This window comes from Dipodomys spectabilis, unplaced genomic scaffold (genome assembly GCF_019054845.1).
Source record: "Dipodomys spectabilis isolate Male_0828 unplaced genomic scaffold, ASM1905484v1 ptg000002l, whole genome shotgun sequence".
NCBI lineage: Eukaryota > Metazoa > Chordata > Mammalia > Rodentia > Heteromyidae > Dipodomys > Dipodomys spectabilis.
Genome location: NW_024870679.1, coordinates 41,202,071 through 41,260,304, shown reverse-complemented (window position 1 = coordinate 41,260,304; position 58,234 = coordinate 41,202,071). Strand labels below are relative to the sequence as shown.

Here is a 58,234-nt window from a genome sequence, read left to right as displayed (position 1 = left end):
AATAACAGGAGGGAATTTAAGAAGTCATTTGACTTTATAGTTTTCAGTGCTGTCCTTCTAACTTACACAGAGAGACCTGGAGAAAAGGATATGGGAGTGGGGTAAGAGTTGTACTTTAACCAGGAGAATCTTGACTTTAGAGCTTGTTCTTCAAATATTGAGCTTCTCGAAACAATTCATTAAAAAGTTTCTTGTATAGCCGGGCGCTGGTGGCTCACGCCTGTAATCCTAGCTACTCAGGAGGCTGAGATCTGAGGATCGCGGTTCAAAGCCAGCCCGGGCAGGAGAGACTGTGAGACTCCTATCTCCAATAAACCACCAGAAAACCGGAAGTGGCGCTGTAGCTCAAGTGGTAGAGCGCTCGCCTTGAGCTGAAGAGCTGAGGGACAGCGCCCAGGCCCAGAGTTCAAGCCCCACGACCAACCAAAAAAAAAAAAAAAAAGTTTCTTGTATAAAATCATAATCGTCTTTTAAAGTGCCAATCTGTTGTCATTATTATCATAATCTTTTAAAGTGCTGATATATTCCATGATGCTTCCTGCAGATGCGAGGCAAACTGCAGTGATACTATATTATTACGAACTATCCTGCCTAGTAGACATCCTTCAGAAAAGTAGAGTTACAAAGGACATTCAGAAGCTGATAACCAGCATTTCTGTAAAAACAAACTTTGGTCTAACCAACATCTATTACTTTTCCAATGAAAAAAAAATCATTGACATAAATAAAGCTTACTTAAACAGATTATACCCCAATGTAACATTCACATGTAAAAGCCAAATAATCATTTCTTAGAAATTATCAATAATTTTACTCTAGAACACAACTGGTCCCTAAAATCTTAGATACATGCTACGATAAATGGAGTCATTACTTAAATTAGTACAAACTTTTTTTATGTTAAGATGATGGCTGCTCAGTTTGTGGTGAAGGTGAGTGCTGGTTTATGGAAACCGTTTACTGCTCGTTAGAAGCAATTATTAGAAAGCCTTGTCTGTGAGAAGGCCAGTAGAAGCAACGGTGATTCTGTGTTAGGTGGACTTTCCTAATATTCATGCTGATGCAAGGACTGTGCAGGCAGAAGTCAGAAGTTAGTAGCATAAAAACAGAGTATAGACTAAAGTACACTAAGATACATACATGAAAGCACTATGTAAGTAAAGCTCAAATTGGCCATCTTATTTCTAATGACTAAAAATCAGTTTATAATTCTGCCAAATGCTATCCTCGCTCTGATAAGACATTGCAAGTGGTACCTGCCCTCTAGGATACAACTAGTTAATAACAATAAAGAAAGGTCATGTTGAGAACAATGAGTTAAATGTACCAAGCCATTTTTTTTTTTTTTTTGCGCCAGTTCTGGAGCTTAAACTCAGGGCCTGGGCACTTTCTCTAAGCTTCTTTTGCTCAAGGCTAGCACTCTATCACTTGAACCACAGAGCCACTTCTGGCCTTTTCTGTTTATGTGGTACTGAGGAACTGAACCCAGGACTTCATGCAAGCACTCTATCACTAAGCCACATTCCTAGCCCCAGCCAGTCTTAAAACAACTGAAAATTGGCCATCAAGTATATCTTGGAAAAATCTCAAAATTAAGTATTCTAAAACAAAGTAGTTATTCATCTATTTATGAAAAAATTTTAAAGAAAGTAATCATTGTAGCCCACAAACTGAAAATCATTTCTAAGAAAAAATAATGTAGTAGGGCGCTGGTGGCTCACACCTGTAATCCTTGCTACTCAGGAAGCTGAGATCTGAGGATTGAGGTTCAAAGCCCGTGCAGGAAAATCCATGGGACTCTTATCTCCAATAAACCACTAGAAAACTGGAAGTGGCGCTGTGGCTCAAGCAGTAGAGTGCTCTCCTTGAACTGAAGAGCGCAGGGACAGCACGCAAGCCCAGAGTTCAAGTTCCATGACCAACCAAAAAATAAAAAAATAATGGCTGGGCAGTGGTGGCTCATGCTTGTAATCCTAGCTACTCAAGAGGCTGAGATCTGAGGATCAAAGTTCAAAGCCAGCCCAGGCAAGAAGTTCATGAGACACTGATCTCCAATTAACCACCAGAAAACTGGAAGTGGTGCTGTGGCTCAAGTGGTAGAATGCTTACCTTGAGCTGAAGAGCTGAGGGACAGCACCCAGACCAAGTTCAAGCCTCATGACTAACAAAAACAAAAGAACAAACAAAAAGGTATTATTTTCACCACCCTGTCAGGTATGGTGGTGCACACCTGTAATACCAACTCTTAGGAAGCTGAAGCATGAGGATCATGAGTTTGAGGTCAGCCTGGACTACATTGTAAGACATGTCAACAGTAGAAGAGACATCTGTGGTATGTCATGGCATTAAAAGATGATAGTGTAATATCTGGAGCCTTTACATCTCTAATTAATTACATTAAGCTTCACTGTGGTAATTTGCAGAGATTTTTATGAGTGACATTTGTTTCTTCGGATATTACATTTTTTTTTCTAGATTTTTTTTTTTTTGGTCGGTTGTGGGGGCTGAACTCTGGGCCTGGGCACTGTCCCTCAGCCCGTCAGCTCAAGGTTAGTGCCCTACCACTTGAGCTTTTTCTGCATATGCGGTGCTGAGGAATGGAACCCAGGGCTTCATGCATGCGATGCAAGCACTCTACCACTGAGCCAATTTCCCAGAGCTTTTTTCTAATTCTTAGGATTGAACCAAGGGCCTTACATGCTAGGGAAGTGTTTTACCACTGAGCTACATCTCCAGACTTGATATTTTAAGTTTTATCTTTAGAACTAAAAATAATACTTCTTTAATTTAGCTATACTTTGGGAATTTTTTAAGTTCACACAGGGGAGGAGTTTAATTTTGTATCCAAAAGGAAAAGTTTATTTTGAAAAAATATAAACAAGATAATGCCCAAAGCATTTAAAGAGAGAATAATTCTTCAAATGGTTTTATATTTTAAATTTACATATAAATAGTTTTAACATATAAGTTTATCAACAGCATTACTAGTACTATGTGACTAACTCTAAGATACATTTTTGTGGGAGATGGTCCTGGAGCTTGAACTCTGGGTCTGGGCACTGTCCCTGAGGTCCTTTTGCTCAAGGATAGCACTCTACCAATTGAACCACAGCACTATGCCTGGCATTTTCTGTGATTGGAGATGAGAGTCTCAGACTTTCCTGCCTGGGCTGGCTTCGAAATGCAATCCTCAAATCTCAGCCTCCTGAATAGCTAGGCTTATAGGCAGTTAAGATACATTTTTTTTTTGGTTGGTCTGGGACTTGAACTCTGGGCCTGGGTGCTGTCCCTCAGCTCTTCAGCTCAAGGCTAGTGTGCTACCATGTGAGCCACAGTGCCACTTCCAGCTTTTTCTGCTTATGCAGTCCTAAGGAATTGAACCCAGGGCCTCATGCATGCAAGACAAGCACTCTACCACTGAGCTACCTTCCCAGCCCTGCAAAGATTATTAAGAACTGGTAAGAACATCCTAGTTGGATTTATTTTTTTTTTCTTTAAAGAGTAAGAGAACTATATTGATATATCTTCTGCACAAACCATTTTAAAAAATGATATTTGGTAGTTGGGTGCTAGTGGCTCACACCTGTAATCCTAGCTACTCAGGATGCTAAGATCAGAGGATTGTGGTTCAAAGCCAGCTTGGGGCGGAAAGTCCATGAGACTCTTATCTCCAATTAACTACCAGAAAACCAGAAGTGGCACTGTGGCTCAAAGTGGTAAAGCACTAGACTTGAGTAGAGGAGCTCAGGGACAGCACCTAAGCCCTGAGATCAAGCCCTAGGAGCAGTGTATGCACACACACACTCATACACACACACCACACACAGAGATATTTTGTAGTCAGGCAGGTGGCAATATCTGTAATCTTAGCACTTGGAAGGCTGAAGCAGGTGAGTTCAAGGCCATCCTGGACTATACTATGAGTTCTAGACCTTCCTAAAATACATACTATGACCATGTCTCAAAAACAAAACAAGGACTAGACATGGCAGTTTACATCTATAATCCCAGCTACTCAGTCTTCATTAGCCTGATGGGGCTGGGAATATGGTTTAGTGGTAGAGTGCTTTCCTAGCATGCATGAAGCCCTGGGTTCAATTTCTTAGTACCACATACACAGAAAAAGCCAGAAGTGGTGCTGTGGCTCAAGTGGTAGAGTACTAACCTTGAGCAAAAGAAGCTCAGCGACAGCCTAGGACCTGAGTTCAAGACCCAGGACTGGCAAAAAAAAAAAAAAAAAAGAAGGAAGGAAGGAAGGAAGGAGAGCTGGGAATGTGGTTTAGTGGTAGAGTGCTTACCTAGCAAGCAAGAAGCCCTGGGTTTGATTCTTCAGTATCACATAAACAGAAAAATCTAGAAGTGGCGCTGTGGCTCAAGTGGTAGAGTGCTAGCCTTGAGCACAGAAAGGCTCAGGGGCAGTGCTAGGGCTCTGAGTTCAAGCCCCAGGACTGGCAAAAAAAATAAGACTAGCCAGGGCAAAAGTTATTAGCAAGACTCTTGTCTCAAAAACAAGATGGATGCTGGATGCTGGTGGCTGATGTCTGTAATCCTAGCTACTTGGAAGGCTGAGATCTAAGGTTCAAAGCCAGCCGAGGCAGAAAAGTTCATAAAACTCTAACTACCAAAAAAGCCACTGTGGAGCTGTGGCTCAGATGGTAGAGCACCATTTGTGACAAAACTGAGTAAGCATATGAGGCTCTGTGTTCAAGCCCTGTTACCACCACTACCTAACAAGAACAATAAAAACAAGCTGGGTACGGTGGTAAATGGCTGTGGTCCCAGTTATGTGGGAGAGCTATAATAGGAGGATGGCAGTTTGAGGCCTATACCAGATAAAAAGCTTAGGTCCTATCTGAAAAAATAGAACTGGGGGAATTGCCCAAGTGGAAGAGTGCCTACCTCGTCAATCTAAGATCTTTGGCAAACTCTACTACAAAAATGAAACAAAGAAAAAAAAAAACTCAAAGCAAGCTAAAAAGTAATGTCAGCATATACTCTTTGGTCAGTATCTAGGATTTTTGTTTATATTTAAAAGAATGACTTTTAGGGGCTAAGAATGTGGCTCAAGTGGCGGAGTGCTTGCCTAGCATGCATGAAGCCCTGGGTTTGATTCCTCAGTACCAATAAACCAAAAAAGCCAGAAGTGGCACTGTAGCTCACGGACTGGCCCAAAAAACTCCAGGACTGGCCCAAAAAACAAAAACAGGAATGCCTTTTAAAGACAAAAATTTCAATATGAAGCATATTAGTCTTCTGCTACAATCCTAAACCACTCAGGAGACAGGAATAATGATAGGTCGTTTCAGATCTAAAATTAGTAGAAAGACTTATTCGGTCAGGCAGGTGATTATGAGACCCTTAACTATATTTCTACTTGGTTCCTTGTGAAATTTAATATTGTCAAAATGAGAGAGAGAGAGAGAGAGAGAGGCGGAGAGAGAGAGAGAGAAAGAGAGAGTGTGTTTGTGTGTGTGTGTGTGTGTATGTGTGTTTGAAACATCTTAAAACTGTCTTACATAAAGTTTGGTTGTGATAAATTTATTTAAAATATTTTTTTGAAAAAAGTTTGCTAAATAGATTTTCCAACATTAAAAGAGAAAAGGTATCAATAATAACATAAAAGGACAGTTTTTCATCCATCATGCCAGCTCAAGCCAGATCTTTCTTTCCGGTGCAGCAACATGTTTTAAGGAACAAAGTTCAGAATGAATACAATGGCCTGTTCAGAAAGCATGCAAGTTATATCAGTGTTTCTTTTAAGTCAGTAGGATAAATATGTGAACTAGACTCCAGCCATGGAAAGAGAGAATTATAGGAAGTCAATGCAGATTGCAGACATGCCAGCTCTAGTAGTTTATAATATAGCTACCTAATATTGGGTTTAATTTCCTTTTCTTCTTCCTCTTCACTATCATCAACCTGTTGTATGACCAGATCAGCAGACCCATCCTCTACAATTTCCACATAGGATCTATTCTCCTCTTCATTCAAGTGCCATCGGGAATCCTTATCTCCATCTGATGGGGACATAAGATGTTGCTCAGCTTCCAAGTCAATGGGGAGGCTGTCTATGCCAACTTCAGCAAGACACTCATTACACAGTCTGTAGCGCCTGGTTCCTTCCTGTACCACTTGCCCTGTTAGGTCAGTCACATGGCGTTTGCATTTTCTGCAGATTAGTTTGCATGCCTGGTGAATCTGTGTAGAGATTTAAATAGTGATAATAAATGATTTTTAAAAGCAAGTCAGTTTGATACTTTAGGTTATCAATTCATAAATTAAGATGTCCAAAGCCATGCATTCAACTCAAAAATGAATAATGATTAGAAGCAATAACAAGGTTTGGTGGCAAATTGATGTCACAGAAATACTAGATATCAGCTTTCTCAGAATAATAGCTAGAATGCTTTTTTTTTTTTTTTTTTTGGGTGGATCAAGGGGCTTGAACTCTGGGGCCTGGGTGCTGTCCCTCAGCTCTTCAGCTCAAGGCGAGCACTCTACCACTTCAGGCACAGCACCACTTCTGGTTTTCTGAGTGGTTTATTGGAGATAAGAGTCTCACGGACTTTCCTGTCCAGGCTGGCTTTGAACCGAGATCCTCAGATCTCAGCTTCCTGAGTAGCTAGGATCAGGCATGAGCCACTAGCGCCTGGCTTTAGAATGCTTTTATTATTAATATTGAATAATTTTGCTAGTACTGGAGCTTGAACTCAGGGCCTAAGCCTTAGTTCTTGCTTGTTTTTTTTGCCCAAGGTTAGTGCTCTACCACTTGAGCCACACTTCTACTTCTGGCTTTTTTGCTAGTAAATTGGAGATAAGAGTCTCATGGATCTTTCTGCCTGAGCTGGATTTGAACCTCAGTTCTTGGGATCTTAGCCTCCTGAGTACTCAGAATTATAGGCATAAGCCACTACTGTCCGGCCAAAGTTAAAATCATTTTATCCACTCAGTAGTATTTTGCTACCAAAGGAACAAAGGGATACCTTCTAAGGATAATTATTGCAAACATTTACTAAATACTATCCAAGGAGTATATATTTTTTAATTTGGGGAGAACAGGAAACAGCCTTGTTTCATGCATTTTTTTGTTATTTAGCTAAAGAAAATATTGTCTTAAATATGAATTTATCACTATTTTGAGTGAAAAGATTACTAAGTCCTTAAAAGGAGAACCACACTAGGAACTGTTGAGTCTGTTAGGGTATTGTCATTATTTTTGTCATTTATTAACCATGCAACTTAGAGCAAGTATTATTAAATATAACGCTGCTTTCAAAGTGAAAGTCGAAACATGTAACTAGGGCTGTGAATGTGGCTCAGTGGTAGAGTGCTTCCCTTGCACACATGAAGCCCTGCATTCAATTCCTCAGTACCACATACATTGAAAAAGCTGGAAGTGGCTCTATGGCTCAAGTGATAGAGTGTTAGTCTTGAGCAAAAAGCAACTCAGGGACAGTGCCAAGGCCCTGAGTTCAAGCACCAGGACTGGCAAAAAAAAAAAAAAAAAATATATATATATATATATATAAAACTAGTATGACACAGGCCTCACACAAATAGGAAAACTGTCCGAAAGGACACTGCTTATAAATAATCAAGTGGTTCTTTTACATTCTTGCCTCTTCCTTATTACTAATACGGACACTGTTCACAGGGTTGAAGTGAGGACCAAATAAATTAATGTTTTGGTTAAAAAAAGTTGTAGGGGGGCTGGAAAGGTGGTTCAGTGGTAGAATGCTTGCCTTGCATGCATGAGGCCCTGGGTTCGATTCCTCAGCATCACATAAGCAGAAAAAGCCAGAAGTGGTGCTGTGGCTCAAACAAACAAAAAGTTGTAGCCTGCCGGTGCCAGTGGCTCACGCCTGTAATCCTAGTTTCTCAGAAGGCTAAGATCTGAGGATCATGGTTCAAAGCCAGCCTGGGCAAAGCCAGCCTGGGCAGTAAAGACCGTGAGACTCTTATCTCCAATTAACCACCAGAAAACAGGAAGTGGTACTATGGCTCAAGTGGAAAACCATTCACCTTGAGCTGAAGAGCTCAGGGACAGTGCCTAGGCCCAGAGTTCAAGCCCCACAACCAACAACAAAAAAATGTTGTAACCAGTGAATGATTATCTATCATCATTATCATTAGTGATCAGCAGTTCTAATGGTAGCTATTAGAGTAGTAAATTATGAACTCTATTCTAAATTATGAGTTAATTGCATAATGTTAGAACAATGTTTGTGGAATATGCATTTAGATAAAGTTAGAGTAGCATAGAAATAAGTCACCAAATATCGTTAAAAAAAAAAAAAATCCCAGTGCCAGTGGCTCACGCCTGTAATCCTAGCTACTCAGGAGACTGAATCTGAAGATCACTGTGAGAAGCCAGCTTGAGCAGAAAAGCCGGCATGAGACTCTTATATCCTAGCTACTCAGGAGGCTGACATTTGAGGATTGTAGTTCAAAGCCAGCCCTGGCAGAAAAGTCCTGGTGAGACTCTTCATCTCCAATTAACCATTCAAAAACCAAAATGGTGCTGTGGCTCAACTGGTACAGCTCTATTCTTGAGCACAAAGAGGCTCCAGGAGAGCACCCAGGCCTTCAGTTCAAGCATGACAACTGCCAAAAAAAAAACGGGGGTGGGGGGGGGTGGGGGGTATGCTTGGAAATGTGACTTAGTGGTAGAATGTTTAGCATGCATGAAGCCCTGGGTTCAATTCCTCAGTACCACTTAAACAGAAATAACAAGATGTGGTGCTGTGGCTCAAGTGGTAGAGTGCTAGCCCTTGAATGAAAAAAGAAGCTCAGGGATAGCGCCCAGGTCCTAGTTCAAGCCCCAAGACTGGCAAAAAAAAAAAACAAAAGAGATGGATGTAGTGGTAGGCACCTTTAGTCCTACCCACTGGGGAGGCTAAGGCAGGAGGATTACTTAAACCTTCAAACATAAAATATTGTTGGGCTGGGAATGTGGCTTAGTGATAGACTGCTTGCCCAGCATGTATGAAGTCCTGGGTTCAATTCCCCAGTATCACATAAATAAAGCCAGAAGTGGCACTATGGCTCAAGTGGTAGAGTGATAGCCTTGAGCAAAAGAAGCTCAGGGATAGTGTCTAGGCCCTAAATTCAAGTCCCAGGACTGCAAAAGAAAAAAAAAAAAAAAAACAACAACACTGTTGTGAATCAAAAAATAAAATAAAAAGTGATAATTATAAATAAATGTAGGGGCTGGGAAGGTGGCCCTCCTCAGCACCACATAAGCAGAAAATGCTGGAAGTGGCAATGTGGTTCAAGTGGTAGAGTGCTAGCCTTGAGCTGAAGAGCTGAGGGACAGTGCCCAGGCCCAGAGTTCAGGCCCCACAACCAACAAAAATAAATAAATAAGCAAATAAATAAATAAAAATAAATGTAACTGGGAGCGAAGCACCAGTGGTTCACGCCTATAATCCTAGCTACTCAGGAGGCTGAGATCTGAGGATCACGGTTCAAAGCCAGCCCAGGCAGGAAAGTCTGTGAAATTCTTATCTCCAATAAACCACCAAAAAACTGGAGGTGGTGCTGTGGCTCAAGTGGTAGAGCATTTGCCTTGAGCTGAAGAGCTGAGGGACAGCACCCAGGCCCAGAGTTCAAGCCCCACAACGGACAAAAAAAAAAAGTAATTGGACACTGGTGGCTCATGCCTCTGATCCTCGCAACTCAAGAGGCTGGGACCTGAGGATTGCTGTTCAGGCAGGAAAGTCCATGAGAATCTTATCTCCAATTAACCACCAGGAAACCAGAAGTGGTGCTGTGGCTCAAGTAGTAGAGTGCTAGCCTTGAACTGAAGAGCTCAGGGATAGCCCCCAGGCCCAGAGTTCAAGCCCCATGACCTATAAAACAATAAATAGAATTTTTTAAAAAAGTATTTCAAAGTAACGAAATAGCCACAAGTAATGAAAGAAGGATTTACTCTGTTGGTTTCAAGCTAATAGTATAGGAGGAATGAGAAACAATCAGGAAATCATTTCACAACCCCAGGTAAAAGTATTAATTTGGATAAAGATTAGCAACTGGTTCATTTGGGTAGCTGATGGAAAATCACAGTACCATCACCTCAAGACAGAAATCAACCTTTTTTGGCGGGGGGGGGGGAGGGACAGTAGTGGACACTGAAGCCAGGGCTGCCTTTTTCACGTGTGAGACAGGCACTCTACCACCTCAGCTATGCCTCCAGCTCTTCTTTTCTTTTTAATTTTTTTTTAAATTTTTATCCCTACCTCTGCTAGGATAACAGGAATGTATCACTACACAGAGCTGACTGATTTTAAATCATCAATGACCAATCCAACCCACACCGCATTATGTCTCTACTAATGTGACATAATATGAAATATACAACTTCTATTTTGATGTGTTCTAGCCAAAAGTGCTTAACTTGAATCCATTAGGGCTTACATAAAACTGGTTTATAGAAAATGCAGAGGGAGCTGGGTGCCAGTGCCTCACGTCTATATCTCAGGAGGCTGAGATCTGAGGATCGCAGTTCAAAGCCAGCCTGGGCAGGAAAGACATGAGACGCCTATCTCCAATAAACCACCAGAAAACCGGAAGTGACGCTGTAGCTCTGGTGGTATAGTGCTCACCTTGAGCTGAAGAGCTGAGGGACAGCACCCAGGCCCAGAGTGAAAGAAAGAAAGAAAGAAAGAAAGAAAGAAAGAAAGAAAGAAAGAAAGAAAGAAAGAAAGAAAGAAAGAAAGAAAGAAAGAAAGAAAGAAAGAAAGAAAGAAAGAAAGAAAGAAGGAAAGAAAGAAGGGAGGGAGGGAGGGAGGGAGGGAGGGAGGGAGGGAGGGAGGGAGGGAGGGAGGGAGGGAGGGAGGGAGGGAGGGAAGGAAGGAAGGAAGGAAGGAAGGAAGGAAGGAAGGAAGGAAGGAAGGAAGGAAGGAAGGAAGGAAGGAAGGAAATGAAGAGGGAATAAGCAAGAGTTAATGATACCATGTGGAAGCAAACAAATTCAGATGCAAATTTTTTTAAATAATTGATTCAGTATCTTCAATAATCCAGTTTCATGGTAAGAAGAACATACATACATGGGAGAAGTTATGTTTCATTGAAAGCATAGTTTAAGAGGGTTTAGAGGTATGGCTGAAAAGGTAGAGAGATTTCCTAGCAAGTGCAAAGCTCTGAGTTCAAACCCCAGTACTGCTAAAAAGCCTCCTCAAACCAAAACTGTAGATAAAGGATTAGCAGTGATGTGAAATATATGATCCTGGACCAGACTCTGCCTTGGACAGACCAGCTATGAAACGTATTTAGTGGGGACTATGATGAAATTTGAAATTCAACTTGGTAGTAATTTTTTTATTTTATTTATTTTTATTTTTTTGGTTGTGGGGCTTGAACTCTGGACCTGGGTGTTTTCCCTGCCCTCTTCAGCTCAAGGCAAGTGCTCTACCACTTGAGCCACAGCACCACTTCCTGTTCTCTGAGTGGTTTATTGGAGATAAGAGTCTCATGGACTTTCCTGCCTGGGCTGGCTTTGAACTGTGATCCTCAGATCTCAGCCTCCTGAGTAGCTAGGATTATAGGCGTGGGCACCTGCACCCAGCAGATAAAATTTTATTGAGATATGAAAGCACAGATTGTTCCCCTAAGGTAGCAGGTTATAAAACAACATGTATAATATAATATCATTTTGGTTAAAAAGCACATATATATGCAAAGAAGAAATTTTGCAAGAAAATACATAATAGGATTGTTAATAATAGTGACATCTGAATCTTAGGAATATAGTATTTGTATTTCATATTTACTGCTTTTTTTTTTTTTTAAGATCAAGGGTTTGGACTCAGGCCCTTGTACATGCTAGGCTGGTACGCTACTGCTGAAAAATGCCTTCACTTCCATTTTCTTATTTTCTATAATATATATTTATTACTTTTGTTCTATTAACATTTTGTAAAAAAATGTTTGCAGTCCTAGAGATGAACCTAGTGCCTTGCACATGCCAGGCAGGAGCTCTGTCACTGAGTTCCATCGCTAGCCCTTGTTTTTTTTTTTGTTGTTGTTGTTGTCTGTCATGGAGCTTGAACTTTGGGCCTTGGCACTGTCCCTCAGCTCTTCAACTCAAAGCTAGCACTCCACCACTTGAGCCACAGCACCACTTCCAGCTTTTTCTGTTTATGTGGTGCTAAGAAATTGAACCCAGGGCCTCATGCATGCAAGGCACCTTCCCAGCCCCAAATTATTATTATTATTATTATTTTGGCCCTTGTTTTTTTTTTGTGTGTAGGTTTTTTTGTTGTTGTTTTTTGTCAGTCCTGAGGCTTGAACTCAGGGCCTGACCACTGTCCCTGAGCTTCTTTTGCTTAAGGCAAGCACTCTACCACTTAAGTCACAGTGCCACTTCTGGCTTTTTCTGTTTATGTGGTACTGAGGAATGAAACCCAGAGCTTCATGCATGCTAAGCAAGTATTCTACCACTGAGCCACCTTCTCAGCACAGCTGGTGGATTTTTTGTTGGTTTATTGATTGTGGAGCTTGAAATCTGAGCTTGGGGGCTGTCCCTGAGCTCTTCAGCTCAAGGCTAGCTCTCTACCACTTGAGCCACAGCACCACTTCCTGTTTTCGGAGTGGTTTATTGGAAATAAGATTCTCACAGACTTTCCTGCCTGGGCTGGCTTTGAACTGCAATCCTTAGATCTCAGCCTCCTGAGTAGCTAGGATTATAGGTGTGAGCCACTGGTGCTGGGCCGTTGGGTTTTTTGAGACAGGGTCTTGCTACAAAGCTCAGACTGTCCTTGAACTGACTGTGTAGCCCAGGCTAGGCTGGAATATGAAAATCTTTTTTTTTTTTTTTTTTTTTTTGGGTCTGGTCGTGGGGCCTGAACTCTGGGCCTGGGCGCTGTCCCTCAGCTCTTCAGCTCAAGGCTAGTGCTCTACCACTTGAGCCACAGCACCACTTTCGGCTTTTTTCTTTTTGCTTATGTGGTGCTGAGGAATGAAACCCAGGGCTTCAGGCATGCAAGGCAAGCACTCTACCACTGAGCCACCTTCCCAGCCCTGGAAAATGAAAATCTTCTGCTTTTATCTCCCAAGTGCTAGGATTGCAGGTATGCACTCCTGAAGTTAATAAAAGCAAAGATTCTGCCTTTTTTCTTTTTTCACTTGATCTGGCACATAGTAGTAGATGCTCTCTATATATATTTAAGAACTGAGGAGCATGGTTCAGATCTAGCCTACGCATGAAAGTCTGTGAAACTCTTATCTACTCTAATTAAGTACCAAAAAAGCCAGAAGTAGAATTGTGACTCCAGTGGTAGAGCACTAACCTTCAGCAAAAAAGCTCTACAATACCCTATGCCTAGCACCAAAAAAAGAAAGAAATTTCCCTCTATAAACTTGATTATCCTAAAGCAGATAATTGCACATATTTCTCAAGAAGTAAAATGATGGAAAATCATATACATACTGTTCGGAAATGGCTACTTAGATGGTCTAGTCTGCTAAACCTTTTTCCGCAAGCTTGGCATGGGTAGGGCCTCTCTCCTGTATGACAGCGCAGGTGGCGCTTGAGGTCCGCTTTCCGTTTCACCACGTGTGTACAATATGGACACTTGAATCGCATCCTGGGCAGATCATCTGTCATGACAGTGTGAATAAGTCACTGGAGACATTATAATAACAAGTGTATTAACATGAGAAATACAAAAAAATGAAAAGATTAAAAAAGAAAGTATTAAGACTAGATTGTCAACATAATCTTGTGTATATAACTCTTAACTGCAGTATCTATATATTTAAAGAGCCCAGATAAATTTAGACTGACATCTTTATCTTTTATTTAACAATGTAGATTTCAAATGCTATTAAGATTTTTTTTTTTTGGCCATGGGGTTTGAACTCTTGGGCCTGAGCACTGACTGTCGCTCAGCTCAAGCCTTCCACTCTACAACTTGAGCCACAGTGCTACTTCCAGTTTTCTGAGTGATTTATTGGAGATAAGAATCTCATGAATTTCACAATAAAAATTTTAAAAAAGAGAAAAAGAATCTCACGTACTTTCCTGCCTGGGCTGGCTTTGAACCTGATCCTCAGATCTCAGCCTCCTGAGTAGCTAGGATTACAGGTATGAGCCACTGCCAGGCGCTCAACTTTATTTTTTGTCAGTCATGGGGCTTCAACTCTGGGCTTTGGTACTGTCCCTGAGCTCTTCAGCTCAAGGCAAGTGCTCTACCACTTGAGCCACAACGCCACTTGCAGTTTTCTGGTCATTAATTGGAGATATGAGTATCATGAACTTTCTTCCCCACACTGGCTTGGAATTGCTGGCTTAGAATTTCGATCCTCAGATCTCAGCTTCCTGAGTAGCTAGGATTACAGGTGTGAGCCACTGCTGCCCAACAAGATTTTTTTTTCTTTTTTTGCCACTCCTGGAGCTTGAACTCAGGGCCTGGGTAATGTCCCTGAGCTTCTTTTGCTCAAGGCCAGTGTTCTACCACTTGATCCACATTGCCAATACCAGCTTTTTCTGTGTATGTGGTACTGAGGAATCTAACCCAGGACTTCATGCATGCTAGGTAAGCACTCTACCACTAAGCCACATTCTCAGTCCACTATTCAGATTTTAAATGTCAAAAGGTAATACTGGATTTTAAAAATATAGATACAGCCAGATGCTGGTGGCTCATGCCTATAGAATCCTAGTTACTCAGGAGGCTGAGATATGAGGATTATGGTTCTAAGCCAGCTGGGCAAGAAAGTCTGTGAGACTTTGTGGTTGGTTTTGGGGTTTGAATTCAGGGCCTATACGCTGTCTCTGAGCTTTCTCTCAAGGCTAGTGCTCTACCACTTTGAGCCACTGTGCTACTTCCAATTTTCTGGTAGCGAAGAGTCTCTCTGGTAGCTAAGAGCCACTGTGCTACTTCCAATTTTCTGGTAGCTAAGAGTCTCTCAGCCTTTCCTGCTTGGGCTAGCTTCCAACCAGGATCCTTAGCTCTCAGCCTCTTGAGTAACTAGGATTATAGGCATGAGCCACCCATATTGGGCTTATGGAAGACTCTTATCTCCAATAAACTACTCAGAAAAACTTGGAAGTGGTGCTATGGCTTAATTAGTAGAGGTAAAAGGACTTAATATTCAAGCAGCTTATTGTCACATTTTATCCTCTTGCCTTTACTTTTCATATGCTGGTGAAACTCTCTTGTGGTAATAGTGTGTCTGTGTGTTTGTTTTTTTTTTTTGTTTTTTTTTGTCCGTCGTGGGGCTTGAACTCTGGGCCTGGGCGCTGTCCCTCAGCTCTTCAGCTCAAGGCGAGCGCTCTACCACTTGAGCTACAGCGCCACTTCCGGTTTTCTGGTGGTTTATTGGAGATAGGAGTCTCTCGGTCTCTCCTGCCCTGGCTGGCTTTGAACCGCGATCCTCAGATCTCAGCCTCCTGAGTAGCTAGGATTACAGGCGTGAGCCACCAGCGCCCGGCTTGTTTTTGTTTTTTTAGACAAGGTCTCCCAAGAAAGCTCAGGTTGGCCTTCAACTCTCAATCCTCCTACCTCTGTTCCCCCAGTAGGGGGATTACAGGTATGTTATACCAAGCCTGGATTTATTACTATTACTATTTTTTTCCAGTCATGGGGCTTGAACTCTGGGCCTAAGTGCTGTCTCTCAGCTCTTCAGCTCAAGGCAAGCACTCTACCACTTGAGCCACAGTGCCACTTCCGGTTTTTGAGAGGTTAATTGGAGATAAGAATCTCACAGGGATTTTTCTGCCTAGGTCAACCTCAAAAGAACTGTGATTCTCAGATCTCAGTCTCTTGAGTAGCTAGGATTATGTGTTTGAGCCACCAGTGCCTGGCTAAGAAGTGTACTCTTTACCTGACTTATCTAATTGTAACCTCTCTATACATCACCTTTATAATAACAATAGAAAAAATTTAGAAAAAAGAAAGGGCACAATCATCCAAATCCATATACACTTCTAAAGGAAAATCACAGTGTCATGTATGATTCATCTTGCAAGAAGTCATTTGATAGGACCCTTCTTTTATTTTTTAGAAGAAATAAATATGTGTTGCTAAGTTACTACATCCTTGGGGGAAAAAGTTCATATAAAAGATTTAATTGGGGCTGGGAAGGTGGCTCAGTGGTAGAGCACTTGCCTTGCATGCATGAGGCCCTGGGTTCGATTCCTCAGCACTACATAAGCAAAAAGAAAAAAGCCGGAAGTGGCGCTGTGGCTCAAGTGGTAGAGCGCTAGCCTTGAGCTGAAGAGCTGAGGGACAGTGCCCAGGCCCAGAGTTCAAGCCCCATGACCGGACCCCAAAAAAAAAAAAAGATTTAATTGTATTTTGTGTGTTCTCTGAGTGTTGAGGATTTCTCAGTGTTAATCCAGCCTGCTCATTCTTCACCACATTAACTTTGTTTTGTTTATGTTATGTTTATGTTTTGTTATGTTATGCTGCCCTGAGCTTCTTTTGCTCAAGGCTAGTACTCTACCACTTGAGCCACAGTGCCACTTCCGGTTTTTTCTGTTTATGTGGTACTGAGGAATCCAACCCAGGGCTTCATGCATGCTATGCAACCACTCTACCACTGAGCCACATTCCCAGTTTTATAGGACATTAATTTAAATTGTTTAATTCATAATAATCTTGGATATACATAATGGTAGTCAAAATAAATACAGCACTGAGGGTTGAAACCCATGATTTTCCAAACCTATGTCTATGTGTTGGATTACATTTAATTAAGTCTTTCTAAATGATTTAGTCTCTATTTTCACTATAGGTTTTTGTTTTGTTGTTGTTGTTTTTACTCAGGGAATACTTATTAATATGTAAACATTATTTTGTTTTGTTCCGTTTTGCAGTGCTGGGGGTCTAACCCAGAGCCTCATGCTAGGCAAGTGCTCTGCTACTAAGTCACATTCTAGCCCTATAATTTTTTTTTTTTTGTCGGTCATGGGGCTTGAACTCTCAGCTTGGGTGCTAACCCTGCGCTCTTCAGCTCAAGGCAAGTGCTCTACCGCTTGAGCCACAGCACCACTTCCCCTATAATTTTTTTAAAAATATACTAGCGAGGTACTGGTGGCTCACACCTATAATCCTAGCTATTCAGGAGGCTGAGATCTGGGAATCTTGATTTGATGCCAGCATGGGCAGGAAAGTCTCAGAGACTCTTATCTCCAATGAAACTACTCAGAAAAAGCCAGAATTGGCACTGTGGCTCAATTGGTAGTGCTAGCCTTGAGCACAAAAATGTTCAAAGACAGCACCCAGACCATGAGTTCAAGCCTCACAACCAACAAAAAAAAAAAAATCATTTGGTTCAACTGTTCACAGCACCTACAATTAAGGATATATTGAGATAGGATTGTTTTCCATGGGAATCTTGAACCCGGTTGGGGGCTGTGCTTTAAGTACCTGGAAAACTCCGGGAAGTGACTTCATTTCCTTGGCTATACGGATAGGCAACAGGAGGCGAGTTCACTTCAGCATCAACTTGTGCTTGTTCTTCAGTCTGCGGCGAAACCTGGCTGGAGGAATCAGATATCCGTGCTTCTCTTTTACTTGACTTATAATGAGCAACTTCAGAAGGCTGAGATAATCTCAAATGTTTGGTCTTTTTAATGGAATCTTTCCTTTGTTCATACTTGGCCAAAGGTTGTTGAGTATTCCTTTGGGAGACTGAATGGTAATTATATTTACTCCATGGCTTTCCACTTATTATACCTGTTCCTAGGTCTGGGCTGATGTGCGAACGTGGAGAACTGCTTTCTTCTTGCCAGCTGCCACTATAAAAAGAGGAATGATCTATGCCATTCGAACTGGCATCCTTATCTGAGAGACTGAAGTAGCGATCTTTTTCTTTCTCACTAATGTCCAAGGAAGACTTAATAAAAGTCTTACATACACTAATGACATCAGTCATCTGAAGGAAGCTAGCAGCAGACATCACTTCAATGACATTTTGTCCAGTAAGAGAGAGTTTGCCAGAATAGACAAAGTCCAAGATAACTGTGAAAGTGTCAGGAGAGAATGCCTGAAATGTAGCTGTGGTTGGCTGACATGTCTCCTTTGAATTCTGAGAAAGAAGCATTTTAAAGTAGCCGCTACTAGCGAACAACACATTGCGATGCGCTTTGAAGACCTTTCCTTCAACTAGAATGCTGCAATCACAAAACACATCTTGCCTGCGCTGCTCATTGAGTTGCTGCAGGAGATGAGACTGGTGAGAGGAGATCTCCATTCTGCAGGGAGACACAGGCAGTTACCACAGGAAAGAACAACCCCCATTTAGGGTGACACAAAGTAAGCCAGAAGCAAGCCTCTTTGTCTTATCTAAACAACTTTCCTGCCAGGCGCTGGTGGCTTACGCCTATAATCCTAGCTACTCAGGAGGCTGAGAGCTGAGGATCATGGTTCAAAGCCAGCCAGGGCAGGAAAGTCTGTGAGACTCTTATCTCCAATAGAAAACACTAGAAAACCAGAAGGTGCTATGGCTCAAGGGGTAGAGCACTCGCCTTGAGCTGAAGAGTGCAGGGACAGGGCCCAAGCCCAGAGTTCAAGCCCTACAACTGACAAAAAAAAAAAAAAAAAAAAAAAAATATATATATATATATATCATTTGATACTCTTATTTGCTAGATTTTCAGAAATTGTTAATTAAATCAACTCTGTAGATTGAGCCTAGATTCTTAACTCTGTATAGTTTTCAAACTATAGTGACAAATTCCAATGGTAAGTGCTGGACTTAAAGTTTGGTTGTTTTGTTTTTTTTTTTTGCCAATCCTGGGCTTGAACTCTAGTCATGGGCACTGCCCCTCAGCTCCTATTGCTCAAGGCTAGTGTCTACCACTTAAGCCAAAGAATCATTTCTGTGATTCTTTTTCTGTGATTAACTGGAGATAAGAGTCTCATGGTCATTCCTGCCTAGACGGGCTTCAAACAGTGATCTTCAGATCTCAGATTCCTGAGTAAACTAGGATTATAGGCATGAGCCACTAGTACCCAGCAAGGAAAATTTTGTAAGTAGTAATCCTAGCTACTGAGGAAGCTGAGATCTGAGGATCATGGTTCAAAGTCAAGCCTGGTCAGGAAAATCTGTGAAACTCTTATGTCCAATAAATTACAAAAAAAGCCAGAAGTGGAGCTATAGCTCAAGTGATAAGAGTGCTAGCAAAAGAAGCTCAGGGACAGCACCCAGACCCTAAGCTCAAGCACCAGGACTGGTGAATGAATGGTAAACTAGCTTGGTTGGATGGGGAAGGGAAGCAATACCTGAGAAGTAACATGTAAGTTAAGGTCTCAAAAGTAGAGGTGATAGATTGTTAACCTTGAATGGGAAAAAAAAAAAAAAAGAACACAAGCAAGAACAAGAGGCTCTGAGTTCAAGCCCCAGGACTGGCAAAATAAAATAAATAAAACAAAATTAAATAAGCTTGGGGGCTGGGAAGGTGGCTCAGTGGTAGAGCACTTGCCTTGCATGCATGAGGCCCTAGGTTCGATTCCTCAGCACCACATAAGCAAAAAGAAAAAAGCCAGAAAGTGGCGCTGTGGCTCAAGTGGTAGAGTGCTAGCCTTGAGCTGAAGAGCTGAGGGACAGTGCCCAGGCCCAGAGTTGAGGCCCCACGACCGGACCCCCCAAAAGAAAATTAAGCTTGGTTCTCAAAAGTGATCAGGGGCTGGGCACTGGTAGCTCAGACCTGTAACCTTATCTACTCAGGATGCTGAGGTATGAGGATTGTGGTTCAAGCCTGGGCAGGAAAGTCCATGAATCTCTGATCTCCAGAAAACCAGAAGTGGAGCTGTGGCTCAAAGTGGTGTAGCACTAGCCTTCAGCAAAAAGAGCTTAGGACAGTGCCCAAGACCTGAATTCAAGCCCCATGACCAACAAGGAAAAAAAAAGGATCAGGAATTAGCTGTCTTAGAGTGAAGAGAAAGATTCTGGTTGCAGCAAAGTGATGGTCTAGAAAATGTAGACTTCTTGGCAATAGTTTCTGGAGATGCTGGCTAAAATGTAACACAAACTTATTAAATGTGTGCCTGAGCTTACAAGAACAGCAAATTCCAAGATGCCAGCAGAGAAGAGGGAGCAGAGCTTTGGCTACAAGCTGCAAGGGCTAGTCATGATTCATTAGGTTTTTACTAATAATAAACTCAGTTTTATAAGAGGTAGGAAGTTGGACCTCTCCAATGACTGCAACTTTAGTTGGACTGGTAAATGTTTTTTGTAATGTCTTGAGTAAAAAAGAAAAAGTCCCTGGGATAAGATATTTAAGTTTGTATCTTTCCCTACTTAATCCCACTGGAGGTGCCCCTGGAGCACCATTAAGTTGTTCACAAGGGATGCTCTCAGAACCCAAGCCAGCTCTGAATCAGGTGAACTCACAATTATGACCCTTCTTATATGAGTGGCCCAATCTTCAATACAGTCCAAACATGATGTTTAATATCTAGTATCTTCTCTAGGATAATTTTATCAGATGAGCAGAAAAGCTCAAAAGCTATGTACATATGACCATATAAGATAATGCTTAAACCGGACACCAGTGGCTAATGCTTGTAATCCTAGCTACAGGAGGCTGCGATCTGAGGATCGTGGTTCAAAGCCAGCCCAGGCAGGAAAGTCCACGACACTCTTATCTCCAATTAACCACTAGAAAACTGGAAGTGGCACTGTGGCTCAAGTGGTAGAGCACTTGCCTTGAGTTGAAGAGCACAGGGAGAGTACCCAAACCCAGAGTTCAAGCCCCACAACTGACCAAAAATAAAAATAATAATAGTGCTAAGTGAAATGAAACCCAAGATATGGACACAAGAGGTCGTTCTTTGTTGTCATTTTTTAATGTACTATGTGATTTTTTTTGTTTCTTTTGTATGTTCTCCCCACTATGTTATATCCCCTGTTGTCACTGTACTTAATTTTGGTATCCTGCATTTGTATATACATTTGTCTAATTTGGGGAGGGGAAGGGGAATAACAAAACCGTGAAAGAAGGACACAGGATGACCCATTGTAACAATGATATCCACAAGACACTATATTTTACAACTTTACAACGTTGGTGGGGGAGAGCAGTGAGGAAGGGGGAGGAGGGAAGGGATAGTGGGAGAACAACAAAGGAGGGAACAACAATGCTCAGCAAGATATGTACTCATTACCTTGCTCATGTAACTGTACCCCTCTGTATAGCATCTTTACAATAAAATAAAATTTAAAAAAGAAACAAAGAAACAGGCTGGGAATGTGGCTTAGTGGTAGAGTGCTTACCTAGCAAGCATGAAGCCCTAGGTTTGATTCCTTAGTACCATATAAACAGAAAAAGCCAGAAGTGGTGCTATGGCTCAAGTGGTAGAGCACTAGCCTTGAGCAGAGAGAGGCTCAGAGACAGTGCCCAGACCCTGAGTTCAAGCCCCAGGACTGGCAAAAAATTAAAAAAAACTAAACATAGTCAGGCTCTGGTGCTTTGAGACTATATATAATCTTAGCTACTCAAGAGGCTGAAATCTAGCATTTTTTATGGCTCCAAGCCAGCTTGATCAGGAAAGTCTGTGACTCTTATTTTATTTTATTTATTGCCAGTCCTGGGCTTGTACTCAGGGCCTGGGCACTGTCCCTCAGCTTCTTTTTGCTCAAGGCTAGCACTTGAGCCACTGGGACACCTTTTGCTTTTTCTGTTTATGTAGGTAAGCACTCTACCACTAAGCTACATTCTTAGCTGATTTGTAAGACTCTTATCTCCAATTAACCACCAAAAAGCTGTGGCCTCAAGTGGTAGACAGTCTTAAGCAAAAAAGCTCAAGGACAGCATCTCTAGGCCCTGAGTTCAAGCCCAGTCAGTACTCAAACTCTCTTTTTCTTTCTGTCTCTCTCATACACACACACACACACACACACACACACACACACACACACACACACACACATGAAAAATGTGCATTAGAGAAGAAAGTAGTCTTTATTTATTTATTTTTAATCCGTGGGGCTTTGAGCTCTTTTACTCAAGGCTAGTCTTAAAAAAAAAAAAAACAGAAGTAGGACTGTGGCTCAAGTGGTAGATTGCTAGCCTTGAGCAAAAGATGCTCAGGAACAGAGCCCAGGACCTGAGTTCAAATCCCAGGACTGGCAAAGAAAAAATTGTAAAATAAAACACTGGGCAGGGGGTAGAGATGGGGGAGGGGAAAACTGGGTGTCCGTGGCTCATGCCTGTTATACTCAGAAGGCTAAGATCTGGGGATCATGGTTCTAAGACAGCTCACAGGCCTCTCATCTCCAATAAACTACAAAAAAAAAAAAGCTAGAAGTGGAGCTGGCTCAAAAGAAACTCAGGGACAGTGTTGGGCCAGGACCCAGGATTGGCAAAAAAAAAGATTCTTATGCTACAGAAACAAGTGTCATTTTAGCTTTCTATTGTGAGAATAAAGAAGCTGTAATGCTAGGCATTGGTGGAATAGGCCTGTAATCATAGCTACTTAGAAGTCTGAGATCTGAGGATCGAGGTTCAAAGCCAGCCGGGGTAGGAAAGTCTGTGAGACTCTTATCTCCAATTAACCACCAGAAAACCAGAAACAGCACTGTGGCTTACCTGCTAGAGCGCTCGCCTTGAGCTGAAATGCTCAGGGACAGTGAGTGCCCAGGCCCAGAGTTCAAGCCCCACGACCGACAAAAAAAATGAAGCTTTTTTTTCATAGTTATAAAGAGATTATTTAATAAAGAAAAAGTAAAGGCCACTCAGGAGAATGAGCAGCAGGACCTAGAAACAAGTTTTCCAGAAGCTGTTATTTTTATTGAAGAAAGAAGTAGGGAGTTAGAGGGAGAAAACCAAGCTACTTGCAGGTGAACAATTCTCTCATTTTCATTGTGATTCTTAGCCTGGTTACTTACACCCAGTGATAAAGATAGAAATGGGAGTGGAATCAATGGGCTTCCACAGTTCACTGGTTACAGAAGGCTAGCTATAAGGCCCTTTTTTTGTGGTAATGGGGTTTAAACTCAGTATAAATACTTGGTAGGCAGATGTTCTACCTAAGTCATACCTTCAGCACTCTTTGCTTAGTTTTTCAGATAAGGTCATACTTTTTGCCTGGACTGGTCTTGGACCATGATCCTCCTCCTATTCCTCTTAAATAGCTGGGATTCTAGATATGAACCACAATGTCTAGCTTTTTGTTGAAAGGGAGTCTCAATAACTTTCTTTCCTAGGCTGAACTTAAACATTCATCCTCTTGTCTAACTCTTAAGATGCTGGTATTACAGGCACAAGCCACCATGCCCAGCCTTAACAACGTCCTTTACACCTAGGTGTCCAAGATATCGTTAATAGAAATTGTGAAGTCCAGAGGAAGACTTGTTTTTAGAAAAGCAATTATAGCTCTCGCCTATAATCCTAGCTACTCAGGAGGCTGAGTTCTGAGGATCACAGTTCAAAGCTAGCCCAGGCAGAAAAGTCCGTGAGACTTTTATCTCCAATAAACCACTCTGAAAACCGGAAGTGGCACTGTGGCTCAAGTGGTATAGTGCTAGCCTTGAGCTAAAGAGCTAAGGGACAGGGCACAAGCCCAGAGTTCAAGCCCCATGACTGACCAAAAAAAAAGAAGAAAAACAATGGCCCAGGTTTCATGTGGCTTACAGTGAATGGGAAATTGGATAGAGATAGCCATAAGACCACTGGAAATACAGATCTGACATACAATTGAAGATAGCAACTTAGGAGACATAGGCAGATAGCAATTAAGCTGTTAACAGGAAGAAAGGGGTTGAGATAAGAACCTGGGGGATCATCCATGACTGGGAAGCAGGCTGCAGAAGAGAAGACAGTATAACAGAGAACAGGGGGAATTAGCAGAGCCTTATGACATCTGAGCCAGAGCAGAAGTTTCTAGAAAGGAGCAGTAAAAAATGAAAGGTCAGAGGGCACAACCAACAGTGTGCACTGTCTCATCTAATGTCACATAGCCATAGTCAGCAAGGTAATTACTGCCATCGTTTATAGAAAACAGGACTTAAACAGTGACTCCAAGATACCAGAACCCTGGCACTAATTTTAGCACTAATTTAGTTCTATGTCCATAGGTAACTTGCCCTTTCTAGGCTTAATTTCCTAGTTGGCAAATTGAAATGGTTGGTATAGATCATATCTAGTTCCTTGTTACAAGAGTCTTTGTTTAGGGTAGAAGGAAAATGATGCATATACAAGAGAGGCACTGAATTAAAATTAGCAAACATGAAGAAGGATATGCTATAGTTCTATAAGAGGTTAATCAAAACAAGATGTTTTAATTTACTTTTTTGTGCCAATCCTGGGACTTGAACTCAAGGCCTGCACACTACACTGTCCCTGAGCTTTTTTTTTTTTTTTTTTTTTTTTGAGTCCGGACGTGGGGCCTGAACTCTGGGCCTGGGCACTGTCCCTCAGCTCTTCAGCTCAAGGCTACCGCTCTACCCCTTGAGCCACAGCACCACTTCCGGCTTTTTTTTTCTTCTGCTTATGTGGTGCTGAAGAATCGAACCCAGGGCCTCATGCATACAAGGCAAGCGCTCTACCACTGAGCCACCTTCCAAGCCCCTCCCTGAGCTTTTTTGCTCAAGGATAGCACTCTACCACTTGAGCCACAGCTCCACTTCTGGCTTTTTTTGGTGTTTAATGGGAGATAAGATAGAGATAAGAGTCTCAGAGTTTCCTTCCAGAGCTGGCTCAAATCACAATCCTCAGATCTCAGCCTCCTGTGTAGCTAAGATTACAGGTATGAGCCACCAGCACCTGGCTTCATTTACTTTTAGTAAATCCTTTCTCCGATATATAAAATAAAAAAGTGCAAAAATTTTACTTATTATGTACATGTTTAAATGAGTTATATCAAGAATTAAATTTTTTCATACCTGGAATAAAGGTAGGGAGCTCAGTGGTAGAATTTATACTTAGCATGCTCAAGCTCTGGCTTCAATTCCACACCAAAAGAAAAAAAATCCCACTTTTTTCATACCTGGAAATTTATGAATGCTGCTCTTGAAACCCTGAAAAATCAGCTGGACTGAAAAAGGTACAATTTCAAGTCAAACACAACCCACACAAGGATTGTCCTGTAGAGAGAGAAAAATAGATGTTTCAGTGCTTTTTTAAAATATAACAGGCATATCTCCTGAAATACATGATAAATATTTATTTAAGCCAGGAGTAGTGATATACAACTGCAATCCCAGCACCTGGGAAGCTGAGGGTTCCAGGCCAGCTTGGGCAAGATAGTAAGATCCTACTTCAAAACACCTAAATAAAAAAGTAAATCTATATTTATTTAAATAAGTTGCACGGATGGGGCATTGTAGCTCAAAGTGGTAAAGCACTGGCCTTGAGCAAAAAGAGCTCAAGGACAGTGCCCAGGCCCTGAGTTAAAATACCATGACCAATTTAAAAAAAAAAAAAAAAAAAAAAAAAGCAGCTCTGAGTAATCAGGAAACAGAGAAGAAAAGAGGTTTTTGGTTTTTTTTTTCCTTATTGGTCATGAGACTTGAATACTGGGCCTGGGCACTGTCCCTGTGCTCTTCAGCTCAAGGCTAGTGCTCTACCAATTGAGCCACAGTGCCACTTCTGGTTTTCTGGTGGTTGACTGGAGATAAGAGTGTCAGGGACTTTCCTGCCCAGGCTGGCTTTGAACCATGATCCTCAGATTTCAGCCTCCAGAGTAGCTAGGATTACAGGCATGAGCCACTGGCTGAAAAGAGGCTTTTAAATGATGTTACAACACAATGAAAAAAATGCAATAGGAGGGAATTTTAAACCCCAAGAAGTAAATGATGGTCTCTAAATTTCCAGGTGTCAGAAAGACACATATGGATTGAGTCTTGATGGATGGATACAAATTAATACATGATAAACAGGGCAAAGAATATTCTAGAAAGGGCTAAATGCTAATATATAAACAACAGAATTCTTCAGGGATGACAAGAAAGACTATGAAGCTCTTCCACTTTATAGGGGCCCTTTTGATAGATTTGTTTTGTTTTGTTTGGTGGGTTTTGGGTCTTGAACTCTGGGCCTGGGCACTGTCCCTGAGCTCTTCAGCTCAAGGTTAACGCTCTACCACATGGGCCACAGGACCACTTCCTGCTTTTTCTGCTTATCTGGTGCTAAGGAATAGAACCCAGGGCCTCATGCATGTGAGGTAAGCGCTCAACCACTGAGCCACCTTCCCAGCCATTGATAAGTTTTTTTAATAATTTTTTTTCCTTTTGATAGATTTTTCCCCCCCAATCCTCCGGCTTGAACTTAGGGCCTGGGCACTGTCCCTGAGCTTCTTTTGCTCAAGGCCAGTACTTACCATTTGAGCCACAGCACCACTTCTGGCTTTTTCTGTTTATATGGTACTGAAGAATTGACCCCAGGGCTTTATAAATGCTAGGCAAGCACTGTACCACTAAATACCACATTTTCAGCCCTTTTGGTAGATTTTTAAGAATGAAGCTGGGCAATGGTGGCTTACACCTGTAATCCTAACTCCTCAAGAGACTGAGGTTTAAAGATCACAGTTCTGGCTTTTTCTGCTTATGTGGTGCTGAGGAATCGAACCCAGGGCCTCATGCATGCAAGGCAAGCGCTCTACCACTGAGCCACCTTCCCAGCCCAAGTCTGAGATTCTTTTTTTGTCTGGTCGTAGGGCCTGAACTCTGGGCCTGGGCACTGTCTCTCAGCTCTTCAGCTCAAGGTGAGTACTCTACCACTTGAGCCACAGCGCCACTTCGGCCTTTTTTTTTCTTCTTATGTGGTGCTAAGGAATCGAACCCAGGGCCTCATGTATGCAAAGCAAGTGCTCTACCACTGACCCACCTTCCCAGCCCAGTCTGAGATTCTTTTTTTTTTTTTTTTTTTGGGTCCGGTCATGGGGCTTGAACTCGGCCTGGGCGCTGTCCTTCAGCTCTTCAGCTCAAGGCTAGCACTCTACCACTTGAGCCATAACACCACTTCCAGCTTTTTTTCTTTTTGCTTATGTGGTGCTAAGGAATCGAACCCAGGGCCTCAGGCATGCAAGGCAAGCGCTCTACCACTGAGCCACCTTCCCAGCCCCCAGTCTGAGATTCTTATTGCCAATTAAACACCAAAAAGCTGGAAGTAGAGCTGTGGCTAAAGTTCTAGAGTACTACTAGCCTTGAGTAAAAGAAGCTCAAGGATAGTGCCTAGGTCCGGAGTTCAAGCCCCAGGACTGGCACAAAAACAAAAACAAAAACAAAAGAGGATTAAATAAGGTAATAGAATAAGACCAACCGCAAGAGAGAAGAGAGATTTTATTTTGTTATTAGGAAAAATGCAAGTCAAGACTAGATACCACTAGGCTATTTTGGCTTTTTTGGGGGGAGGGGAGGAGGGTCCGGTCGTGGGGCCTGAACTCTAGGCCTGGTCGCTGTCCCTCAGCTCTTCAGCTCAAGGCTAGTGCTCTATCATTTGAGCCACAGTGCCACTTCCAGCTCTTTTCTTTTTGCTTCTGTGGTGCTGAGGAATCAAACCCAGGGCCTCATACATGCAAAACAAGCGCTCTACCACTGAGCCACCTTCCCAGCCCCTTTAGCATTTTTTGAGACAAAGTCACACTATGTAGCCCAGACTTGCCTCAAATTCATTTTTCTGCCTCAGCCTCCCAAGTGCTGGCATTACTCACAAGTACTATCATGCCCAGGCTGAACAATTTTGTTTGTTTTGTTTTATTTGAGATAATCTTGCTATGTACCCTAGGCCAATCAAGATCTCAAGATCATACTGCCAGGCACCAGTGGCTCACGTCTGTAATCCTAGCTACTCAGGAGGCTGAGATCTGAGGATTGTAATTCAAAGCCAGCCCAGGCAGGAAAGTCCATGAAAACCTTATCTCCAATAAACCTCAGAAAACCGGAAGTGGCACTGTGGCTCAAGTGGTAGAGCACTAGCCTTGAGCTGAAGAGCTGAGAGACAGCACTCAGCCCCAGAGTTCAAGCCCCATGACCAACAAAAAAAAAAGAAAAAAGAAAAAGATCATACTGTCTCAGCCTTTATAGTACTGAGATTACAGGCATGCATCACCACTGTTAATTTTTTTTTTTTTTTGGTCAGTCATGGGGCTTGAACTCTGGGCTTGGGTGCTGTCCCTGCGCTCTTCAGCTCAAGGCAAGGGCTCTACCGCTTGAGCCATAGTGCCATTTCTGGTTTACTAGTGGTTTATTGACATAGGAGTCTCACGGACTTTCCTGCCCGGGCTGGCTTTGAACCCAGATCCTCAGATCTCAGCTTCCCGTGTAGCTAGGATTACAGGCGTGAGCCACTGGCGCCCGGCAATTTTTTTTTTAATGTGAAACAACAAACACTGGAGCTGGGAATGTGGTTTTGTGGTAGAATGCTTGCTTAGCATGTATGAAGCCTTGCGTTCAAATCCTCAATACCACATAACAGAAAAAGCCAGAAGTGTCGCTGAGGCTCAAGTGATAGAGTGCTATCCTTGAGCAAAAGAAGCTCAGGGGGGCTGGGAAGATGGCTCAGTGGTAGAGCGCTTGCTTTGCATGCCTGAGGCCCTGGGTTCAATTCCTCAGCACCACATAAGCAAAAAGAAAAAAGCCGGAAGTGGCGCTGTGGCTCAAGTGGTAGAGCACTCACCTTGAGCTGAAGAGCTGAGGGACAGCACCCAGGCCCAGAGTTCAGGCTCCACGACCAGACCCCAAAAAAAAAAAAAAAAAGAAGCAGCTCAGGACAGTGCGCAGGGCCCTAGGACTAGCAAAAACCAAACAAACAAAATAAGCATAAGCCACACAATGAAATCACAATGCCTAATAGGAATGTAAAATGATGCAGCCACTTAGCAAATTCTGATAGTTTCTCAAAAAACCAAACATAAAAGTTACCATACAATTCAGCATCTCTTCCACTAGGTAAATATCCAGGAGAAATGAAAACATCTATCCATACAGAAGACTGTATATAAATACTTAGAGTAGCATCATTGCCTGTCTGGTGGCTCACACCTGAAATCCTCTGCTCTGGAGGCTGAGATGGGTAGGACTGGGGTTCAAGACCAACCCAAGCAAAAAGGACAGGAGACATCCATCTCAACCAAGAAAAAGCTAGGCATGGTGAAGCACACCTGTCATTCTAGCTTCAGAGGACACGTAAATAGGAAGATTACTGTCCAGGCTCACTTGGACATAAATATGAGACCCTATTGGGGCATAACTCAAGTGGTAGAATGCATGCATAATAAGGAAAAGGTCCTAAGTCCAAATCCCAGAAAAGAAAGTACTGCTATATACTACAGGAATGAACCTTTTTAAAACCTCAAGCTAAATAAAGGAAACTTGCTGGTGCCAGTGGCTCAAGCCTATAATCTCGGCATGTTTCGAACTTCAACAACAACCTTATTAAGTAAATACTATTGTGAGTCCCACTGTTTAGGTAAAGAAACAGAGGCAAAGATTGCACAAGGAGCAAGGCAATCAAGATTATAGGCAGACTGAGCCCAAAGCCAGCATGGCTAATTCTTACACTCTTTGCTCATCACTAAGGAGATGCAAGCACAGTGACAACCATACTGAATAAATAATTCTTAGGTATTGTTGATATGATAATACAATTTGCATACCTGAAAGAAACCTGAGACCATATGAAGGAAAGGAACTGGCATGAGAGACAAGGATGTGGAAGACCTATTTAAAGGCTTAAGGCATTTGTTAAAATATGCCCAACAATGAAGGACTAGATATTTGGGAATGTACAAGGTCCTGGGTTTGATCCCTAGCACATACACCCCCAAAAACAGAGGGTAAGAAATTTATTAAGAAGGGCTGGGAAGGTGGCTCAGTGGTAGAGTGCTTGCCTTGCATGCATGAGGCCCTGGGTTTGATTCCTCGGCACCACATAAGCAGAAAAAGCCATAAGTGGCCCTATGGCTCAAGTGGTAGAGCTCTAGCCTTGAGCTGAAGAGCTGAGGGACAGTGCCCAGGCCCAGAGTTTAGGCCCCATGATTGGCAAAAAAAAAATAAATAAATAAAATATTAAGACCTTTCAATGGCAGTAAAAGACAGGAAGGAGCAAAAATAAACTTTTTAAAGAACATAGAGGGCTGGGAAGGTGGCTCAGTGGTAGAGCACTTGCCTTGCATGCATGAGGCCCTGGGTTCAATTCCTCAGCACCACATAAGCAAAAAGAAAAAAGCCGGAAGTGGCGCTGTGGCTCAAGTGGTAGAGCGCTGGCCTTGAGGTGAAGAGCTAAGGGACAGCGCCCAGGCCCAGAGTTCAGGCCCTACGACTAGAACCAAAAAAAAAAAAAAAAGAACATAGAAATTGTTCTATCTGACCTGGGAAGATGGCTCAGTGGCAGAGTACTTGCTTTGCCTTTATGAGGCCCTGGGTTCAATTCCTCAGCACCACATAAGCAGAAAAAGCTGGAAGTGGTGCTGTGGCTCTCAAGTGGTAGGGCACTAGCTGAAGAACTGAGGGACAGCACCCAGGCCACATGGCCGACGCCAAAAAAAAAAAGAAAGAAAGAAATTGTTCTATCAATAGAGGCAGTTATAACTTGATAACACTGACTCTACAGGACATATAATAATTACAAGTATTTTTTAATTTTTTTATCTTTTTGTTTTGTAGTATTAGTGGTTAAACTCAGGGCTTATGTTTGCTAGAAGGCACTCTTACCACATGAAGAATGGGCCCAGTCGTTTTTGCTTTTAGTTATTTGGGGAACAGGATCTCACATTTTTTACTTGGCCAGCCTAGACTACCCCCGCTAATGCCTCCTGTGCGTAAGCACACACTGTAACACATGGGATGGGGAGTGGCGGGGCGGGGGTGGATTGCTTGGGCTAGCCTTGAACCACAATACCATCTGATCTCTGACATTTGTACAGCTGGGTTTCTAGCTGTGAGCCACCATGCCCAGCCCAACTGCTAGTATATATCAAGGGTTGTCTTGTTTTTGTTTCTTGGTCAGTTGTAGGGATTGAGCCACCAGTGTCCAGGTAAGGGTTAATTTTTATCGAAAATTAAGTCATAAAAATGGGTGATAGCCGGGCGCCGGTGGCTTATACCTGTAATCCTAGCTACTCAAGAGGCTGAGATCTAAGGATCGCGGCTCAAAGCCAGCCCAAGCAGGAAAGTCTGTGAGACTCTTATCTCCAATAAACCACTAGAAAACCATAAGTGGCATTGTGGCTTAAGCAGTAGAGCTCTCGCCTTGAGCTGAAGAGCGCAGGGACAGCATCAAAGCCCAGAGTTTAAGCCCCACGATCAACAAAAAAACAAAAACAAAAATTGGTGATAGCTGTGGGCTGGTGGCTCATGTCTTTAGTCCTACTCAGGAGGCTGAGATCTGAGGATCATGGTTCACAGCCAGCCCAAGCAAGAAAGTGTGAGACTCTAATACCCATAAACCACCAGAAAACCAGAAGTGGAGCTGTGGTTCAAGCAGTAGAGTGCTTGCGTTGAGCTAAAGAGCTGAGGAACAGCACCCAGGCCCAGAGTTGAAGTCCCATGACTAACAAAAAATAATAATAATAAAATACAATGGGTGATACTTTTCAGATTTTCTTAAACTAATGCTTTTGAAACATTATATCCATTATATATCCAAAGTCAAATATATTACACCTGTAATCCTAGCTAAGCAGAAGGCTGAGATCTGAGGATCACTGTTCAAAGCTCGAGCAGAATAGTCCTGAGACTTATCTCTAATAAACTACTTAGAAAAACCTGGAAGTGGCACTGTGGCTCAAGTGGTATAGTGCTAACTTTGAGCACAAAAAGGCTCAAGGACAGTGCCTAGGTCCTGAGTTCAAGCCCTAGGGCTGGCAAAAAATCAACAAAAGTCAAATGGAAATTGTATAATATTCCTAAGAATATTACAGAATTCAAGATTCCCACTAAGTTCAATGATCTTTAAAAAAGTGGTTGGAAAAGACAATTACATATTTCAAGAAGCTTTAAGTTTGAAAGTCGTTGGAATGGAAAAAAATGACATATTTCTCTAAGTAGACTGACGGTAACCAGTATAAGATAAATTAAGGTTGGATCTAAAAGACCATCTCTTGAGCTGGGAAGGTGGCTCAGTGGTAGAGCGCTTGCCTTGCATGCATGAGGCCCTGGGTTCGATTCCTCAGCACCACATAAGCAAAAAGAAAAAAGCCGGAAGTGGCGCTGTAGCTCAAGTGGTAGAGTGCTAGCCTTGAGCCTTGAGCTGAGGGACAGCGCCCAGGCCCAGAGTTCAGGCCCCATAACCGGACTCCCCCCCCCCCCCCAAAAAAAAAAACACCATCTCTTTTAAGATATATGGCAACCAGGCACGCTGGTGGCTCACGCTTGTAATCCTAGCTACTAAGGAGGCTCAGATCTGTGGATCGAAACTCAAAGACAGCCAGCTCAAAGACAGCCAGGGCAGGAAAGTCCGTGAGACCCTTATCTCCAATAAACCACCAGAAAACCAGAAGGGGAGTTGTGGCTCAAATGGTGGAGCGCTAGCCTTGAACTGAAGAGCTGAGAGACAGCACCTAGGCCAGAGTTCAAGCCCCAAACCCCCGCACCCCCCCAAAAAAAAGATATATAGCATTGAGCTGGGAAAGGTGGCTTAGTGGTAGAGTGCTTGCCTAGCATGCATGAAGCCCTGGGTTCGATTTTTCAGTACCACATGAACAGAAAAAGCCAGATGTGGCACTGTGGCTCAAGTGGTACAGCACTAACCTTAAGCACAAACAGGCACAGGGACAACAGTCAGGCCCTCAGTTCAAGCCCCAGGACTGGCAAAAAAAAAAAAAAAAGATATATGGCATTAACCTAGAACAATGTATCCCATTAGGATTACCAGGATGACTTCTTAGCAAAAGGTGGCTGAGTGCAGCTGGCTTACACTTGTAATCCTAGCTACACAAGAGACTAATATCTGAGGATTATGATTCGAAGCCAGCTTGGGCAGAGAAATCCAGAGGTTCTTATCTCCCTCCTAACCAGTAAAAAGCAAAAAGCAGAGGTGTGGCTCAGGTGGTAAGAGCATCTGCCTTGAATGAAAAAAACAAGATCACAAGTTCAAGCATGCACACACATATGCACACGTGCGCACACACAAACCCACAATCCTTGTATCTGAACTGGTGGCAGACTCTAGTGGGAGAACACCTGACATAAGTACAAGGCTCTGAGTTCAAACCCCAGAACCACACATACACACACAAGTCCCTGTACCTGAATTCAATTTACTGGAATGGTAAATGTATCCTTTGGCTGGGAAGATTTAGAGTCAAGTAAAAAAACATTGAAAAGCTCCAGTTTGAACATATATATCCCCTCTAAAAGTGAAGTTGAAACAATCATCTAGGAATGGAGCCTTTCAGAGTTATCAGGCCATAGATCCCTGCCCTCCTGTATGGATTAACACCTTTATAAAAGGATTTGTGGGAATTATTTGGCCCCTTTCATCCCTTCTGCTAGCAAAAACACAGTAGTCACTTCCTGTAGAGAATGGAGCAACAAGGTATCTTCTTGGAAGTACAGAATAGCCTGCGCAGCAGGCAGCTTCATCTTAGACTTTTCCACCATTCACGGCTGTGAGAAATAAATACCTCTTTTCTATAAATTGCCAGCTCTTGCCTAGCAAATGAGAATTCCTGAGTTCAATCCCCGTATCACTGAAATAAATTAATGAATTTAAAAATAATGGGCTGGGGACTGGGAAGTTGGCTCGGTGGTAGAGCGCTCGCCTTGCATGCCTGAGGCCCTGGGTTCAATTCCTCAGCACCACATAAGCAAAAAGAAAAAAGCTGGAAGTGACACTGTGGCTCAAGTGGTAGAGTGCTAGCCTTGAGCTGAAGAGCTGAGGAACAGCGCCCAGACCCAGAGTTCAGGCCCCACAACCGGACCCAAAAATAAAATTAAAAATAAATAAATAAATAAAAATAATGGGCTGGGAAGGTGGCTCAGTAGCAGACTTGCCTTGCATGCATGAGGCCCTGGGTTTGATTCCTCAGCACCACATAAGCAGAAAAAAAAGCCAGAGGTGGCGCTGTGGCTCAAGTGGTAGAGCACTAGCCTTGAGCTGAAGAGCTGAGGGACAGTGCCCAGGCCCACGACTGGACCCAAAAATATAAATAAATAAAAATAAGTAAATTATCAACTATTGGGTCTTTGGTTATATACAGTAGAACAAATGGACTAAGAGAACTAAGACAGAATTAAGTATCAAATACTTGGGCTGGGACGGTGGCTCAGTGGTAGAGCGCTTGCCTTGCATGAATGAGACCCTGGGTTCGATTCCTCAGCACCACAAAGCAGAAAAAGCCTGAAGTAGTGCTGTGGCTCAAGTGGTAGAGTTGCTAGCCTTGAGCTGAAGAGCTGAGGGACAGTGCCCAGGCCTAGAGATCAAGCCCCACAACGGACAAAAATAAATAAATAAATAATCAAATGCTTAGAATCAAAGCATATTTGGAAGTCTCACGGAAAAGATGGCATTGGAGGAAGGTAAATATTCAGAAGAGCATGTGCAAAGGCCCGCAGGCAGAGCCAGCAAGGTGTTGGGAGAACATCAAGGAGGAGTGGGCAGAGCAAAGGGAGATGGGTCAGAAGCCCTACAGCAGGACATGTGACACTCATTCCGGGAGACTATTATGAAGTCTGTGTTTTGGGCCTGGTATGTGAGGCGCCATTGAAGCAAGAAGACACCTTTCAACTTTGAGCAGAGAAGTTAACATAAACTTCTTTAGGAGTATCAAAAACCTGACATCAGCCTGGCTGGCGCTGGTGGATCACACCTATCATCTTAGCTACTCAGAAGGCTGAGATCTGAGGATCGTGGTTGAAGCCAGTGGGTGCAGGAAAGTCCCTGAGACTATTTTTATCTCCAATCAATCACCAGAAAACTAGAAGTGGCACTGTGGTAGAGTCCTAGCCTTGCGTGAAAAAGCTAAGGGACACCACCCCGGCCCCGAGTTCAAGTCCCAGCACAAGCATGCGCGGGCACGTGCACAAGAAAACAACTGACATAGAGTAACATGTCATTAACTGTCACCGAAAGGGCTAAACCTATTAGAAACTGTGCTCCGTGGAAAAGTAAGACTGAAGTGATAAAGTGAAGGATTTTGGAGCTTTGTGGATAGTTATCAGGGTTGGGCCTCGGGCCTGGGTTAAGCTCCTGGCTTAGCAGGCACGTGTTCCGTTGGCCCAGCGGAATAAGCACCCACCTGACCAGGTGGCGGGTTTTGTGTGAAGTCAAGTGGAATATTCCATACCGCGGAAAGCACTCCACCTAATGAAGTTCTGCAAATAGAATTATCTCTTCGGAGCACAGGTGACACGGGCGAGCGCCATGCGGAGCCCGCTAGGTGCGGACCCGATTCCAAACACGTCTGCAAGCGCGTGCATCATGGCTCCCGGTCACAGTGCAGGCAAGGGTGAGCGCCTGTGGTCGGGAGAGGCTGCTCGCCGACCCGCAGGCTCCGTCCGGGCGGCGCGGGGCGTCCGGGGCTCAGGGCTTGGCTGCCGCCACCTGGGCTCGATCCTGAGCCCACGACTGGCGCACCGGGATGCTAAAGCTGAGGATGGAGGACGCCCAGGGCTAACCGGGCTCCCGTCCCGTCCGGTCCCGCCCGCCCCGCGCCCAGCCCGGCCCGGCCCCGGACCTTCCTGAGTCCTGGCGCCCGACGGCTCCGGACACGCCCGGCTCCATCTCCCGCCGGCTCCCTGCCGCCGCCCCGACGCTGCGGTGGCGCCTTCCCGCCTTTCCCCGGGCCGGGCCGGGTGGCGGCGGCGGCTGGGGAGACTCCCGATGGGCGATGGGCGGCGGGCGGCGACGGCGCGGCCATTGTCCCGCAGCCCCAGCCGGGCGCACAGAAGGGCCGCGGACGGGCTCGGGATGGAGTCGGTGCCCGCCGCCGCCCGCCGCCTTTCCTCCGTCTCCTCAGCCGCCGCCGCCCGCGCCTTTGTAAGCGTCGCCAGCCCTCGGAGCCCGAGCCGCCGCCCGCCGCCCTTCACGAGTCTCCTCAGCCGCCGCCGCCGCGCTGCGCCCCACGGCTGCAAATGGCGCCCGCTCGCCTCAGCGCCTCCCGCCGCTCCGGGGACGAGAAGCCCACGGGCGACGAACCCGGGGCCGCCCCCCCACGCCGCGAACGCGAACGTGGGCGCCACTAACAGACCCGGCCCGGGCCGACAGCCCCGGGCAGCCCCGACGCCCCGCCGCCCGCCGCCCGCCGCCCGGGCTCGCCCCGCCACTCACCGCCGGCCCCGGCGCCCTGGCCGGCCGCGCGCGCTGCCGGAGGGAAGCTCCCCGATTCCCGGCGCCGGGGAGAGACACCCCCACCTCCACCACACACTTCCGAAGCCGAGGCTTGGCGCCCTAAAACAAGTAGCCCCAACGGGAGAGAAACAAAAGGTATTTGCTGACGTGGGCGTTGGGCAGAAACGCCCGAGGGCCGGGGACACAATTAAAGGGGCAACGCACAGATTCCAGGCACCAACCAGCGGCTTCGCCCACTCCTCCGGCCCCAGCCCACGCCCCGCTGCACCCTCCGCAGGCGGCACCCGGGCACCCAGATTCCGCCCCCCTCCCTCCCAGCCCTGGGCTGCGGATCATTTTTTTTTTCCCCCTCGTCAATTTAACATTGTACTTAACGTTGGGAAAGGCGCCTCCGGCGGGCAGAAGGGCTGGATTTCTAGGATGTGGAGAAATTGGTTTAGGAGAGGGGGAGGGACTTAGGCGCGCCCACAATTACAGTATAAGTACGTGCGACTTTATTGTACCAGCACATGTGACAATTGTACTCAAGTTCAGCGACGTCAAATGTTTCTGAGGTCCCCCCAAGACTTTCCCTCCCTCTCCCCCCATCTGAAGCAGCAGGTCTTTCAGACCAGTCTAACCTTTCTGAAGCTGAGACACAAGGACATGAATCCTCAGTTAATACACAATTCCTTTAACAGGTCTTGTATAGTTAATATACAAGTGGTATAGCAGATCTCATGTTTTCTAACACAGTGTTTTGTTGTGCAGCGTTTTCTCTTCTGACATATTCCATCTCCAATACTTAAGAGTATAAACACCAGGCTTATTGATTTGTTAAAATCGTAAATTGCTGCAGATCCACTCACTACAGCAACCTAAGTTGTATAAACTAAATTAACTTTCTATCTCTTTATACTGGAATCCCGTGCTGAGAAATATTGTATCATAGTAAAGCTAGAGAAAAGACTCCAATTTCCAAAGCATACGTTTAATTTTTTATTGGTTTGTCTCCTAAGTCTTAGTCATATTGAAGAGAGTTTATTACTTTGGTTTCATCAATAATTTTGTGTGTGTGTGTGTGTGTGTGTGTGTGTGTGCGCGCGTGTACCAGTCCTGGGACTTGAACTCAGGGTCTGGGCACTGTCCCTGAACTTTTTCAATCAAGGCTAGTACTCTTACCACTTTAGCCACAGTGTCACTTCTAGCTCTTTGGTGACTTATTGGAGATAAAGTAATTTTTATTAGCATAATTTAATTGCCCAAAGGAGTTTCATTGTGATATTTACACACCTGCAAGTAATGTACTTCCATAAATTTCTTCAGCTTTTATTTTTTTTGGGGGGGGGGGGGGGGCTGGGACTTGAACTTTGGGCCTGGACGCTGTCCCTCAGCTCTTCAGCTCAAGGCTAGCATTCTACCACTTGAGCCACAGCACCACTTCCAGTTTTCTGGTGGTTTATTGGAGATAAGAGTCTCATGGACTTTCCTGCCCAGGCTGGCTTTGAACCGCGATCCTCAGATCTCAGCTTCCTGAGTAGCTAGGATTATAGGCGTGGGCCACCAGCAACTAGCCAGCTTGCTTTTTTTTTTTTTCTTTCTGGTCCTGAGGCTTGTACTCAGGGCCTGGGCTAGCGCTCTCCTATTTGAACCATAGTGCCACTTCTGGTTTTCTGATGGTAGGAGATAACTATCTCAGGGATATTTCTGTACAGACTGTCTTCAACCATGGTCCTCAGATCTCAGCCTACTAAGTAGCTAGGATTACAGGCATGAGCCACTAGCTCCCAGCTCCAGTGTAATTTTTTTTTTTTTTTCAGTTGTGGCCTTGAGCTCTGGTTTGGGGCACTGTCACTGAGAGCTCTTCAGCTCAAAGCTACCGCTTTACCACTTGAGCCACAGTGTCACTTCCAGTTTTCTGGTGGTTTATTGGGGGTAAGAATCTTATGAACTTTCCTGCCTGGGCTGGCTTTGAACCATGATCCTCAGATCTCAGCCCCCTAAGTACTACAATTACAGGCATAAGCCACTGGCATCTGGCATCCAGCTTAAATTTTTAAGGAAGAAAATTCCAATGTTCACATACTCAGCATCTATTATGGGTCAGGAATACAATAAGCAAAATCTCTACCTGACTCTTGCTTTCATGGTACTTGTACTCTGCTAGCAGAGATAGATGGTAACAAAATAAATGTATTATTCAAAAACTGTACAACAGGGGCTGGGAAGGTGGCTCAGTGGTAGAGCGCTTGCCTTGCATGCTCGAGGCCATGGGTTCGATTCCTCAGCACCACATAAGCAAAAAAAGAAAAAAGCCGGAAGTGGCGCTCTGGCTCAAGTGGTAGGGTGCTAGCCTTGAGCTGAAGAGCTGAAGGACAGCGCCCAGGCCCAGCGTTCAGGCCCCACGACCGGACCCAAAAAAAAAAAACAAAACTGGACAACAGGCCGAGCACTGTTGACTCACACCTGTAATCCTAGCTACTCAGGAGGCTGAGATCTGAGGATCATGGTTCAAAGCCAGCCTGGGCAGGAGAGTTTGTGAGACTCTTATTTCCAATAAACCACTCAGAAAACTGGATGTGGCACTGTGGCTCAAATGGTAAAGCACTAGCCTTGAGCTGAAGAGCTGAGGAACAGTAACCAAACAGTACCCAGACCCAGATTTCAAACCCCACAATCAAAAATAAATAAATAAATTGGAGAACATAGATGGGATAGGAAACTGTCATATAAGAAGGGGCTTGTGGGGCTGGGAAGGTGGCTCAGTGGTAGAGTGCTTGCCTTGCATGCATGAGACACCACATAAGCAAAAAGAAAAAAGCCGGAAGTGGCGCTGTGGCTCAAGTGGTAGAGCGCTAGCCTTGAGGTGAAGAGCTGAGGGACGGCGCCCAGGCCCAGAGTTCAGGCCCATGACCGGACCTCCCCCCCCCCCCAAAAAAAAAAAAAAAAAAAGAAGGGGCTTGTTTGGGGAAGGCTTTCTTGAGAAAGTTACCTTGATTGGAAATCTGGAGTGGGAATCAACAAGCCTAGGTATGAGCAGTTAGGAACACTGAACCTAGAAGGAACAAATGTATAAAGGTGAGTGTTTGGAAGGACCCTAGTGTAAAAAGCCTCACAAGACTAACATGAGAAGGTCTGCTAGGGGATGAGATAGGAAAGGTAAATGGGGTAAAATGAGCATGGCTTTGTGGGCCATGTTAAGAACTCTGGAGCCATTAACATGTTTTTAGCTGGGTGAGGTGTGTGACTGGATAAGGTAAATATGTGGGGAAAATGACTGTGGAATAAGTGGGAAGGAGTGAAGGGTAGACCATGGTCTGACTATGTATGAGATGAGGCAAGATTGAAGTAGAGTGGGAACAGAGGAGATTGGGAGAAATGAGGGACTTGAGGAGAGGATTGGGGCATGCCTCAAGTAATGAAGAATGCCTAACAAGCCTGTGGTCCTGTATTCAAACTCTACTACTACCAACAGCTCACAGGAGGAGGGAAGAAAAAGAGGAAAAGGGAGAAAGGGGAGGGGAGAGGAGAAAAGAGGAGTCCTGGTGATTCAGACCTGTAATCCTAGCTACTCAAGAGGCTGAGAACTAAGGATCCTGGTTCAAACCCAGCCTAAGCAGCAAAGTCCATGAAGCTCTTATCTTCAATTAACCACAAAAAAAGCCAGAAATGGAGCTGTGATTTAAATGGTAGAGCACCAGTCTTGAGCAAGAAGCTAAGGGACAGTGCCCTGGCCTTGAATTCAAGACCCAGTATTCACACAAAACACAAAGTAGAGTTGTACAATTACTTGTCTATGGGGAATGAGGGAGAAAGGAATAAAGACAACTATCCTTTGACTTGGAGAATTGGATGGTAGTTCAATTGCTATTCATTCAGAGAGAGAGAAAAAAAAACTAGAAAAGAGCTAGATTTTTTTTAATTTTGTGAGCTGCATTTGTAAGAATTCAAACAAGCTCAAAGAGAAGAATATCTCCCAGATAGGAAAAATGTTGACTTCACTACTCTCTTGCAGTTGGAGGGCCAGGGGAAAAGCACCAATAGGTATAGTGAGGCTTTTTCAGGGTTTGTGTATTTGTGTGTGCATAGGTATACACACAGAGGCCTTGAACTCAGGGCCTCCTTCTGGGTTGGCTTTTTTGGGTGGTGTTGGCGGTCCTGGGACTTGAATTCAAGGCTTGGACACTGTCCCTGAGCCTCTTTGTGCTCAAGGCTAATGCTCTACCACTTAAGCTGGAGGGCCTAGCTTTTTCTGAATAGTTTGTTACAGATGAGTCTTGTGGACTTTTCTGCTTGGGCTGGCTTCAAACCACAATCCTCAGATCTCAGCCTCTTGAGTAACTAGGATTACATGCATGAGCCACTCATGCCTGGCATGGCTTTTTTGTTTAAGGTTGGTACTCTGCCATTTGAGCCATGGTTCTACTTTTGGTTCTTTTGGTGGTTAACTGGAGGTAAGAATCTCACAGAGTTTTCTGCCCTGGTTGGTTTGAATCATGATCCTCAGATCTCAGCCTCCTGAGTAGCTAGGATTAATATCTGTATGCTACCAGTACCCACTTTAGGTACAGTGATTATAAAGTGACAGCAGAGTTTGACACCATTCCCTTCAAGAGGTAGACCCAAATTCCCTTCCACATGAATATGGGCTGGACTTGGCAACTTGCTTCTTAAGAATGGAATAAAATGGAAATGATGGTGTGCACTCTTAGAGCCTTAGGTATATAAGGTATACCACCCACCTTCCTGCTCATCTGGCTTTAATGTGTTGCTCTGGGAAAAGGCAACTAAATGAGTGGAGATGAGCTGTGGCCCCAGACGGCCTTCAGCCAATTGCAATTCCTGCTAATAGCTTGACAGAAATGTCATGAGAGACTAAGTTGTCACTGCCCAGCTAAATGCTGAACTTCTGACCATTACAACCTTGAATAGTAGTTCCTTCCTTCCTTCCTCTCCTTCCTTCTCTTCCTTTCTAGTTTCCTTCCCTCTCTTACTCCTTCCCCCACTTCTCTTCCTCCCCACATGAAACACTTGCTTGGCAAGTGAGTTACACCCTGAGCCCTGTGCTTGTTTTAATCCATTAAGTTATGCAGTAATAGATAATTTACACAGATACTGATACCTAGACATATAACAATAATCTAAAATGTAACTTTGGTACTAGACAGTGGTTAGAAGCCAGAAGAACTTCAAGGTAAAAGCTTGAAGAGCTTTCCAAGTTCCTTGGGCCTTTGAGGAAGCTACAAGTGAGGACTTGTGGCAATGTCTAAATATCTTATTAGATACTGGAGGTAAGGTGAAAAGTAGAAAATGTACCTAATAACTTATAGACAAAGCTAAGGAGGTTTCTCAGCAGAGTATTGAAGGAACTGCAATCTTTCTTCTTGCTGCTTATAGTAAAATGTGAGAACTTGTTCTAAAATGTCAGAGGAGAGAGATGAGTTGAAGAAGTATTAAACAAAAGGAAGATAAAACTTGCTGATTGAAAATCCCCAGTCTTTCTGGGTGGCAAATGATGCCAAAATTAAGAAGTGGCAGGTGCTAGTGGCTCACGCCTGAAATTCTAGCTACTCAGGGGGCTGAAATCTGATAATAGGGGTTCAAAGCCAGCCTGGTCAGGAAAGTACATGACACTCTTCTCTCCAATTAACCACCAGAAAACCAGAAGTGGCACTGTGATTCAAAGTGGTAGAGCAAGCCGGGCGCTGGTAGCTCACGCCTATAATCCTAGCTACACAGGAGGCTGAAATCTGAGAATCATGGTTCAAAGCCAAGCCCGGGCAGGAAATTCCCTGTGAGACTCATCTCCAATTAACCACCAGAAAACTGGAAGTGGCACTGTGGCTCAAGTGGTAGAGTGTTTGCCTTGAGCTGAAGAGCTCAGGGAGAGTGCCCAGGCCTAGAGTTCAATCCCCATGACTGACCAAAAAAAAAAAAGTTCAGAAGAACATGCCAGCTTGGGTTGAAGGAATCAGAGCTAGTACAAAATGGGAAGATGTCATCTGACCTAACATTTCTAGTGAGATACACAACTGCAAAGATGGCCTACCTTTCATGCAAAAGAAAGGATGACTTAGCACAGAACTCAGTTCAGAGGTAGAACCAAAAGCCGGATGGATAATTATCCTGGGCTCTAAGTCCTAACCAAAGAGTTTCTATTTAACTGGATTTCAGAATCATAGGGCCCAGTGATTCATTTGTGTAGTGTTTCCTCTATTTTGAACAGGAAGGCTGACAGTGTTTATCCTGTCTGTCTCACCATTGCCTTTTGGGTATGAGGCAGTTGTGTCTTTTAGTTTGTAAATCTTTAGAACAAGAGGAGCTGACTTCAGGAGCTCAACTTAGGAATTTTACCCTTGGGAGGTATTTATAGAGAATAGATAGGTTAGAGAGTAGAAGACAGTGGTGTGTGTCCGCACACGCAGGACCCACGACTAGGGCTTGAACTCAGAGCTTTGAGCTCTCAATCTCACCTGGCTTTTTCACTTGCAGCTGGTGCTCTATCACTTAAGTCATGCCTCCAATTCACACTCTGCTGATTGATTAAAGTCTTTTAGATTCATCTCCCAGGCTAGTTTTGTGTGTGGCACAAACACACACACACACACACACACAGGGTCCTGGGACCAGTGGTTTGCACTCTATACCTGGGCACTGTCCTTGAGCTTCTTTTGCTTAAGGCTGGTGCTCTATCACTTGAGCCACAGCTCCAACTTCCAGCTTTTTGGTAGTTTATTGGAGATAAGACTCTCACAGAGCTGGGAAGGTGGCTCAGTGGTAGAGTGCTTGCCTTGCTTGCTGAGGCCCTGAGTTCGATTCCTCAGCACCACAAAAACAGAAAAAGCTGGAAGTGGCTCTGTGGCTCAGGTGGTAGAACACGAGCCTTGAGCTGAAGAGCTGATGAGCTGAGGGACAACACCCAGACCCAGAGTTCAGGCCAGGACTGGCAAAAATTAAAAATAGGGCTGGGAAGTTGGCTCAGTGGTAGAGCACTTGCCTTGCATGCCTGAGGCCCTGGGTTCGATTCCTTAGCACCACAAAGCAGAAAAAAAAAAGCCGGAAGTGTGCTGTGGCTCAAGTGATAGAGTGCTTCCTTGAGATGAAGAGCTGAGGGACAGCACCCAGGCCCAGAGTTCAGGCCCCACGACCGGACCAAAAAAAAATAATAATTAAAAATAATTTTGAAAAAATTTCCAGCTGGGAAGGTGGCTCAGTGGTAGAGCGCTTGCCTCGTATGCATGAGGCCCTGGGTTCGATTCCTCATCACCACATAAGCAGAAAAAGCCGGAAGTGATGCTGTGACTCAAATGGTAGAGCACTAGCCTTGAGGTAAAGAGCTGAGGGACAGCGCCCAGGCCCAGAGTTCAGGTCCACGACTGACAAAAAAAGAGAGTCTCACAGACTTAACCAGGGCTGGTTTCAAACCATGATCCTCAGATCTCAACTTCCTGAGTAGCTAGGATTACAGTCATGAGCGACTGGTGCCCAGCACTTATTTATACCTTGTCTACGGATGTTATCATGCAGCACTTGCAAAGCTGAGTCATACAAGGGGGACCATACTGCCCCACAGAGTCCAAGGTATTCACTCTCTAGCCTTTTATGGAAAATGTTGACAGGTCTCTGTTGTAAGCTTTTGGGCTTTGAGGTTGGTCATTACCTCAGCAAAGATAACATGGTCAGGATGAGTTTGATAGGGAGTGGCTGCAGAGAAGCCAGTGCTAGGTACCACAGTTCTGCTCTGACCCCTCCCATCTGCTGTCACTAAGCTGTAACTTTTAATTCCTAGGAAGAATAGGCACTGAGACCCCACGTGGCTTCTTGGCCTTGGGAATCTGGAGAAAAGGCTGGCAGAGGTAATGCCCACGCCCTCCTCAGCAAGACTTTGGTCAGTGCAGGAAACCTAGGCTGGCTGGTTCCCCCTTACTTTCCCTTCCTCTTTCTTTTTTTTTTGTTGGTCGTGGCCTTGAACTCTGGGCTTGGGCGTTGTCCCTGCACTCTTCAGCTCAAGGCAAGTGAGTGCTCTATTGCTTGAGCTACAGCCCCACTTCCAGTTTTCTACTGGTTTATTGGAATAAGAGTCTCACAGACTTTCCTGCCCAGGGTTGGCTTTGAATGGTGATCCTCAGACCTCAGCCTCCTGAGTAGCTAAGATTACAGGCGAACCACCAGTGTTTGGCTATTCCCTTCCTCATTCTTTTCTTCCCCTCCCTTCCCTCATTTCCTTACTTTCTTCCCTATCTCTGTCTACCTGCCTTTCTGTGTACATGCATGTGTATGTATGTTCTCAACTTTATTTTTCCAATGTAAAATTTACTTAATATATGCTGAGTGCTGGTAGCTCATCATGCCTGTTTGTAATCCTAGCTACTCAGGAGGCCGAGATCTGAGAATTGTGGTTTGAAGCCAGCATAGGCAGCAATGTCCCCAGATACTCTTTATCGCCAAATCACCAGAAAGCTGAAAGTGGAGCTGTGGCTCAAGTGGTAGAAGCTCAGCAAAAGCAACTCAGGTACAGCATCCAGGCCCTGAATTCAAGCCCCAGGACCATCAAAAAGAAATTAAATTTATGATTTTAACCATTTTTAAGTGTACTATTAATGAGCAACATTAAATACATTCACAATGTTGCATAAGCCTCATTGCTATCCACTTTGAGGTTTTTCATCAACCTATACGATTCAACTCTGCCCACTGTGTCGTACGGTCCTCATTTCCACCTAGAGTGTCACTTCCAGCCTCTATGAACTGCATGCTCTAGGTACTGCATCAGGCCCTTTACTCTCATTCTCTGAGTGGCTCCTTTAGATTTAGGTGTTGGTGCCATTGCTACTACCTTAGCAAAACCTTGTCTGACCTTCTTACCATAGCAGTACTCCCAATCCAGTAAATATCCCAGTATTCTAATCTAGAAGGGGTGGAAGGGGTTGTACAGACTAGTACAAGTGAGCACAAAAAAATATTCTAAAATTGTCTTTTTTTCCTCCCCCTCTTCTGTCTTTGGGCTAAGGATCAAACTCAAGGCCTTACATATACTAAGTAGATATTGAGCCACTGAGCTACACCACCAGCCCATATATCCCTAGCATATATGACAGATTGTAGTAAATGTTTGTTGAATGCATAAATGAATAATAGCAGAAAATGAAGTGTGTCTCTTTTCCTCTAGTGAACTTAGTCTAACCAGTCAAAAGGAAGGACCTACCTACTATTGAAGTACGTGAAGGTATCCTTTCAGTTTGTTCGAGGCAGTGGGAAGAGCCAAGATTCCCTAGCATCCTCCCCAAGCATTGAGCTTCCTCTCAAACCTGGGTGTGGAGAGATACTGTATGTGCCGAATGCAGTAAACAGGCATCAGTGTTCAGTGTCTGAACAACTGCCTCTTCAGGAATTCCATTTTCAAATTTATGTCCCTGCTTCATTCAGCAAATATTGACAGTCACCTCCTTACCAAGGACTCAAGGTCAGATGTCCCTGAGATCTCCAGCCTACAATGGTTTATCAGTTATTTAGTGGTTCTACTGTTCCAGCAGGAAGTTGGACAAGACAAAGGTTACCTACTTTTATTTATTTATTGAGTCAGTCTTGGGGGTTGAACTCTGGGCCTGGACACTGTCCCCAAGCTCTTCAGCTCAAGGCAAGCACTCTACCACTTGAGCCACAGCACCACTTCCAGTTTTCTGGTGGTAATTGGAGATAAGAGTCTCAGACTTTGTTGGGGCTGGGAAGGTGGCTCAGTGGTAGAGCGCTTGCCTTGCATGCATGAGGCCCTGAGTTTGATTCCTTAGCACCACATAACCAGAAAAAAAAAAGCCGGAAGTGGTGCTATGGCTCAAGTGGTAGAGTGCTAGCCTTGAGCTGAAGAGCTGAGGGACAGCGCTCAGGCCCAGAGTTCAGGCCCATGACCGGACCAAAAAAAAAAAGAGTCTCAGACTTTGCTGCCTAGGCTGGCTTTGAACCATGATCCTCAGCTACTCAGCTACTCAGGAAGCTGAGTAGCTGAGGATTACAGGCATGAGCCATTGGTGTCTGGCTTACCTTCTTCTTTTGTACAGTATTTGCATTCTGATCTTTCCACTTTTCTCCCTCTTCTCTCCTTCTCTTCCACCTTCCCTCCATACCTCTTTTTTTTTTTAAATTTAATCAGTCATGGGACCTGAATTCTGGGCCTGGGCACTGCCCCTCAGCTCTTCAGCTCAAGGCTAATGCTCTACCACTTAAGCCACAGCACTTCTGGCTTTTTTTCTCCTTATGTGGTGCTGAGGAATCGAACCCAGGGCACCTCAGGCATGCAAGGCAAGCACTCTACCACTGAGCTACATCCCCAGCCCCTCCTTACCTCACCTCTTTTTTTTTTTTTTTTTGGTCATGGGGCTTGAACTCTGGGCCTGGGCGCTGTCCCTCAGCTCTTCAGCTCAAGGCGAGCACTCTACCACTTGAGCTACAGCGCCACTTCCGGTTTTCTGGTGGTTTATTGGAGATAGGAGTCTCACGGTCTTTCTTGCCCGGGCTGGCTTTGAACCGCGATTCTCAGATCTCAGCCTCCTGAGTAGCTAGGATTACAGGTGTGAGCCACCAGCGCCCGGCTCTCTTTTTTTTTTTTTGTGGTGGCCTCATACCCTTGATTAACTTTTTGGCCCATGGCTAGCACTCTACCACTTGAGCAACACCTCCACTTTCTGGCTTTTTGGTGGTTCATTAAAGAGTCTCACAGACTTTTCTGCCCAGGCTGGTTTTGAACCATAATCCTCAGACCTCAGTAGCTAGGAGTATAGGCATGTGCTTCCAGTGCCTGGCCAAAATTTTATTCTTTATGGCTGAATAATACTCTATTGGATATAAATGCCACATTTCCAGGCTGGGAAGGTCGCTCAGTGGTAGAGCCCTTGCCTTGCATGCCTGAGGCCCTGGGTTCAATTCCTCAGCACCACATAAGCAAAAAGAAAAAAAGCCAGCAGTGGCGCTGTGGCTCAAGTGGTAGAGCGCTAGCCTTGAGCTGAAGAGCTGAGGGACAGTGCCCAGGCCCAGAGTTCAGGCCCCACTACTGGACACCCCCCCCCCAAAAAAAAAAAAAAAAGAGCTCAGGGACAGTGCCCTGGCTCTGAGTTCCAGTGCTAGGAATGGAACCAAATAAAAAATAAACAAACAAACATAAGAAAGAAAAGCAGCATTGGGAACCCACTGTACAAAGAGATATGGATCAGGAATTTGAGGAAAGGCAGCTTCATGGAACTGGGTCTGAAAGGAGAATACAACTTTAACCCGGTGGAGTGTATGTGAGCCTGTAGTGTGAGGAAGAGATAAGCAAAGGGCAGGAAGCCCAGCATAGGCAATATGAAAGGGAATGGCTTTTCTGGGAGTATTCTAAGAGATAAGGTAAGGAAGGAGGCTACTTTTGAAGATGATCTAAATTATGAATGCAAGCCAAGAACTGGTAGTTTATGCTTGTAATCCTAACTACTAAGGAGGTTGAGATCTGAGGATCACAGTTCAAGTCAGCCCAAGTTGAAAAGTCGGTGAGAACTACAATTAACCATCTGAAAACCAGAAGTGGTGCTGTGGCTCAAGTGGTAGAGCACTAGCCTTAAGTGAAAAATCTCAGGGACAGTGGCCAGGCTCTGATTTCAAGCCTTACAACTGAATAAAAACAAAAAAAAAAATATGAGGGGGCTGGGAAGGTGACTCAGTGGTAGAGTGCTTGCCTTGCACGCATGAGGCCCTGGGTTCGATTCCTCAGCACCACATAAGCAGAAAAAGCCGGAAGTGGCACTGTGGCTCAAGTGGTAGAGTGCTAGCCTTGAGCTGAAGAGCTGAGGGACAGTGAGCAGGCCCAGAGTTCAGGCCCCACGACCAACCAAAAAAAAAAAAAAAATGAATTCATTGGCTAAAATATGCTTTCCTTGAGTGAATCTTCCCATAACTTTTCATCATGATTGATTGGGGATTGTGCCTAGAGCCTTGCACTTGTTAGGTAAGTGCTCTACACTTGAGCTACATCCCCAGTCCAAGATTCTTTTTCTTTTGGCCAGTACTCTGGGCTTTATCTCTTGATCTCTTGTTGGCTTTTTCCCTCAAGGCTGGCATTCTACCAGTTGAGCCACAGCTTCACTTGTGACTTTTTTTTTTTGTCAGACAGGGGGCTTGAACTCTGAGCTCTTCAGCTTGTGCTCTACCACTTGAGCCACAGCGTCACTTCTGATTTTCGGGTAATTAATTGGAAATAAGAATTTCACCAACTTTCCTGCCCAGGCTGGCTTTGAACCATGTTCCTCAGATCTCAGCCTCCTGAGTAGCTAGGATTACAGGCATGAGCCATCTACCCTGGCTTTATTTGGGACTTTTTGGTAGCTAATTGGAGATAAGAGTCTCACAGACTTTTCTTGCCTGACTGGCTTTTGTAAGGTCTGCACAGTGACACCTCCCTCCCTCTTGGCTAAGTCTCTGCCCGGTATCTGTTACCTAGGTAACTGGCAGACCTGGAAGCAGTCACCTTCCCCTCCTGCTAGGTCACATCCTGGGCCACCTCAGGTCACATGCTTCCCATCTGACCTTAGGAGGGTCCCAGACCCTGAGGTCACACCGGGATCCATTTTGGCCCCCACCTGGCCACACCTCTTCCTGTCCCTGGACTGGTTAAGTCCTGGCCCAGGGGCAGGTGGCCCACTTCCTTTTTCAGCCATGCGTCTCCACCATGCTTGGCCAGGGCAGCAGTTTGGTAAATAAACTTCTCCTTCCTGAATAGTACGAGGTGTTCTCTTTATCAGCTATCTAATGAAACCTACCTATATAATATACCTTACAGCTTTGAACCCCCATCCTCAGATCTCAGCCTTCTGAGTAGGTAGGATTATGGGCAAGAGTCGACAACAGCACCTAGCTGAAACAAATTCTTTTCTAACTATTCTCATCTGAGGATCAGGGTTTGAAGCCAGCCTTGGCAGAGTCAAGCTACTCCCATCCTCTCTACAGGAGGAGTACCAGACTCTGTTCCATCCTACATTCTAGATCACAGATGGAAAAACTTTGAACAGTAACTTTACTTATTTTGGTGCCAGTCTTAGGGCTTGAACTAGGGCCTGGGTGCTGTCCTGAGCTTTTATGCTCAAGGCTAATGCTCTACCACTTGAGACATAGTAACACTTTGAGTTTATTGCTGGTTAATTGAGTGAAGTCTCATAGACTTTTCTGCCCAGGCTGGCTTTGAACTGTAATTCTCAGATCTCAGCCTCCTGAGTAGCAAGGATTACAGGTATGAGCCACCAGTGCCCTGCTGAACAGTAACTTTTTAGTAAACATTTGAGGATTTGTAGATAAAAGTGTCTCTCTTGGGCTGAGAATGTGGTTTAGTGGTAGAGTGCTTACCTAGCATGCATGAAGCCCTGGGTTCAATTCCTCAGTACCACATAAAAAGTAAAGGCTAGAAGTAGTGCTGTGGCTTAAGTGGTAGGGTGCTAGCCTTGAGCAAAAGAAGCTCAGGGACAGTGCCCAGGCCCTAAGTTCAAACCCCAGGACTGGCAGGAAAAAAAAAAAAGGTGTTTCTCCTGGCCACTGAACTTTCTTACTGTAATGCAAAGTCCATCATATGCAATGCAGAAAGCAATGGATATGCCTGTGTTCCAGTATAACTTTATTGACAAAAATCAAGCAGCAGCTGGGCACTGGTGGCTCACATCTGTAATCCTAACTACTCAGGAGACTGAGATCTGAGGACCGTGGTTCAAAGCCAGTCCAGGCAGAAAAGTCCATAATGCTTATTTCCAATTAACTTGCAGAAAACCAGAAGTGGTGCTGTTGCTCAAGTGGTAGAGTACTTGCCTTGAGATGAAGAGCTCAGGGACAGCACCCAGGCCAAGAGTTCAAGACTCATAACTCACACACACACACACAAAAATCAGGCAGCAGTAATATTCCTTTTTCTACTATGAGTTAATGAGTCTTCCAACATATGGAAAAATGCATTTAGTTAGCAGTTCTATATTGTTATGGGGAATCTTTTTTTAAAAAACCTATAAATGTTTTTCTCAAAAGCAGGCAGTGAGCCCAGCTAATCTTAACTAAACTCAGCCTCAACATTTAAAAAATTGTAAAATGATATCAATAACATTGCTGAAACTGAGCCAACTTCTTGACTTCAAAAGAGAAAAATACTCAAAACTGTTGTTTAAGCAGAAATTATTTTTAAATCAAAGCTATGCACATATGTTTTAAAGATTTATATAAAAATGGAATGCCAGGAAAACAGAAAATAAATGATAGATTATAGAGTTTTTATATCCACTAATTTCTTCTTCTCTTGGTCCATAGCTCCATTTTTGACTTTTTGGTGGTTAATTGGAGATGAGAAACTTTCAGGAACTTTCCTGCCCAGCTGACTTCAAACCTTAGTCTTCAGATCTCAGCTTCCTGAGTAACTGGGATTACAGACATGAGTCACTGGCACCTGACTAGATATATGACTGTTTTTAACTTTTTTTTTATGGTGGTACTGGGGCTTTGAACTCAGGGCCAATCTGATAGGACTTTTTGTTTTGTTTTGTCAGTCGTTGGACTTGAACTCTGGGCCTGAACTCTGGGCCTGGTGCTGTCCTTATCTCTTCAGCTCAAGGCAAGTGCTCCACCACTAGAACCACAGTGCCACTTCTGGTTTTCTGGTGGTTTATTGGAGATAAGAGTCTCACAGACTTTCCTGCTTGGGCTGGCTTTGAACCATGATCCTCAGATCTCAGCCTCCTGAGTAGCTAGGATACAGGTGTGAGCCACCGACCGGTGCCTGGCTTGATAGGACATTTTTATGCTGTCATTTTAACTGTTTATACAACTCTTATACTTCAGCAAGAAACTTGAGAGTATCAATCATAAGTAGCTAAGCAGGAAGAATAAATTTCTCAAAAGAGAAGAAATGAGTTAGTGGTGGCCATATTTTAATAGAAAACTTCTGGTTGTATTTTATAAGAATTAGGTGGAGTATCTATTATGTAATCGCTTTGAATACTGTTTGGGAAAGGATTAACAGAAACTATTCCCCTTCTGCATGAGTTTTTGACCTTTGTTTAACTTTTCTATCTGTTTCCCTGGCAACCTAAAAGAGCTATACATCAACTAGGTTGCTAGGCAACATTACATATGGTAGAAATGACCCCTCAATGGGAAACTTCTCCTGGACTGGGAGAAGTATAAATGCCTGATAGAAAGCCAGAGCTTTGGACTTTCTTGAGTACAGAGGTTATTAGAACAGACATGTCTTTTACAGAGTCCCTGGAAACTATGTATGAGGCTGTTATAAAAGATACTTCTAGCCAGGCCTCTGTGACTCATCCTAGCTACTCAGGATGCTGAGATCTGAGTATTGTGGTTCAAAGCCAGCCAAGGCAAAAATTCCATGTGAATCATTTCCAGTTAGCTACCAGAAAACTGGAAGTGGCACTGTGGCCCAAAGTGGTAGAGTGCTAGCCTCAAGTGGAAAAAGATACATTTGAACTTGCTCATTTTGGCACAATGAACCTGAGCTCCATACACTACATGAACAACTACAGGGTTTCCCCCATAGGGAAGCAACAGCTGGTTTTGCTCTGCTGCCAAGCAGTGCTTTTCTTTTCTTTTCTTTTTTTTTTGGGGGGGGGTCCGGTCGTGGGGCCTGAACTCTGGACCTAGGCGCAGTCCCTCAGCTCTTCAGCTCAAGGCTAGTGCTCTACCACTTGAGCCACAGTGCCACTTGTGGCTTTTCTTCTTTTGCTTATGTGGTGCTGAGGAATTGAACCCAGGGCCTCATGCATGCAAGGCAAGTACTCTACCACTGAACCACCTTCCCAGCCCCAAGCAGTGCTTTTCATTCTAGATTGTAAGAGTAATCTGATGCCAAGGTTATAAGTCTTTGTTTCTAAACATTCAGCTGAGCACAAGTAGCCTCCTTGGAAGGCATGGTAATACTATTTACTTGTTTTTCTGGGAGAAGTACATTCTCCACAGGGGTTACAAAAGACAGCATGTGTTTTTTCTACTTCCGAAGAAAATCCTGGCTGAGCACTTGTGGCTCCTGCCAGTAATCCTAGCTATTCAGAAGGCTGTGCTCTAAGGATCATAGTTTATGGACTGGGAAGGTGGCTCGGTGGTAGAGTGCTTGCTTGCATGTATGAGGCCCTGGGTTCGATTCCTCAGTACCACATAAGCAAAAAAAGCTGGAAGTGGCGCTGTGGCTCAAGTGATAGGGCGCTATCCTTGAGCTGAAGACCTGAGGGACAGTGCCCAGGCCCAGAGTTCAGGCCCCATGACCGACAAAAAAAAAAAAAGAAATCTAAGTGACAATGTCAGCCCCTGAGTTCTAGCCCCAGTACTTGCATAAAATATATAGAGATTGCCATTAATGCCTTATTTCAGATTCCCAAGCTTGTTACTACTAAATGTCTTCATCAGGTTACATAATCCCCATCCTAACATCAGTGACTTTTAATAAGTTCTGACAAAATCTAAAAAAAGTCAAATAATGAAGGGGCTGGGAAGGTGGCTCAGTGGTAGAGTGCTTGCCTTGCATGCATGAGGCCCTGGGTTCGATTCCTCAGCACCACATAAGCAGAAAGAGCCAGAAGTGGGGCTGTGGCTCAAGTGGTAGAGTGCAGGCCTTGAGCTGAAGAGCTGAGGGACAGTGCCTAGGCCCAGAGTTCAGGAGTTCAGGCCCCATGACTGACAAAGAAAAAAAAAAATTTCTACCCCTAAAGCTATAGTTGTCAATAAAGACCTGGCAGTAACAAAATTATCTACTTGGAAAGGCAAACAGGTACTGAATGTCCTTCTTCAGTAACAAAGTTCCCATATCATCCACACTTGTGATGGTGTAAGTGAGTTACTGTCACCTGGTAAAGCTAAAACATGTTAAAAACTAAAGTGCCGGGGACTGAGAAAGTGGCTCAGTTGTGGAGCGCTTGCCTTGCACGCATGAAGCCCTGGGTTTGATTCCTCAGCATCACATAAGCAGAAAATGCCGGAAGTGGCGCTGTGGCTCAAGTGGTAGAGCGCTAACCTTGAGCTGAAGAGCTGAGGGACAAATGCCCAGGCCCAGAGTTCAGGCCCCACGACCGACAAAAACAAACAAAACTAAAGTGAAGGCACTGGTGGCTCACACCTGTAATCTTATCTACTTAGGAGGCTGAGATCTGAGGATTGCAGTTTGAAGCCAGCCTAGGCAGAAAAGTCTATGGGACTATTATCTACAATAAACTACTCAGAAAAAGCTAGAACTAGACACTGATGGCCCACACCTTTAATCTTAGCTATTTAGGAGGCTGAGATCTGAGGATCACGGTTCAAAGCCAGCCTGGGGGGCTGGGATGTAGCTCAGTGGCAAAGTGCTTGCCTAGCAAGTGCAACGTCCTGGGTTCGATCCCCAGTACCAAAAAAGAAAAGACAAAAAAAATACAGTTAAAAAAAAAAAAAACTCAAACAAAAAAAAAGCCAGCCTGGGCAGGAAAGTCCATGAGACATCTCCGATAAACCACCAGAAAACCAGAAGTGGTGCTGTGGCTAGAGTACAAGCCTTGAGCTGGAGAGCTGAGGGGCAGCACCCAGGACCAGAGTTCAAGCCCCATGACTGACAAAAAAAAAGAAAAAAAAAGCCAGAAGTGGCACTGTGGCTCAAGTGGTAGTGTGCTAGCCTTGAGCTAAAGAAGCTCACAGACAGTGCCCAGGCTCTGAGTTCAAGCCCCAGGACCAGCAAAAAGAAAACAAACAACTTCTATTTCCCCAAAAACTTTTCATTTATCTCTACAGAAGCATTAGTTTAAGAGAAATGATTCAAATTTCCAACACAACAATGAAAGGCTTGAAACATAGTATATTAGGCAGAAAGAGACTATAAAAGGAGCAAAAATCAATGCAACACTGTCCTCAATAAGCAACTGAATCAAGTGCCCCCTCTTGGGTTAGAAGATCATGTGATCACATAGAAGCACAAGGCAAGATATGGCAACCAGCCACAGAAAGTACAGCAGCAATATACAAAACAGTATGAGAAAGATTCCTCACCCAGTCCTGCCCCTCCCTACCCCCACTAGACTTCATAGAGGCAAGTATTCTCAATGCATGAGGACACACAAGAAAACCCAGAGTGGGCTGGGAAGATGGCTCAGTGGTAGAGCACTTGCCTTGCATGCCTGAGACCCTGGGTTCGATTCCTCAGCACCACATAAGCAAAATGAAAAAAGCCGGAAGTGGCGCTGTGGCTCAAGTGGTAGAGTGCTAGCCTTGAGCTGAAGAGCTGAGGGACAGCGTCCAGGCCCAGAGTTCGGGCCCCACCACCAGACCCAAAAAAAAAAAAGAAAACCCAGAGCTCCAAAGGGAAGTCTGAGTTCAGTGGACCAATGGTCACCGCAGTCCCTCCACAGCTCTCAGATTAGTGCATGCAGCCCAGCCTGTTACCTTCCTCTACAGAATTGTCATGACATCAATGAACAAAAGAAAGCCCATCTATCATAGAATCCTGAACCAACAGAACCCTGCATTCCAGGGTTCTGGAATTCCAATGTAACAGGCTTTATTTACAAAGGAGGATATTCTTAGGGGAAGAACACAATGGTGCAATGCCTGTCTGTCTCTGATCATACAAAATAATATTTATCAAAATGAACTCCAGGAAATAGAAACAAGAGGGGTTTTTTTCTTTGTTGTTGCTTTTGTTTTCTTTTTATCTTGTTTGTTGATTTATCTATCTGTGGGAGAGTAAGGGAGAGCAAAGAAATGGAAGGACAAAGGGTGAACAAATGCAGCAGTGGGACTCACTACACATTATGTTGAAAAGGAACTATATAACTTGTGGGTGGGGATGGGAGGGAAAAACTGGAAGAGAGTGAAGGAAGGAGTAACATTGTCAAAAAAGAAATTACTAATGGGCACTCAAGTAGCTGAGTTCAAGCCCCACAACTGACAAGAAAGAAATGTACTCAGCCAGGCACCAATGGCTCATGCCTATAATCCTAGCTACTCAGGAGGCTGAGATCTGAGGATCATGGTTCAAAGCCAGCCCAAGCAAGAAAGTCTGTGAGACTTTTTTTTTTGGGGGGGGGGTCCGGTCGTGGGGCCTGAACTCTGGGCCTGGGTGCTGTCCCTCAGCTCTTCAGCTCAAGACTAGCGCTCTACCACTTGAGCCACAGCGCCACTTCCCAGCTTTTTTCATTTTGCTTATGTGGTGCTGAGGAATCGAACCCAGGGCCTCAGGCATGCATGGCAAGCGCTCTACCACTGAACCAACTTCCCAGCCCCTCTGTGAGACTCTTATCTCCAATTAACCATCAGAAAACCAGAAGTGGTGCTTTGGCTCAAATGGTAGAGCTATAGCCTTGAGCTGAAGAGCTGAGGGATAGCACCCAGGCCCAGAGTTCAAGACCCACAACGGACAAAAAGAAAGGAAAGGAAGGAAGGAAGAAAGAAAGAAAGAAAAAAAGAAAGAGAATTGTATTCATTATGTGACTTATGAAACTGTAACCCCTCTGTACATTACCTTTTTTTTTAATTTTGTCGGTCATGGGGCTTGAACTCTGGGCCTAAGCACTGTCCCTCAGCTCTTCAGCTCAAGGCTAGCGCTCTACCACTTGAGCTACAGCACCACTTCTGGTTTTTCTGGTGGTTTATTGGAGATAAGAGTGTCATGGACTTTCCTGCCTGGGCTGGCTTTTAACTGTGATCTTCAGATCTTAGCCTCCTGCGTAGCTAGGATTACAGGTGTGAGCCACCAGCGCTCAGCTATATCACCTTTATAAGAAGAATAAAAATTAGACAAGGGGCTGGGAATGTGGCTTAGTGGTAGAGTGCTTACCTAGTATGCATGAAATCCAGAAGCGGTGCTGTGGCTTAAGGGGTAGAGTGCTAGCCTTGAGCAAAAGAAGCTCAGGGACAGTTCTTAGACACTGAATTCAAGCCTAGGGACTCTCCATTTAAAAACAAAAACAAAAAACAGTGCTAAGTGATACAGAAATGATGTGAAATATCTATTTGTTTAGATGGGTTTACACTTTCCCGCCAATCAAAGTTCTGGACTGGCATAATTTCCAGGTTTCACAGTAACATCTCACAAAGTGGCTGGAAAAAGCAGGGGAACAGTTTGAGATCTCCGAACAGGTTATCTGTGTGTGGAGAATTGCCAAATACAAAACTAGACAAAGAAAACTACCCAACCCTAGCTTACAGGCTTTCTTCTTGGGAGTTCATATATAATTTAATTCAATTGGGTATTAAATGAGGCTTCCTTATGAGCCTCTCAGCCCATTTCCATGCTGTTTACACATAAATATACCAGTCTTTGGAACTGCAGTCTTAGATTTAAGACAGTACCTTTTATGATCATGTAGCCCTGCCTGCTTTCTATCAATGAAGCTTTCTCTTTAATAACTTGCCAGATAATTAAAATGTGGAATTCATTAGGAGAGGCATGGCAAAGGGTAGAGTGATCCCCAAACTTCATGTTTCATTAAGGTGAGTGAGGAAGGAATGCAGACACTTAGACAATGTGAAAACAAGAGTGGAGCTTTCTTGTATTCCTCTCACTCGGTGTGGAGACTAGCAGGTTAGCCTTGAGGCTAAACTCAATTCACCTAGAACTGAGGGGAGGCTGGCCAAGTCCTCAGAAACCCAAAGGCACCACACTCAAAAGTTACTGGTCTTAGCCGGGCATTAGTAGCTCACACCTGTAATCCCAGCTTCTTAGGAGGCTGAGATCTGAGGATCACAGTTCAAAGCCAGCCCAGGCAAGAAAGTCCGTGAGACTCCTATCTCCAATAAACTACCAGGAAACGGGAAGTGGTGCTGTGGCTCAAGTGGTAGAGCATTAACCTTAAACTGAAGAGCTGAGGGACAGCACCCAGGCCCAGAGTTCAATCCCCATAGCCAAAACAAAACAAAAAAAGTTAGTGGTCTTACCAGGTGTTGGGTGGCTCATGCCTGGAATCCTAGCTACTCAGGAAGCTGAAATCTGAGGATCATGGTTCGAAGCTAGCCTGGGCAGAAAGGTCTGTGAGATTCTTATCTCCAATAAACTACTCAGAAAAAGTTGGAAGTGGCTCAAGTGGTAGAGCACTAGCCTTGAGAAAAAGAATCTCAGGAATGGGGCTGGGAAGTTGGCTCAGTGGTAGAGTGCTTGCCTTGCATGCATGAGGCCTTGGGTTCGATCCCTCAGCACCACATAAGCAAAAAGAAAAAACAAGGAAGTGGCACTGTGACTCAAGTGGTAGAGCGCTAGCCTTGAGCTGAAGAGCTGAGGGACAGCACCCAGGCCCAGAGTTCAGGCCCCACGATCAGACCCCCCCCAAAAAAAAAAAAAAAAAAAAGAATCTCAGGAACAGTGTCAGGCCCTAAGTTCAACCCCCAGGTTTACAGCTTGCACACACACACACACACACACAGAGTTACTAGTCTTTTTCTGTGTATGTGTGCTGATACTGGGACTTGAACTCAGGATTTGGGCACTGCCCCTTACCTTCTTGATCCAGGCTGGCACTTTACCACTTGAGCCACCACCACTTCTGGCTTTTTATCTGTTAATTGGAATCTCATAGACTGTCTCATAGACTTTGCTTACCCAGGCTAAATTCCAACTGTGATGCTCAGATATCAACCTCCTGAGTAGCTACAATTATAGGCGTGGTCCACTATATCCAGCAAAAGTTACTAGTCTTTATCACAATATCTAACTTCTACTATGTAGTCAAGTAAAATGCAAGTATAATAACCATGAACCTTTTGGGGTTCCACAATATTGAACAGATAGTGGCTTTTAGCACAGAATAAGCAATAACACATTCAATATATTTCCCCACCATTCTATATCTTTCCTCACTGATTTCTGGTTATGTAAGTGTCTCTTGATCTGAGAAGTCAGGCAGAATCTGTGGCTTTTCATCAGACTCCTCTGCAGCCGGGTCATTCTCCTCACCAGATTCCACATAGATGGGCCAGTCATTGTCTGTGTCACTCCTTTCTTGGCTTTCATATGAGGCATCCACCAGACTAAGGTTGATGGGCATCAAATCATCTTCATAATGAGTGTCTGTAACACAGGTGCAGCTATAACACAGCCCAAAACGCCGCAGGCCC

General features: G+C 44.3%; 2 protein-coding genes across 4 annotated transcripts in view; both read right to left on the bottom strand.

Annotated features, from left to right (window-relative positions):
• Window positions 1-5,517: 5,517 nt before the first annotated feature.
• On the bottom strand, window positions 5,518-36,435 carry Zbtb8a (zinc finger and BTB domain containing 8A). Of its 3 annotated transcripts, none has more exons than XM_042677768.1 (5): window positions 36,161-36,435; window positions 24,939-25,035; window positions 17,376-18,202; window positions 13,430-13,599; window positions 5,518-6,198 (listed from the first exon to the last, which is right to left on the bottom strand). In XM_042677768.1, the coding sequence occupies exons 3-5, from the start codon at window positions 18,199-18,201 to the stop codon at window positions 5,866-5,868; spliced, it is 1,329 nt and encodes a 442-aa protein (XP_042533702.1). In that variant the 5' UTR covers window position 18,202; window positions 24,939-25,035; window positions 36,161-36,435; the 3' UTR covers window positions 5,518-5,865. The 3 variants fall into 3 exon arrangements, with proteins under 3 accessions (XP_042533702.1, XP_042533704.1, XP_042533705.1); XM_042677770.1 differs by lacking the exon at window positions 36,161-36,435 and adding an exon at window positions 35,130-35,354; XM_042677771.1 differs by lacking the exon at window positions 24,939-25,035.
• A 21,538-nt stretch (window positions 36,436-57,973) lies between these two features.
• Zbtb8b (zinc finger and BTB domain containing 8B) overlaps window positions 57,974-58,234 on the bottom strand; it is a 7,053-nt gene continuing 6,792 nt past the window's right edge. Inside the window, exon 3 of the mRNA XM_042684909.1 lies at window positions 57,974-58,234. This exon is cut by the window's right edge and continues 68 nt beyond it. Coding sequence (XP_042540843.1) covers window positions 57,988-58,234 — 247 coding nt within the window. The 3' untranslated portion in view covers window positions 57,974-57,987.

What these genes read in the sequence shown, in the direction of transcription:
- Zbtb8a (XM_042677768.1), bottom strand. Translation starts at nt 18,201, where the DNA reads ATGGAGATCTCCTCTCACCAGTCTCATCTCCTGCAGCAACTCAATGAG. An exon ending in CACTTCCCGGAGTTTTCCAG is followed by an intron (nt 13,600 to 17,375) that starts GTACTTAAAGCA and finishes CTGTCATGACAG; the next exon opens with ATGATCTGCCCAGGATGCGA. An exon ending in TAAGTAGCCATTTCCGAACA is followed by an intron (nt 6,199 to 13,429) that starts GTATGTATATGA and finishes ATCTCTACACAG; the next exon opens with ATTCACCAGGCATGCAAACT.